Raw genomic sequence first — 72,089 nt, 5'->3', positions numbered from 1 at the left:
AGGGAAACCACATTCCTACTGAGGGGGGTTTAAAGGGGGAATCTAGATTCTTCTGGCATCTAATTTCCTAACGTAATTTGCAACCAAACATGGGAATCTTTAAATATTCCTAAAAATCCTAAATGGTGGGTAGTCTTGGTCTTAGATATGGCCTTCTTCTTTTCTTTTTCTTTTTTTTTTCTTTTTTTTATAGGAATAGTTTTGGATATTGTCTTTGCAGGGTTTTTTTTGTATGAACAAATGAGCTGCGCTTTTTGTTATGAACTTTTAATTTTTGAATAAAATTTCTCTTTGAACACTTTAAACGCCTCATATATTTTATATTGAATGTAATTTTTGAAAATCTAACCATTGAATTGCATATTCTTATTATATTCTTCATACTTGCAAAATTTTAAGAAAATCAAAAATCAATTGCTATGTCATCAAAGAAATATTAAAATTTCAAGTTTTTGTGATTTAAAATTGTGTATAAAACATAAGTTTTTTGATCGAATAAAAAATTACATCCGATTTAAATGAAATTTGATATGCATATTAAAAACATCAGGAATATGAAATTCAATGCTTAGATTTTCAAAATTCACACCTAAGAAGGAGATATATGAGAAGTTTGAAGAATTTCTTTCCAAACTAGCTTAGTGAAATTTTTTTTTTATTAATTTTGGGTTGTCTAACTCTAACTTGTATTTGAAGATTGTACCCAACAAATCCATTCAACCCGAAGCTATCCAAACCAAATCCATACAATCTGAGTAATGGATTGAAACCAGGTGACGATTCTAATGACCCAATGATATCGTTTTGCAGTGACGGGTTTTCCATCTAGAAAATCTATTCTAAGTTCTAACTGATCTATCTGACTCTTTGTCGTTTGTTGCTAACTAGTAAATTATCAGTCACTTGCCTATGACATACCAATTGAGTGTTCGCTAACCATATTATAAAAATACCTAAAGTATTTGACTATGTTTGGTGGTCCACAATGTTGTAGAGGATCTCATCCTTACCAAGCGATCCAAGCCAATGAGGAAGCAAAGAAGATAGCTAATTTAAGCCATTAATAGAGAGAGGGTGAAGGGAAAGGAGTAGCGACAGCGACTCATATTTGCCATGGACAAACGCTTTATAACGGCAATGAGACACCCTCATGGTGTGTTGTGATTAGGGATAACCAACAATTTTAGAGCTTAGCCTCTTAGGGTCCGTTTAGTTGGAAGAGTGGAAAAGTGGAATGATAGAAAATTGAGAAAAAATAGAAAATTGGGAGAATAAAAAATATTTAGCTTTCTCTCATATGTGTTTGGTTGAGAGAATGAAAAAGTTAAGAGATAGAAAACTATAAAAAAATGAAATTGGTATAAATTTACAATTATGTCCCTACTAAATAAAACAAAAGGCAATACAATTTTTTATATGCATTTATTTATTTAAAAAAATTATGTATGGACATTTCACTTTTAAAAAAAAAAATTATTATTCCAAAGGCACAGGCTAGATCCAAAAACTTGTGGGGAAAAAAAACAAGAAGAAAGGAACTATAGAAGAAAGTGATAAAAAAAAATAATAATATGAAAATAATTGCCCAAAATAATGTGAACGTGTGCAAATTAGTAACAGAGAAAGAAAAAAAAAAGGGAACTATGGAAGAAAGTAATAAAAACAAAAGAAGAAAATAAAATTTTTAAAAAGTGAGATAAAACAAAAAAAAAAAAAAAATCCAAAACAATGAGAATGTGCATAGATTAGTAATAGAGAAGAAACAAAAAAATGTTAGCAAAAAAGGATGTGCAGGGGCATTTTGGGCAACTCATGTTAGTGAGCTTTTCCCCTTAGTTTTCTCCTCACTTTGGGTAGAAAACTTTTTAGTAAGCCCGAGGAAAAAACACCTGACCCCACCACATTTTTTCCACTCCCCCTCCCAACTAAGCACCCATTAAAACTTCTTTCTCTCCACTTTTCTCTCCTAAATTTTTCATTGTTCTTAAAATGTCTCCAAACAAACACACCTGTAGGTTAATGACATTGAGCAGATATGAGTGATGGCTTATGAGAGTCTCATATTTAAGAAAAATTAATGAGAGAGAGAGAGAGAGAGAGAGAGAGAGAGAGAGGACTACAGGGTATTGGTTTTCAGTTGAGTCCTTTTTTTTTTTTTTTGTGAGAATGAGTCGAGTCTAGTGTAATGGGTAAATTTCACCTAAACCAAATATTTGACCATACCTTAAATTTGTTTATATGGTCAACTTGATACTTACAAGTCTTTTGTTTTGTTGTGTTTTTTTTAACTCGCCTGTGAATGGTTGGATTAGGATCAGGTGGTAAATTGGGTTGAGTGGGTGGATGAGCAATCATACTTGGCTTCATCTCACTAGGGTGACTTGTCTAATTATAAGTTTGCCACCACTATTTTAAAAATGACAATTGCAACTAGAAAACATCATTTTTTAATTTCTTATAAACATGATTGCACAATTATTTTTGAGTGACAGAATTTATAACTTGAAAACAGAAACACCCATACCAAACATGTTTGTCGTTTTTTTTTAAGGGTACGTTTGGTATACTGTAATAGCTCATGTAATGGAATAGTTATTCATGTGTAATATCAATTTGATCATTTAGTTGCATCTTTATTACATGGATTAGTTATTACATTGGAATAATTATTCTTTAAATTGAAGAATAGTCATTCCTCTTTAAAATAGATGTAATAACTATTCCTTAGTGCATATAATAAGTTTTAAAATTCATATATTTTTAAAAATATAAAGTTTCCTTATACATCATCTTTTATAAGCTTTCCATATGTAACAACCAAACTTATAAATAGTAATAGTTATTCTATTACAATGTCTTTTATTCATAGTAATAAAGATTACTATTTCTAATGTAATTTACATTTAGTGTACCAAACGTACCCTAAGTGTTTTTTTGTTTACAAACAACAAAATTTGGAAAAAGCTTGAAATTACATATTGAAAATACAATTTAAAAAGTTTGTATATTTTCATAGTTAGTTTTGAACAATTACATATTGAAATTACATATGTTCACTCTTTTGAGTTTTGACACTGTAGCTTTGCCTTAATGCATTGTTCATGTCCCATGAACAATGCAAGAGGCATTGGTCAAGGGAAAAAAAAAGAAAAAAGAAAAGAAAAGAAAAAAAGAAGGCAGACGCAGACATGAACGTGGAACACACAACCCAAACGGAGCTTAAAGGATTAATTTCCTACTAAGGGGGAGGAGTTGATGGCGTTGGAGTTTGTGACAATGAGGTCATTATTGGAGGAAGATGTTGTTTTAGGGAGCATTGTGATGTTGCTCTTGAAGAACGTCCTTTTGGAGAAAATGGTTATTCACTTATTCCCCTTTCATTTCCTTTGTCACCACCACTAAACAAAGCATTATCAGCAATGACCATAGGGATATTGTTTGGCCCAAGATTGGTAGTGCCATCGGCTTTATTGGAGTTCGCAATGGCTTGAAAAGGTCGTAGGATGATGGAGTGGGTTTGATTAGGGATTGTGCGTTGAGTTGTCTAATTGTAGGGATCGTTTGAAAGGGTGTTTGTTGTGGATTTTTTTTTTTTTTTTTGATAAACACCTATTCAATACTTTCATTAACTTGAAATAAGATTACATTGGATTACATCAGTTTGAATCTGATCAACAATTTTGGGTGGAGTATCCTCTACCCAAATATTACAATCATTCAAAAATTTGGCTTGTCTAGCCAAGATATGAGCAGCTTTGTTGCCACCCCTTCAGACATGGGACAACTCCCATGCATTGAAAAACTTCAACCCCTCCCAAATTCCATCCACTACCAACCTGATGGAGTTGGGAGGAATGTTCTGTTTCCCTAGCGATTGAACCACCAGCTGTGCATCGCTTTCAATGATGATATCCTTTAGGCCAAGATCCCTAGCCAACACCACTCCTTCCTTGACAGCCTTAGTCTCAAGTTCCAAAACTCCCAAAGGCAATTCAAATTTTTTACTCATAGCCCCCATGATTTCACCCCTCTCATTTCTTATAACTACTCCTACACCACAGAATCGCATCTCATCAAAAATTGCTCCATTTGTGTTCACTTTGTACCAACTTGGTTTTGGAGGCCTCCACAATGCCGTTTCAGGTGCAGGGAGGGGTTCATGAGTCTGTGTTGCCGGTTGGAATTTTTCATATAGGCTATAGCTTCCCTCACTATCACCTCGTGGTTTTTCCCTTGGCCCCCATGTCTCACCTGGTTCCTATTATTCCACAAACACCACACCGTGATAGCAAACAGCTCCCAATTAAAGCATGTGCCTCTTTCTTTAATCTCCCACATGATGTCGATGAAGTCCCTAGGAGGCTCTTGGAAGAAAGGCAATTTTAGTCTTGTACCACTCCACACTGCCTCCGCTATGTTGCAGCTCCATAATGCGTGTCCCGAGGATTCTGCATTCCCACATATATCACACTTCTCATTCACATCAATTCCCCGAGCTTTTAGACAAAGTTTAGTTGGAAGGATGTTTTTACAAGCTCTCCATAGCAAGTGTTTGATCTTACTTGGGCAATGTAGTCACCATACGATCTTCCAAATAGACTTCATTCCAGAGTTGTCCGAGCTGCTACCTCCCTCTCCCCTATTTGACTCTTCTTTCAAGACCTTTTGTGCCACCTTATATCCGCTTTTCACTGAAAATCTACCATTTGTAGTCCATGCCTACACTATTGAGTCTTCGGGAAGTCTACCACTAATGGGGATGCTCAGCACCATTTCGGCTTCATGAGGAAGGAAAAGGTTTTTTACCTTCACCACATCCCAAGCCTTACTATTAGTATTCAGCAAACTCGACTCTTTTTCCATACCTGTGTGCACACCAATCGGGCTTGTCACTTTGAAAGACTCCGAGGAAGGGATCCACCTGTCCTTCCATATATGGACACTTTCTCCATTTCCTATGCACCATTTGGAACCTCTATCAACCACCTTTCTAGCTGCTAACATGCTTCTCCACACGTATGAGGGCTGTCTGCCAAGTTCAGCCTCGTTGAAGCTACCATTTCGGACATATTTCGCTTTGAACACTTTATGAACCAGCGAGTTTGGGCTTTGCAGCAGTCTCCACCATTGTTTGGCAAGAAGCGCTAAATTAAACGCTTTTAGGTCTCTAAAAGCCATCCCCCCATCCTCCTTTGGGATACATAACTTTTCCCATGAAACCCAAGCCACTTTCCTCTCCCTATTCTTTTGGCCCCACCAGAAGTTGCTCATCATTGAGTTCAACTCTTTACACATCGTGTCCGGAATTTTGAAACAACTCATCGTATATGTTGGCATTGCTTGAGCTACTGCCTTTATTAGTATCTCCTTCCCTGCATGGGAAAGAAGCTTACCCTTCCAACCGGCTATTTTCCTCCCAACTTGGTCTTTGATGTGGTTAAAAGCTTTTCTTTTCCCTTTCCCCACAAGCCGTGGTAGCCCTAGGTACTATTCATGGTGCTGAATCACACTTGCCCCCAACTTCTTCTTCACATAATCTTTGACCTCCCCACTTGTATTCTTGCTAAAAAATAGGGATATTTTTTCCCTATTGAGTTTTTGCCCTGAATCCCCCTCGTAATCTTCTAGTACCTTGAGTACCCTATCGCATTCTTCCCTTGTGGCTCTACAAAAATTGATGCTATCATCAGCAAAAAGCAAATGGGATATCCTTGGAGCTCCTCGACAAACAGCAATTCCCCTTGGCTACCCCTCGCCCTCCTCCTTTTTCAACATAGCCGATAGGCCTTCCGCACACAAAAGGAACAAATAAGGAGAGATTGGGTCCCCTTGGCGTAAACCCCCCGATGGAACTACTCTCCCTTTTGGCTCACCATTGATCAACACCGAGTAGGAGACCGAAGTGACGCACATCATCATTAGGGAAATCCACCTTTCCCGAAAACCCATCTTTCTCATCATTGCCTCCAAATACACTCATTCAACCCTATCGTAGGCCTTGCTCATATCAAGCTTTATTGCCATTAACGCCTCCTTTCCCTTCTTTCTTTGGTTAATGCAGTGCATAGTTTCGAAGGCAACTAGCACATTGTCTGTGATGAGCCTACCTAGGACAAAAGCACTCTAAGAATCATCTATCACCGCTACAAGAACTCTTTTCAGTCTATTTGCAAGGACCTTAGAGATGAATTTGTATACAACATTTTAATTATGGGTTGTCTAGGTATTGATTTGTGTAAGTGTGCTCATGATTTTTGGTAATTTAATTTGTTTTCTCCTCTCATATCTTTTATTTTTCTAAATTTGTTTTAATTTACATATAATTTTAATGAACTATTTTAGGAGTATTATCTATGCTTGAGGTTTTGTCACGTGACACAATGTTAGAGCAGTTTTTTATTTAGTCTTTCACCTCTTTTTCTTTTTTTTTAGGGGCATTTGTCACTGTTCTTTTAAAAAGAAGTTGACACTATTCATTTGACATTCCACCTAAGAAAAATTTAAATGACTTGATTCATTAAACCTTCCCCATAAATGCCTTGCCAACATAGAAATGCCAATTATGCAAACTAACGTCTTGTCCAATATATATTATCCCAACTCCCAGGTTCCTAACTAACAATTTTGTTCCACACGTATTATTCAAAGTTGTAAATTGTTATAGCCTAAAATTTTGTCAAGTGTTTTAATGAGGTATATGTTTTAAATTCTAGGTATTAATTTTTTTTTATAGGTGGTTCCCTAATTATTAACATTTAAGGGAAGTTATATGATTTTGGTTTTGGGTGCTCACAATAAGTTTGGAGGAAGGATTTAAATTTGGGTTTTTCTAGGCAATGCCATTGAGCCACAAAGGTCTTGATAATTTATAGGTTTATCTTTCTAAAATTTAAAGTAGTAAAAAAACAATTGATTTGGAAATATAACATCATTGCTCAAATTTAATTGCTTTAGCAATAATTGAAACAAAAGCCAACAACTCACAAAAACAAATTTGATATTACATGCAATCAAAAATATAGAAAATAATCATGTGGTTAAGTTAGTAACATAATTAAAAATTTGTGAGTTCATTTAAACAACATGTTCACATACTGAATTATATCAATTATAGTGTTTCACATTTCCTCTATTTTTAATGACATGTAATATTACTAATTCTCAATAAAATAGTACCTTATAAGTATTATACATGAATTATAATAGGCAAATTTTCACAAAATATTTTATATGAATTTATAATGTAATTGTGCATTGCACTAAATAATCTCTAGTTTAGGTTAATTGGACAAAAAATTGATGATGTAGATGCTAGACATGTGATTAGGTGCTAATTTAGCACTTAATAGCCAATTCAGTGAGACATAATGATTAATTTGAATCAAGATTATGAGTTGAAAAAGAAAAGTTTCAAACTCCTAAGGGAAAAAATAAAAAAAAGTTTATAACTCTAGAAACCAAAATAAAAATAACCTCAAAATTAGCCGAATGGAACCTTTCCTGTAAGCTAATTAAAAGTTAAGTCTAACAAGTGGTTTTATCATGTTTACAGAAGCTAATCAATTTGTTGATATATTGACAAAGTTTGAATTGGGATCTATAACTTTTTTTAATATATTTTCATGAAATATTGCCTATGGTAGAGAACTTGCCGGCTTTTGATAGAGAAATTTTTTTTTTTTTGAAATATATTTATTAACTCTTGATATATCATCTTTTGTCCCTATTTAGATTTCACGTGTGAAAAAAAAAAAAAAAGTTTGAAGGGAACCTTCCATTATTGCTAGGTATTCACCTTTATTATTTTTTTTGTGTGTGTGTGTTGGTCAACAAATTATTAATGGATTTATTTTTATGGAAATTTGTTAATGTATCTATTCGTATCTCAGATATTGGTTTTTTTTAGTTGTTAGAAATATACATCTGGATTGGTGGCTTCATCTGGTTTTTTTTTTTAGATGAATGGATTTGTTTCTAGATTCATATGTTACAATACATGTCAATAATTTGTATCATATTTGGTGCTTTTGATGTTTGTTATACAATGATACAAATGTGTAGATTTTTAATTTTTAACAACCTATCATATTTGTATGTGCGTTTTTGGATTTTAAATGTACTGGAAGGTCTTGGATTTTGAAACGTATTGGATTTTTAAGTTTATATTTTGTTTTTCATTATTATTTAGATGAATAAATTTTTTTTTTAAAGACTTGGTAGTTCACATTCAAATATAAGGATATAATAGGAAAAATTAAATAATTCATTTAATTTTGGAAATAAACAAAACATTATCATTTCATATTCTTAGGAATCTTAAGAGATTCCCAATGAAACCAAACATAAGAACAACTACATTCCTAGGCATCCAAATTGCAAGAAATCACATTTCCAGGAATTTGGATGCTAAGATTAATGTGGATTCTCTGGGATTTTTTTTGAAAATAACTATAAAGGTCAAACAATTTTGTTAGTTAGCACAGTTTTGAAAATATTTGGGTATCTAACAACTCAAGACCAAAGAACTCAATTTTGGAATTCTAAATCGACTACACTGAGCTCGATTTCAACATCGTCTGCAGCTGATGTGGATACTTAGTCCATGTAGGCATCGAACTAGATTCAAATGGACTCGAATTTTGTCAAATAGAAATCTTCTATTAAGTCCGTAGGACTCGATTTAGATTTGCTTCCTTTGTTTCAACAACTGGAGACGAACTTCCTTGTTCTTCCAAGCCCCAAAAACCTATGAACAAAACCAAATACAAAACCCAAAACAAATACCTGATCGGATTGGATTTCCCTCGCCTGAAGCTTTCGCTGTCATTGCCTGAAGCTTTCATCACCTGGGTTTAGTCAAAATCGCCGCCTGGGTTGCTTCTCCTCTAGCAAGACCTTCTCTAGACTCCAACATGTTCTTCTCCTCTACTGGAGTGGCAGCAACATCACCGGAGCGGCGGCGAGAAACCACACCCACATTAAGTCTAATGTGTTCAGCCTTTGTCGCCATTGCTTGAAACATTTGTCACCTGGGTTGCTTCATTATTGCTTCTCTATTGCTTCGTTGTTGCTAGGTACCGAAATCAAGTGTTACAGACTCAATTTTTTGGGTACCGAGATCGAGCATTGCAGACTCGATTTTCATGCCTATGTGGACAAATTTCCACATCAGCTACAGCACGACATTGAAATCGAGTTCAGTGCACTTGATTTGCATTCCAAAATTGAGTCATTTGATTTCGAGTTATTAGATCTCCAAATAATTTCAAAACTGTGCTAACTAATAAAATAATTTGGTTTTGATAGTTATCTAAAAAAAAAAATTGATTCCCCAATCGTATTATTTATATTATTATTTAAGGGGCTTTCCCTATTTGGATTCCTCATTTTTTAGTTCAAAAATACCCCTAAACTTCTATGTTTAAGTAAAGACAAAGTAAAAAATAATTTGGTAAAAATACAACTCTAATTTCTCCTAAAACATTGCTTAAAAAATAAAGTTTCTCTTTTAAAAAAAAAATCTTTTATTAATTTTTAAATTAATTTATCCACTTATAAATTATATCCTCAAAATAAAAATTATATATATAAAATAAAAACACAAAATTTAATTTTGCTACAAAATACTAAATATATGCCAGTCTGTGCCTTGTGCCTTGTGCCTTGTGCCCGAAGTCAAGCATTTCTCTAATTTCGTAGTCAGCTTTTGCGTGTCAAAGGGTATTTTGCGTGGCGGCCACTCTGCTGCTCGTATGGTTAATTTTAGTATACACAACTTTTGGCTCTAGTTTATAGCCCAATTTTGACTAACATTAAAATGACCAATCTTATATCCACTCATAATTTCATAACAGTTCATAAAAAAATAATTTTACAATAAATTTTAAGCGATGAATTTTTATTAAATGTTATTGATAAAAAAAAAATTTCAATGGCGGTCTCAAAATTTTTTTTTTTTAACTGAATAACGACTTTATTGCTTAACATGAACAATGGAGAAAGGATCATGGTCTGACCCCCCCACACACGCAATGAGCTAACTACTCTGCCAAGGCGATAGCAGGAGTTGATCCTACATGAAGGTCAGTGCTCCAAAGCCTTCGTTGTCATCATCTACGCTTTTAAAAAAAAAAAAAAAAAATTAATTTTTCCTAAATTTTTAATGTGACAAAAAAAAAATAATAATTGAAATCCCTGCAGTTCAACATCGCAAACCCTAACACTGGGTGCTAGAAAAGATGGCCAGTTAAATCGTATACTATATACATAAAAGCAGAAGCTGAGAGATAGTAAAATCCTATAATTAAGCCTATTTTGACAAGTAGGAAAGATGCCCACATAGATTTCTGCCACCAAGGCAGTTTAGAGTCACAAGAGAACGATCGTTACATCGTTTGAAGATTCTTTTACTCTTTATGATTTCATGAAAATTTCAAATAGATTTTTATTTTTATTTTTATTGTTACATGCCGAAAGTTAGATGAAGTTTCATGAAATCTTGGGTTTTATTATTTTTGGATTTTTTTTTTCCCCTCTGAATGATTTTTTAATTCTTTTTCTTTGCGTCTCATGTTTTTTTTTTTTTGCCGATAATAAGAGAAAAGAAATAAATTTCAAGATATCTTTTTGATCTAATTGTTTGTCTTATATTGAATTTTCAAATTTTTTTGGGAAAAAGGCAAAGAAATTATTTTCATCCCTAAAGTTTACTTGAAGTTCATCTTTCACCTTTTAACTAATATTTTCTATATTATGGCAGCCCCGCTAATTGCAATGCTGAATGGAGAGAACCTTTTGGTTGAAGTCTTCTTTTCTTGGTTTGTATGGAATTGGACTTTTATTAATATACCATAAACTGGCTGTATCTATCCTCTGTCTCTCTTTCTGGGAATTTCAGATTTTAGATAAAGGCATTAGATTTTCATAGGAATTGAAACTTTATGGAATATGTCAGTGTATTGGGTCAAATATTTTCAAATCTTAGCATCTATCTAGAGATGGTTTCTTCGAATAGAAGGGTACCCCATGCATAGCACGGGTATTAGGCTAGTAAATGATAATGGAAGAGGGGAGAGAGAAAGGAGGAGGGAAGGTGTTGAGTCTGATAGAGAAGGCGACCAACTCCACGGCTGCTGAGGTGGACCCACGTCTCCTCAAGGCCATAAAATCCGTAGTCCGCTATTCGGATACGGAACTCCAACTTGCTGCCAATACCCTTTTGGATCTCATGAAGCGTGACCACTCTCAGGTATGTTTTTATTTGATTATGCTGTTTTAATTTAATTAAGATAGATTTAAATTATTTTTCTGAATTCTGATATTTACTTATGTTGAGGTGAGGTATCATCCCTGATTAGGCTAACCATTTTTTTTTTTTTTTTTGCTGATGATAAGAGAAAAGAAATAAATTTCAAGATATCTTTTTGATCTAATTGTTTGTTTTATATTGAATTTTCAAAATTTTTTGGAAAAAAGGCAAAGAAATTATTTTCATCCCTAATGGCCTTTTTGGGAGGGGAAAGTAAGGAGGATGGAAAAGAGTAGAGAAGAGTCGTTAAAAATAAGCTAATTTTGTATTAAATTTACTTTACTTTGCTCTACTTCCCCACCCTCTCCCTCAATCCAAACGACCATAAAGTTTACTTGAAGTTCATCTTTCACCTTTTAACCAATATTTTCTATATTATGGCAGCCCCGCTAACTGCAATGCTGAATGGAGAGAACCTTTTGGTTGGAGTCCAGTATGTCTTCTTTTCTTAGTTTGTATGGAATTGGACTTTTATTAATATACCATAAACTGGCTGTATCTGTTCTCTCTCTCTCTCTCTCTCTCTCTCTCTCTCTTTCTGGGAATTTCAGATTTTAGATTAAGGCATTAGATTTTCATAGGAATTGAAACTTTATGGTATTGGGTCAAATATTTTCAAATCTTAGCATCTATCTAGAGATGGTTTCTTTGAATAGAAGGGTACCCTGTGCATAGCACTGGTATTAGAAATGATAATGGAAGAGGGAAGAGAGAAAGGAGGAGGGAAGGTGTTGAGTCTGATAGAGAAGGCGACCAACTCCACGGCTGCTGAGGTGGACCCACGTCTCCTCAAGGCCATAAAATCCGTAGTCCGCTATTCGGATACGGAACTCCAACTTGCTGCCAATACCCTTTTGGATCTCATGAAGCGTGACCACTCTCAGGTATGTTTTTATTTGATTATGCTGTTTTAATTTAATTAAGATAGATTTAAATTATTTTTCTGAATTCTGATATTTACTTATGTTGAGGTGAGGTATCATCCCTGATTAGGCTAACCATGCTATATAATCTGTTAAGGAAAAGAATAGATTAGATATATAATCTATTGATGAAAATAATATATGTGGCCAATCCTTACCAATTTGTTGATGATCTGTAGTTGACCCTTAAAATTTGGGGCTAAAGCTTTTTGGTTGTTGTTGTTAATGTTGTGGGTTTTTTTTCACTTTCGTTTTTCCGATGATTATTAGGGCAGGGGGTGATTTGTTGGTTTATTAGTGGGTTTTAGTTTAGCATTTTGGTAATGAATTGAATTTCAATATTTGATTGGTACAGGTAAGGTACCTCACACTCCTAATAATTGATGAACTGTTCATGCGTTCAAAGCTTTTCAGAAGCATTCTTGTTGACAACTTGGATCAGTTGCTGAGTTTGAGTGTTGGGTTCAGAAGGACTCTGCCTCTCCCGGCTCCTTCTGCTGTCGCTTCTATTTTGCGCTCTAAGGCAATCGAATTCTTGGAGAAGTGGAACTCTTCCTTTGGGATTCATTACAGGCAGCTCAGATTAGGGTTTGATTACCTTAAAAACACCCTCAAGTTGCAGTTTCCTAATCTACAGGCCAATGCGCTCGATTCAGCAGGAGAGAGCAGAACGGGAAAGGCGGTCAAGAGAGATTTTGCTAAAGAAATTTGAAATGTTCAAGGAAATTTCTCATCTATTAAGGAAGAGATCATGTCTACCATTGATGAGATTGGGGAATGCTTAGACATAGTCCGCACAAATGAGGAATTTATGCCTCTGCCTCCTGCAGATGATGAATATTTTGAAGAGTTTCGTTCTTCTGAACTGCTGCAAATCCGTCTCAATACTTTAAAAGAAGGGGAAAAGGTTCACGAGAACAGTGACAATAAAGTGGTTTTTGATGCATTAAGGGAGCTGTACAAGCTTCTAGAGACAAAGCATTTGGTTTCAGTTCAAGAATGGATCTCTGTTCTTCTAAGGGTTGAAGTGGCGGACAACAGGCTCAGAGATTCTGCTTTAAAGGAGTTAATTGATATCCAAAATTGTCTCAAATCGGTGAAGAAGAAGTGTGAAGAATCAGGTTGTGCTCTTCCAAACACTGCAAATCGTGATGAAGAAGAAGATGATTTCTGGGAGGAGGGTAAGATTGGATCACTTGAGAGTGAGAGATCTACTGTGCCCAATAAGCAAGATGAAGATTTTTCCATGAAAGTAACATCTAATAAAACTCCTGAAAGCTGGAAAAAAGATTGTAATGACAATGAGATTCTCAGTCCTGAAGGCGGTGAAACCAATCTGGACCCCTTAAGAAGCAAGCTTCTGGCTGAAGCTCCTGTGATGAAGTGGGGCTCTTTCTTGGATAACTGGGGTTCAAACCGGAAGGTTTTGGCTAACCAGCGGGGATTGGAGCTTGAAAGTCACTGGGGTAGGGTGGATTATGATGCAGTTATTCCAGCTGCGAAAATGCCCAAACTGAATGTTCATGCAACTCTTTATGAAGAGCAGCAAACTGACATTCAACCCTGCAGGGCTCCTTTGAGCAAAGGAGGGCTTTGTCAGAGAAGAGACCTGAAAGTTTGTCCATTTCATGGACCTATTATACCTCGAGATGATAAAGGAAAGCCACTTAATCAGAACTCTTTAAAAGAAGAGACATCTCTTGATTTGGGGATTGATTCCATTGAGCAGTTAGCAAAACAAGCTGTGAAGAATGTCCGTGAGAGAGATAAAGAAGTAGCAACTAAGAGAGAAATTGATAAAAAGTCACTGAAGCGCGCAAAACTTGCAAAAATTCGGGAGCACAATGAAACAGTTCTAAGGGATGCTGCCTTGACATCAACTTCAAGATCTGCATCTATTGGAGAAGATATGGGGGTGACTGATGGTGAGAAACCGTCAGCCAGAAACAAGAAGGAAACACTCTCATCCATGCTGCACAAGAAAGTGACACCAAAAGATAGGATAGCTCAGAGGCTTTTGAATTCACGGGCAAAGGATTCAACAACAAGACAGCTCACATTGGGTGAAGATGCAAATTACCGAGAAGCCTTCCCAAATCAATGGCAATGAAAATTTCCTTTTTAGGCTTTTGAGTACTTTAGAGGAATCAGAATTTCACAGATGCACATGTTGGTAACATGGCATCAGATTCAGATATATTAGTGGAGACTTTTGGTGTTTGCCTCACAACTGATTGCACCCAGGGATAGTGAATGATGGAGAGGATCTCTCCTTACCAGTTTTGTATTCTATCATTCTATGTAGATACCTTGTTTATTTTTTCATTGTTTAAATATTTGTATATATTTGAGGTGAATAATGAGTTGGATTGAAAATTATTAATTTTCTACGAAATTTCTATGAATTCCAAATCTGTTATATATTTTATTTCAATCTCTAGCCATTTCAATTGTGTCTCAAATTTGTTCGTTCAAATCAAATGGTTCTTGTAAGTTCAGCAGGCAGGGAGTTTCAGAATGTTAGATGATAATCCAAAATATTATATTGAAATTTGAAACCCTGTATTTATTGACACTGTTTTGTTATGAGAATCTTTGTTTTCCCCCGTTCTTTTTGCTGGGAAATTATTTAGTTTGATCTGCTTGTATAGATAATGTTTGAGTTCAATTTGCTTTAAGCAATGAATTCACATGTACGAAATCTTTTTATTTTATAATTCAATAAAAGAAGACCCTGCCTTTGTCTCTGATGGTCGCTTGTGATATATTGTAACATTAATTATGCAGTTAAGAGTCTTTTTCTTCAAGAACTTCAATTTTTATATGATATAGACCTCATTTTTCCGAATTGGTGAATAGTTGGAGGTTGAGATTCTTTGTTGGGTTATATATTTTAAGCCTTTTATTATGTATTCAAGTCATGCTGGGTTAAACAAGTTCTCTGTGATATGTGGAAGTGCCAGGAATGGCTTTGCCAACTTGTCTCACACAAGGCCCTTTTTCCCTACCTAGTCACATGTAATGCCTTTTCTTTGCAAATAGTGGGAAAGAAAACTAAGACAATATTGTACCATGCATCTTCATATCATTAGTGGATCTGTGTCAACATTATTATTACAAAGTGTGACATGATTATTCTTGACTGTTGAATTCAATATCACTATTTGGTTTCATCATATGAATGACAAAAATATTGCCACCTTTGTGTAATGTAACATGAAGTAATGAACTTGATGTATATAGAAATTCATTGCTTTCTCAAGATATGTTCAAAAGTGATTGAATGCTTTCTGAAAGATTATGGTTGCTTATGTAGAACTCTTTTACAGCCGGGCATTTTTTGACAAGAGGATCTCAAAGGAGGTAAGTAGAGATTCTTTGGGTGAGGTAAGCTCTTCCTAACCCTGTTGGATTAGTATTTGTACCTCACAGTGACACGGATCTTTGATATATTCACCTTAATAGACGTTTTGTTTGACAGGAGTTCAAGGGCTATGTTTCAAAATCATGGGAGGTTGTGACAAGCAAGGATTCCCAATGAAGCAGGGAGTCCTGACTCCTGGTCGTGTTTGTCTCTTGCTTCTGAGGGGTGGGTGAAATGTTTCATGGTCTTGCATAGCATCTAGTTCTGATTTTTATATATTATGGCTTTTGAAATGAGTATTCAACATCCCTCCTGCCATAACAGATTCACTTATGAGCTATTGTTCACTCATCATTTGGTTGTGACCTTTCTTTTTTATTTTATGTGATGATTTTATTGTTTAATGACATGAATTTGCCTTGAATTGGGTTGTAAATTTGAAAGGATTGATGTCTTGTAATTGGTCTCTTGTTGCACCCTCATTTGTTTGTCTCCATACGGGCCTTCAGAAGCCTTATTAGCTCAACTTTCTGTTGGCTTAGCTTGTATTGCCATTTCACTTTCGCACAAAGGAATTATAACATTACCTTTTATTTATACAGGCACCCTGTGCTTCCGTGGTTATGGAAGACACAATGGAGAGAGGAGGAAGTTAGTTCGCAGATGCACTGTTAGTCAAAATCTCTCTGTTTTGAACTTGGTTATTGTGAAGAAGGGTGAGAATGATCTGCCTGGATTAACTGATACTGAAAAACCAAGGATGAGGGGTCCAAAGAGGGCACCCAAGATTCGCAAGCTTTTCAACCACTCCAACGAGGATGATGTGCGGAAATATGTGAACACCTACTGTCAAACCTTCACAACAAAAGCTGGTATAGTGGATAATTTTAAATATACATACATATATATGTATATATTAATTAATTAATATTTCTTTGGCTTAGTTGCTGCTTTATTTTATTTTTTATTTGATATTTTAGGCCTTAAACACAAAAATTAATCTAACCAATCCTAGACATGTGCAGATGATTTTAGTCTGAAGAAATCTTATTTTATTTTATTTTTATTATAAATTAAGTATTTTGGCCCTGGAAAATGATTTTGATGTCTCTTTTTATTGAGTTGTATATTGCCTTAAGCATAAATAACATGTAAAATAATGAAGCCTTGCCTATTTATTTTCCCAATGGCAATTAGTTCTCCCTTATGTACGTATAAATTATGAGTCACCTTGAAATCTACTTGATTATTGTGAGAAATGATTGGTTGCAATAGTCATTGTGCTATCAGAAAGTTTTCTTGACTAATATACCAACATTCTTGTTAAAGTTGCCAAGGGATGGAAGTTAGGAGTGGAGGGGAGTTGAGAAGGGGGCTGAGGGTTGGTAGTTAGACACATAGTTGATATGACTGTAAATGACTATAACTATTGATTTGGTTGGCAGGGAAGGAAGTCAGTAAAGCTCCAAAGATACAGAGGTTGGTGACTCCATTGACACTCCGAAGGAAGCGTAATAGGATTACAGAGAAGAAGAAGAGAATCGTAAAGTCCAAAGCAGTTGCAGCTGACTATCAGAAACTTCTTGCCACCAGGTTGCAGGAGCGGCGAGAACGTCATAGTGGGAGGAGCTTAGCAAAAAGGAGATCCAAGCTTTCTGCTGCTTCTAAGCCATCTACTGCTGCATAGCAGGATATGAGATTTGGAGAAGGTCTTCAGTTCCAAGTTTTTGGTAGTTTTACATGATAATGTTTGTTTTCTGGTAATACTAACACATTTTGTCATTCTCTCACTCTGAGAGTTGGTTTGATATTTCATGCATGTTTGTCATTTCAATTCATTAAAAAGTGGTTGACTCCTAAGTTCTTGCATTTAATGATGTGGATGTGCTTCTTCTTTTTTTCTTTCCTTTGGAATTTTCTGGACAAAAGTAATTATTTGGTAAATGTATGGTGGTTAATAGTTTTTCATTCACAAATCCTTTAAAAGAGTATGCTTTCGAAATTTTGTTGATTACTCTTGAACTTTTTTATCTCCACTGATAAGGGATGTGTATGCCTTAATTAGATGATTTTAAGGATTCCCAAGATTCAGTATGGACTATGGAGATGGGTATGACTTGATTACGCATCAGAGACAAAATGATAAAAGAACCCTATAGAAATACAATAAAAAAGACGAAGAAGAAATCAGCAATATGTTAGAAGTGTAAAAAAGTTGGACACTGTAGATCCAGTTGTAAAGGAATTAAAAAAAAAATGTATCAAGGAATTGAAAAAAAATATTGTTAAGCTTATTAGATAACTCAAGTGAAGACGAAGTTATAGGGATGTAGAAATTCAATATGATCAATTGTTTGAAATACAAGAAAGCAGTTGATATTTCAGAACATCCATTGAATCTTCTTCGGAGCACAAGTGATGTCGAAACTCTATTCTTGTAAAGGTGATTTATTTAACTGTACGAAGCCTATAATTATGGTAACAAAGAAGGAAATCAATCCTCGGTCATAGATGCAATATTGCATCTATGGTTGATATGCAATATGCAAGATGATCTTTCATCTTCATCTTCAGTAAAGCCACAAAATATTGCTGAATCCATCGTCACTAGCCTTGAAAAACATACCAGCTGGTCGGGGCAAGCTATAAATCTTTCAAAATCCATTCATTTAACCATGGAGCAGGTTAACAATCTTGATTCCTTGTTTGAACTCAAGAAAATCTCTTCGTTTTTTTTTTTGTCCTGCCACCAACGTTAGTATCGTTTTAAAACAGTAAGGTTTTATTTGGATATTACTTATTTTGCTGAAAACTGAAAATACTGTAGCAAAATAATTTTTAAATATGTAAATAGTCTTTTTTTTTTTGGTTCTGCCACCAATGTTAGTATCATTTTAAAACACTAAGAGTCTGTTTGGATGCCGCTTATTTTGCTGAAAATTGAAAACTAAAAAACACTGTAGCAAAATAATTTTTAAATGTATGAATAGTACTGTGTGACCCATTTTTAATGAAAGTTTTTGTTGAAAAAAGAAGTTTGTAGGTCCCGTGAACAGTACATAGAACCCACTGGTTACTAGGAATGGTAACGGGTCGAGTTCGGGCCGGGTTTTTCCATACTCGGACCCGACCCGCGGGGCAAGATCCGTGGCCCGGACCCGGCCCGTTTAGGGTACCGGGTTTTTTTCGGGGCCCGGACCAGCCCAAGCCGGGCTCCATGGGCCCCGCGGGTCCCGTTTAGGGATTGGGCCCAATTCGTGGCCCAACCCAAAAAAAAAAATTAAGCCCAAATTTATTTTTGCCTACGTTAAGCTTGCACCGCCTAATCCGTGGCCCAATTCGACTAATCTTATTAATTTAAATAATAAATAAAAAAATACAAGCACAAACACAAACATCAACAGCAACACAAATACACGGCAACACAGCAACAGCAACAGCAACAGCAACACAAATACAAATCAATAGACATTGAAGCATCAGTCTTACACTCTTACTGAAATGAGATTTTTAGACAATAAATAATAAATAAACATAAAAAATAGAGGAAACAAAACTCCATTTATGGACCGATCCTTACATGAATTCTCAAACATCAAATACCCAAAAACAAAAACTATTAAGAGGAAATGAACCCAAAAAAAAAAATGAAGAACTCAGACAATAGCTTCAGCAATCTTCGCCTGACCTCACGAAGATTGCAAAATACCAATACTCGTAAGTGTCATCGAAGTACTTGTCGGAGTATTGGGTCTGACCCATTTTTCTCGCTCACTGAAGCTTTTCGCGACGATTAGATCACTGAGGATTTTCGATCTGTGAAGAAATTGACACGATTTTAACAGTTTAAATATTGGAAATGGAAATTGATTCAAAATTTTTGGAAATCAAAGGATAAAGAGAAGAGTATAACCTTGGAGAGAGTAAGTGAGAGACAAAGGAGCGCAAAAGAGGGTAGTCGTTAAGGTGGTGCTTGGTGGTGTGTAATTTATGGTGGTGGATTGGTTTTTAATGGTGGCTAGTGATTAGGTTTGGTGGATTTAGTGGTTAAGGTGGTGCGAGCTTGAAGGTGGGTTTAGCCAGATATGGGTTTTGGTAATGCCAATGCTCTTAATTCTCTGGTCCTCCAATGTGTCACAGAAAATCTTTCAAAGCAATCTCAGCGGTTGAAAAGCAATTCAACCCTTAAAACAACCAAGACAACCCCTTCTCCTGCCTATTAACCTACGGTTATTATTCTTTTTTTTTTTTTAATAAATTTTTTTATATAAAAGCCATTACAATATGATGCTAACTTCGCATCTTGAGCCATAATGAGGTGCCAATTCAGCTACAAGGTGCTTAGGTATTGTCATTATTCAAGTGCTCACCGTTGATTAATATAGCCCACAAAGCCTCCAATATTAACCACATATCTATTACATCCTTTAAATTATTTTAATTTTTTTTTTTAAGTTTGTGTTAATTTACAGTTTAAAATGCAAATTGTACCCTTTAAGTTTGACTAAAATTTTCCCCTCAAATTTTTTTTTTTGACTAAAATTCATTTCAGTCATTTAACTTTATTTTCATTCAATTGAGTCTATTAAGTTTCATATTTATTCAATTTAAAAATTCCATCCAATTTTGTTAAAAAATTGCCATTAAAAAAATAAATTTCTTGTATGAAAAAAAATCTATAAAATTATTATATATTTTCATGTGAGAATTAAAAAAAAAAAATTCTTTTTTTATTAGTTAATTGCATACTTAACAGCAATTTTTAACGAAATTGGAAGAAATGCTTGAATTAAATAAATTTAAAATTTACAAAACTCAATTGAACGAAAATAAAGTTAGAAAACTGAAATGAATTCCCGATCAAACTTAGGAGATGCAATTTTCATTTTACCCTAATTCATATACCAACAAAAGTTTTGTATACTTTCCAAATGGAACAAGTTTTAAAACAGAAACCTATTTCTTTTATTCAATATCATAATCTACACAATATTTAATTATAACACTTTCAACTCAAAGTGATCTAGAGCTAGATGGACTTTGCTATCATTCGTATCAATCAAATAAGACAGGCCCCAAAGAAGTTTTCTTCTTCTTCCATAAATATCCCACCATTTCCTGTAGTGGTTTAAATACAACAAAGATTGTTAAAAAATTGCCATTAAAAAAATAAATTTCTTGTATGAAAAAAAATCTATAAAATTATTATATATTTTTTTATTATAGATTTTCATGTGAGAATTTAATTTTTTTTTTTATTAGTTAATTGCATACTTAACAGCAATTTTTAACGAAATTGGAAGAAATGCTTGAATTAAATAAATTTAAAATTTAGATAACTCAATTGAACGAAAATAAAGTTAGAAAACTGAAATGAATTCTCGATCAAACTTAGGAGATGCAATTTTCATTTTACCCTAATTCATATACCAACAAAAGTTTTGTATACTTTCCAAATGGAACAAGTTTTAAAACAGAAACCTCTTTCTTTTCTTCAATATCATAATCTACACAATATTTAATTATAACACTTTCAACTCAAAGTGATCTAGAGCTAGATGGACTTTGCTATCATTCGTATCAATCAAATAAGACAGGCCCCAAAGAAGTTTTCTTCTTCTTCCATAAATATCCTACCATTTCCTGTAGTAGTTTAAATACAACAAAGAACAAAATAATTCAATTAAAAATTTCTCTTTATTTATGGTATATCACAATCCATATACCCCCATAAATATTCCCAAGGATAACGTTTAATCTTATCTCCCTAATTAATATACTTCCTCAGACTCTCTCTCTCTTTGGTGTTGCTCGTTCATGCCCAAGATGGTCAGCGTGGTGCTCTCTCTGGTCTATGGCACGGCTTCAATTGCCCTTGGGTAGGTTTCATCTTCAACATCCCACATACCCCATCAAAGAAAGATAAGTATAGAGGCAAAAAAAAGTGTTTAATGGAAACTTTCACAGAATGACTAATAACTTGTACAAGATCCAAACTTGGTGATCATGCATGGCTTCATAATTTGAATTTTGATAAACGGAGAATGCATTTTGGCATACATCTAGCAATAGTGCAATAGTGCAATACACATCATGTATTCCTCGAGGTGATATCGTCATCTTCTGCAGTTACGATCACACCGTTTGACACAAACTAATAAGTAACTATCCTCATCACATTACACTAGACCTAGTACAAGCATGATGAAAATTGTCATCACAGTTACCATTACATGTTTTCTCATATACCTTAATATATCCATAGCATTCCACTATAAGTTGCATAAAAATAATGAATAGTATCATCAGCGATCGTCACCCCTTTTGAATTTATAAATTCTTTGGTTTTAATACGAATAGTGTAATTTATAATGTATAAACCCTTTATCATGCACGAATTATTAAAAAGCAAATTTTTTATTTTGAAAAATTGATTCAACCGTATGATTTATTTTTTAATGTTAAAACAATTAGCATTGGTTCGAACATAGGGCTCTTTAAATGGTAAACTTTGGACCAAAAATGATGACTTTTAAGTGATTTTCTATTAAAGTTATGACTCTTGATTCATGTTGTAAGTTATTTCAAGGGTATCATGTAATGTCTATTTATATATATATATATATATATTTGTAGCAATTCAATATGTAATCACAATGGCCATAAGAAGTAGTACGTAAAAAAAAAAAATCATAATATTTGGAACGAATTAGCAAGATTGAAGAACTTTGTTATTTTTGATATAGCGAAACTTTTATTATACACAATGAAACTATTTCAAAGAACTATTAGTTTGCATGTAAACTCTATAATGAAAAAGAAAAATAGTCTACACGTCAATATTGAAAATTATTGGTTATTGAAATGATTGTGCATGTTGAAAAGACAACTTATGAATTACCATATATTATTCTACCCAAGGTTCAAGTTTATAGTTTAAACTTTAAAACTGAATTCTTGCATCAATACAAAGATCAACAACTTTGTAGATAGATAGAGAGGGCAATGATGTTCACAATTTTAAATGAGCATGCACCCCATCATGGAGTGCCAATCTAGTTGTAGAATGACCTAAATGACGATCTTGTCCCTAGCTCTTTAGCTCTAGTAGTGAGTCATGGACTATACTCTATTCAACTAGAGAAGTGGGTCTATAATCCTCTCAGTAAGTGACCCAACCCACCATTTTAGAGGATCGGGAATGGTTTGACCCTCTTTTCATTAATCCAATAAACTCTTACCCACACTTGTTTTTATTCTTTGGTTTGGGCAAGTTAAAGAGTTTGGATGACTGGCTCTACCAATAAGGTTGAGTAGAAACAAACTCAAAAATTATAGTTTTTATGAATGAAAAAAAATACTCTTTAAGGTTGACGATTGAGTGCAATCAGCAATGACGTTTCAAAGTGGTTCTAAAGAGGGACATTGATGATTGGCAAATCAATGGCTACTAAATGGGGTTATTAGACCAAAGAGGCGAAGATGGGTCGAGAAGTTGGTGAAAGGAGATTGACCCTTACATGTTGTAGAAAAAAAAAATTAGAAGAATAAATCAAAGAATTAAAGAAAGTGAGAATCAAAATGAGAAAGATTTGAAAGTCTGAAATTGTAAAACAAAGTTATAATATGCTGAGAATTTTTTTTTTTTTCATTTAAAAAAAATTGGGTTAACCTGTTTAAGCAGTGGGTCAATTCAATCCAACCAACCATTTTAACGGGTCAAGTTCAAGCTGATCATTTTTCTTGAATCCAAAATACCTTTATTCATTCCTATATTTATCCTTGTCTTAGATTCTTAACAAGTCCAAGTCCAATTTTGACGCAAATCTAGTAGGATTTTTTTTGTTTTGTTTGTTTTTTGTTTCTCTTTCTCTCCCTTAGAGGCTGTTTGATCAAGAGAAAAAAGTGGTACATTTTGTTTTCATTTTCAATTTTCAGTGAGACCCATCATTCAAAAATTGGCTTGGCTTTGTTATTTGTACTCAGTTTTCATTTTCAGTATTCAAAAAAATGAGTTTGAATACAAAAAATATGAATATACCTTTTTGTGTTATTCATTTTCACTGAAAATGAATACAATGACATTTTTGTTAAAAAACTTGAAATTTGTATTGAATTTTTAATTGACAAGTTAAAAGTGAAAAAAAAAGCAGACAAGAGAATATGTGACAAACATAAAACGAGTTGGAAATAAAAAATGAGTACAAGATTTGAGAAAGAGGCAATAAGTACAAAAAAATGAAAAGTGAAAATGAATACACACCCAACATGAACGAAACAACACCTTCGCATCTATATTGGAAGCATTAGTTGAGCTACAAATAGGATTGTGCATGGGTCAAATTGAGTGGGTTGAGAAATTTTTTTAGCAAATCCACCATTGGTGTGTTGGAGAAATTCCAAACTGTTGTTAACTTGCCAACCTCCAAAAACAGTGGGCTGGTTGAAAATTTGGCAAGTTTTGACTCAGCAGATTGGATGGGTTAGATTTAATTATATGTTGTATACTAAACTTTGAAAATTAGTTTACCATTTAAGGATAAATTTGAGAAGTATAAACTTTGAAAATTAGTTTACCATTTAAGGATAAATTTGAGAAGTATTCCATTAAATTCTATAAACTTAAAGAAAATCACAGAAAATGACTCACTTTCCCATAGATCAAACTACACATGCCTTAATCTATGAGTACTTTTAACTTTTTCTCAAAATAAAGAAAGAAAAGTTATAAATACCTTATTTTTGTCATTATAATACTTACGAGTTATGAATATGTTTGATAGGAATTAAAAAGTTCGTAAGAGAATTAAGAAAAGAAGAACAAAGTTTCTAGAGAGAAGGAAAAATAGAGAGATTAGGAGAGAAGAGAATTAGGGAGAAGATATTAAGAAGAATTTTGTATTCATTCCAAAAGCTGGCTTTACATTCTTGTTTTCCCCTTTTATAGGTACTAGCTAATTACAATACATTCCCAATCTTAACTACTAGTAACTAACTTGCCTCAGCACAGCAACTAACTGCACAACACAACAACTAATTGCACATCAACTAACTTGATAGCTAATCACTATCACATCAGCATTACTCTAACCATTAGAACTATACACAATCTTTACTCTTATCATTCCCTTCCCTTTGGAAAGACCTTGCCTACAAGGTCCTATCAATTCCTTCCCCCCCCCCCCCCCCAATCAAAAAACCTTGCCCACAAGGAGAAAAAGTTGAGGTTGGAGGTTGTAGAGTGACTTCCAAGTAGCATCCTTTGGAGATTGACCATGCCATTGAACTAAGACTTCAGTGATAGTTCTAGTTCTTAGTCACTTAAACCTGTGTTGAAGTATTGCAATAGGTTTTGGATTAAGGACACTAGTGGATGTTACAGGAGGAAGGGATGGAACTGGAACTACATTTGAACCCAACTGAAGCTTTAAGCTAGACATATGAAATATTGGGTGAAGTAGGCAATCATTAGGCAGGGCGAGCTTATAAGCCACCTGCCCAACCTTTTGTAGAATCTGAAAGGGCCAAAATACCTAGGAGAGAGCTTATTGAACCACTTAAGTATGAGAGAATGCTGTCAGAAAGGCTGGAGTTTAAGATAAACCTAATCACCAACATTAAAGCACTTGTCAGCTCAATGTTGATCGGCCTGAGATTTCATTTTGGCTTAAGCAGACACCAAATTTTGTTTCAAAAGAGAGATAAGGCCCTGTCTGGTTTGTAGTAGCTGGTCTACTGTAGCCACTTAGGTTGCACCAAGAATATAGTCCAACAACTTAGGAGAATGAGTACCATAAAGAGCGTTAAAGGGGATAGCTTAGCAGAAGTATGAAAATTGGTGTTAAACAATATTCAGTCAAGTGAAGCCAATCAGCCCAAGCATTAGGTTTGTCACCAACAAAGGCTCGAAGATATTGCTCTAAACTTCTATGAACCACTTCAATTTAGCCATTAGATTGGGGATGGTAAGCTAAAGACATGGCTAATTTAGTTCGTTGCAGCTTGAATAACTCTTGCAAAAAATGAGCTGTAAAATAACATCCCTGTCACTAACAATGGATTTAAGCATACCATGGAGTTTGAATACCTCTTTCATGAAAACTGCAGCTACCTTAGCAGCTGTGTAAGGATGAGATAAGGGAATGAAATGGAAAAACTTAGTTAATTTGTCAACCACCACAAATACCACATCATATCCATGAGATTTAGGTAAGCTCTTAATAAAGTCCATACTGATATCAAACTAAGGTTTGTTAGGAATAGGAAGAGGCTGCAATAGACCAGCAGACTTAAAAGTGTCCACTTTGACTTTCTGACATACATCATAGCATTGGATATGAGATTTGACATCCTTAACCATTCATTTCCAAAAGAGGTCTTGCTTAACCCTATGTAGTGTCTGAAGATAACTAGAGTGACCACCAAAAGGAGAATTATGAATATGCTGTAATACCAGTGGTTGTAAAGGTGAATTATTGTTGAGGAAGACACGACCCTTATAAAAAAGAACCTCATTATGAAGAGAAAAACTAGCTGGTGTAGAACCACTATCAGTAAGAGAATCAAATAATTGCTGATACTCAGAGTCTTAGGTGTAGCTATTTTTAGAGTATTCGCATCTGCAACTTCCATCATATTCTATATTACCATCTCAAAAAGTTACTTTATCAATTATTCCATACTATTTTATAACACAACCAACATTCTAACTTTTATTTTCCTATTCTACTCATTAAAATAATATATATTACCCACTAAAATAATATAATATATAATTTTTGTGCTGCTACTACAGTGCTATAGTGATCTTTTGGAATTCAAATATATTATAATTTTTACAATTGTGCTATAGTGCCATCCTACATTTATGATGGCACTGTAGCACAATGGCAAAAAAATTTGCAATTCTTAGATTTTCCAAGTTCGACTGCTGGGATCTTTTTGTGCCTTGATGCTAAATTTCCCCTACATTTCCCATTTACAATTGCCAATGGAAAAGCTCTTAAGAATGTCTAGCCAAGAAAGACAAGGAAATGAAATCAAAAAGAAGAAGCAGTAGAATCTGCAAGTGTTGAATTTGAAGCACTAGTAGTAGCAGTGCCGAGTGTTGAATTTGAAGCACTAGAAGTATCAATGCCAAAATTTGGGTCCTCCAACCTTCTAGAAAGGGCATCAATAGCCCTATTTTCCCTCCCTTACTTATATTCAACCAAAAAAGAATACCCCAACAACTTAGTGATCCACTTTTGTTGTGCATGTGTACTAGCCCTCTACTCTAGAAGGGACTTAAGGCTTCGGTGATCAGTTTTGATGATAAAAAGCTTTCCCACTAAATATGGCCTCCATTTCTTGACTGCCTTTACTAAGGCCAAGAATTCCTTTTCATAAGTAGATAGATGTAGGCTTCTACCTTTAAGGACCTCACTATGATAAGCCAAGGGTCTGTTGTCTTGCATTTAACAACACCTAACCCCATACCTGAGACATCACATTTTACCACAAAAGGCTTAGTAAAATTAGGCAATGCCAACATAGGTAGAGTAGACATAGCCACCTTGAGAGCTGTGAAGGCCAATTCAGCTTGTCGAGACAGCTAAAAAGCTTCTTTCTTAAGTAATGCAATTAAGGGAGCTATAATAAGCCTATAGTCCTTGACGAACTTCCTAGAATACCCAATCAAACACAAAAACCCTCTCAAGGCTTTCACTTAGGTAGGAACATGCCAATTTTGCATGGCTTTGGTTTTCTTGGGCTCAATTCTAACCCCTTGACTTGAAATTAAATGCCCCAAATACTCCAGCTCTCCACTCACCTAAGCACACATTTGCTTTGTTTAGCACACAATTAGTTGTCAAGCAACACAGTCAACACCACCCTCAAATGAGAAACATGCTCTTCTACAGAACTACTAAACACCAATACATGATCAAAGAATACCAAAACAAATTCCTCAAAAAAGGTTTGAACACTACATTCATTAGTGACTGAAAGGTGAATGGAGCATTAGTTAAGCCAAATGGCATGACTAAGAACTCATAGTGCCTTTATGTGTCCTATAAGCAGTCTTATGGATATCACCTTCCTTCATTCTGATTTGATGGTAACCAAATCTGAGATCTAGCTTAGAAAAGATAACAGCACCACACAATTCATCAAGCAATTCATCTACAACAGGAATAGGGTATTTATCCTTAATAAAGGCCTTATTCAAGGATCTATAGTCAATAAACATATGCCAACTCCTATCAATTTTCCTTACTAACAACATACGTGATGAAAAAGGGCTATGGCTATGGCTAATTCTAATATAGTTTGCTTCAAGTAAGTTATGCACAATTTTCTCAATTTCAGTTTTTTGATAAAAGGGATACTTGTAGGGCCTTTCATAGATAGGTTCAATATCTTCCTTTAAGATAATCTGGTGCTCATGGCCTTGAAAAGGAGGTAGAGCAGTAGGCACTTCAAAAACCTTGTTGAATTCTTGTAGTAAATTAGTAATGATCCCATGTGGTTGCACTAGTGTTGTGGAAGTAGGACAGAATATGATCTGCAACAATAATCCCTTTTAATAACTAGTTTAAAGAATTGATCAACATTTTGAAAAGTAAGGCTTGAAGGTTGTAATCCTGTAAGCAAAATCTCTTTTCCTCCAAGATTAAACTCCATAGTTAATTTCTTGAAATCCTATTGTATGGGTCCAAAAGTATATTGAACGGTTTTAGACCCTTAAAACAACCAGATTGGTTAGCCTAGATTAATTAGCCAAGTTGTTACTTAGTCAAATTATGCAATTCTAGGTTAAAGCAATCAAATAATCATATCAAGATATAAAGCAGCGGAAAATAAATGAACACAAGATATGATGACCCAGGAAACCACACGGTAAAAACTTGGGGAGGATTTGACCTAGCTATCCTCAAGGTAAACCTGAATCCACTATGCGAAAGAATCGAAGTTCATACAGAAGGACTACAAGCTCCCCGCTTGACTTCCTAATGCTATCCACCAGTAGAACTTACTGACACGACCACGTGCAAGCTTCGAATCCACGGACTCCTTCTTTCTTGGATTCTCCAATTAGCTACAAGCACCCCCGCTTGATATTCTTTAAGCTTCAATGGCAGCAACCAAGTTGATCATCAAGCTATTGATACTATCTCTAACTTGAAAACCCTAAGCTCTGTGTAAAGGAAAGCTCCTCTAGATCTCACAAGAGATTTACACAAAATAGCAATGTATGAGCAACAATACAATTGGAGCAACCTTAAAAAACGTGGCTAGGGTTTAGTTTAAATACCTAGGGTAAAAACATAAAACCCTAAATGTTTAATGAAGTAGGGCTGAGTTGGAAATTCTGCAAAATAATCAACCTGTGCGATTTTCGATCGATCGAGTTTATTCTTCGATCGATCGAGCCAGGCCGAAAGTCCCAAGTACTTCTACAGCCACTCGATTCCAACTTTATAATAATAAACCAACTTTGAGCAAGCCTAAACAAGACTAAATACATTGTTTTGATCATGGTTTGCCAACATTACAAATTAGAGTTCTAAATACATAAAATCCTAAGACCTTAGAACCTAACATATATAACCACTGAGTACCAAGAACCACATCACAGTCACCTAGGGATAAGACATTCAAATAAACCTAAGAGTATTGACCTTGAATTTTGAGGTTAACATCATGGCAAACACCTTGTGTTTTAAGCATATCACTATTAGCAACTTTATAGTGAAATTGTCCTGAGTAGGTAATGACAATTTCAAGGATAACCATGAAGAAGTATCTAAGAAATTGTGAGTACTACCATTGTCAATCAAGATGGTTGTAGATATCGTATTTTGTTTGCCCTTGATTTGTGAGCTGGACCCAGAAAATTTTAAAAATATAATCTTTTCTTCACGGGGCTGTAGAAACATCTAGATTGACATGGTGTATCCCGTTCGGGCATCGGAGCACTCAAAGTGCCATTTTAGGTCAAATTAATCAAAATGCCCTTGGTCAACCTTGGGTTGATTGAAATTTAAAGTCGGTCAAAATTATCCTAAAATAACATTTTTCATTTGTCTATATCAAACCCGAGCTACTCGGTAATTTTCGTCAACTTTGACCAAGTTTGACCCAAGGTTAACTCCTAGGAGCACCAGAAACCTTAATTTTGAGCTGGCTGTCAGAATTGGTTGAGACCAATGCTATTTTGAAGATTATCAAATTCCTTTTCTAATGACTATTCATGGTTCAAAATTGGAGTTAAAACGGTTGAGATATCTAGAAAACCATGCAAAGTGCAAAACACACTTCTCGAGGCTATAACTTTTTATTCAACCATTGGATTTTCAATTTCTTTAGTGTTCTGGATACTAGACATCCAAAGCTTTCCTAGGACACCAAGATTAGCTCAATTCGAGTTTGTGAAGACCTTCAAACATGCATCAAAAGCTAGCTAAGAAAAAGGTGAAATTGCTGATGTTAGCAGGGTGGCTGGTAGCCCTACAAGGTGTGCCAGAATCCTAAGGGTCATTATTCCAATATAAATACCCCCAAACCCCTTATTTTGCAAAAAAAAAAAAAAAAAAAAAAGAAGAAGTTTTGGGTAGTTTTTCTAGGCAAATTCTCTCTCTCCTCTTTCTAATTTCTCTCCCCATACGCATTAAAATACATCCAAACTCATTCAAACACCTTTGATTCTCCTCTTTTCTCTATAACCATCAAGGTAGTGTTCTTGCACCCAATCTTCCTCTCCTTGGTTCCATACCTTGGATTTGAGGTTTAGGGCTGTAAATGTAGTTTTTTAGCTATAATCCGCACCCTTTTCTTTTTATAGATTTTCCTAGCTTTATTTTGCTTAATAATATGCTTTTGTTACTTTTCCTAGCATGTTTTTGCTTCCTAGCATGTTTTTATAGTTTTTCTAGCATTTTTCCTTGCTTATGCCATGATTTATTTCTTTGATGTTGTTGGTCTAGCCTTCTTGGGTTAGGATATGTCTAAATTTAATGTTTGTGCTTAGATCCACATGCTTTTAGGCTCCTTGCCATACTTATGCTTAGATCTATGTGCCTGTGTGTTCTTTGCCATGTTTATGCTTAGATCTACATGTTCGTGCTTAGATCTGCGTCCCTATGCTTAGATCTATGTGTTTATGTGCTCCGTACCATGCTTGTGTGCTTAGATCTATGTTGGTTACTATGCCATGTGCTTCTATAGCTCTTTTGACCCTTGATGTCTCTCTTTCTTGTGTTTTGGCTCTTATTGGTGGGGTGTAGATCTAGATCCTATGGTCTAGACCTATATCTGCACACCTTGACCTATATCAAAGGGTTTAGATCATTTCTTTTAAGCATGTCTATATTTGCTTGTTTGCTTCTATGATTTATCTCCATGTTAGCCTCTCTAGATCTAGGCTTTGCCATGCTTTGTGCCCTTCGTGGGCTTGTGCTTGTCGGTCCTTAGGGCCATTTGCTTTGTATGGTTACATCCGTCCTTCCTAGGGCTTGTTTGGATGTAACCACTTGCGAGATACACCTTCAAGGTGTTGGTGTGCATGACACACACCTTTCTCCACTATTTGCGATTTTGATATGCTTGTTTGGCTTGCTTTGTGCCACTCGTTTGGATTTCTTTACTTTTATGCATCTGTGCACGCTTACCTATATGTTTATGCATGAGTCTGTGTGTTGTCTGTACACCAAGCCAATGGAACTACGGACACTTGATCCAAACCTACATTTGTCCTCCTAGGACACCCTCTTTTGTTTGATAATATGCTTGTTTGCCTCTCTTTGTGTGCTTCAAATGTTTGTTTGCCGTTTGGCATCTTTTGCTAGTTTTTCTTTTAGCATGCTTTCCTTCTATCTTGTTTCTTTACTTATTTGCGTGCTTGTCTCTTTTGTCTTTGTATGTACACGCATGGCACATGGATGCTTAGAGTAAGGCTGCGACCTTTTAGGCGCAAACAAAGAGGGCAAGGATGCAAGCAAGAAGACGCAAGCCCACAAAGGGCAACGTTTAGTAGATTAAGGGGCCTAGCCCCTACATAGTGGTTTTCTCTTTTCCTTTCTTGAAATCTATTCTCTAGAGCATGTATTAGGGTCCCCCTCCATGTACCCCTTTTATTTTCCCGCTCCTTGCTTGGGCCGCATTCCCTGGGTATGGCAATGTCTATTCTACATTTCCTGTACCTTGCTAAGCCATACCCTTGGAACGTTGGCAATATCTGATTCACTTTCTCGCTCTGTGTGGTTGCATTATGCATGATGTATGTATATCTATATCTGTTTGTATATGGGTGATTGTGCACTTTGTATGATGGACTCTCGTGGCTACGTGATTGACCCTCTCTAGTCATGAGAGCTTTTGACCTTGTAGTGTGGGCATGCCCTCAAAGCGATTGCCATAGATACATATTCTTGCTATATTGAGTGCACGATTATCGCAGTGTGATTGTCTTGATCTATGTCACCAAGTGACATTGGTTCCTTATGTATGCGACATGCATTAACATGCTTGACGCTTTGACGGGCTTCGGTTCATCACAGTACGAGCATGTCGATACGCACTGTATACAAAGACGCAAAACCCTACTGGTGCGCCATAACACACAAAACGTGAAACTCTGTCAGATTTTCGTCATGAAAATGGGGCATCCCCATTGCCATATTCTCACATCGAAAGCTTGGTGAGAATAGTTTGATGTGCTATGACGTATTTGAGGCGAAGCGCTACCGAATTTTATCCAAGAAAATAAGGCGAAATGCTACTGAATTTTGCCGTGGAAATTAGGCAACGATTCCAAACATACTTGGAAAGCATCAACTAAGACCACACCCATTCCAAAACCAAACCTCAAAAGCCAATACGTTTCAAGCCCCGAAAGCTAATGCCAATAGCTTATTTTCGACTGCCAATGTCCAAAAATTAGGGTTTTACCAAAACAAAGGACCATCCTTGGACAGGCGCTATGGGGTGCCTAACACCTTCCCCACACGTAATTAGACTTTCGAACTCAAGAATCAAATTTTTTTGCCCATCCATATTAGATTAGGAAAAATGCATTTTTTCTTAACCTAGGATTAGTAATAAAATCAAATAGAGTCAGGTGACCAATCACACCTTAGAAACCCAATGATTGGTGGCGACTTCACTTACCCTTGGTAATTTCCTTAAAATCGACTTAAATTCCAGTCACACACTTGAGGTACAACACACCTCCATACTATCATACTTTTGCACCGAGACAAAAAGAGGTGTGTGAGCGTTGCCGTGATGGGTGGTCGAGTAGTTGTGAGGTGTCGACAATGATCAAATCTTGACGATTAATTTGCCCCTATACTCTGATTGTACCTGGAGAGGGGCTTCCAAGTAAGCAAGGTTGTCAAAATTGGGATCCTACATAGGATTGTGGGAGGTAGGGGGGGATCGTGGATTATAGGATCGGATCGTAGATCGTAAGATCGTACATATTTTCAGATTTAAAGCAATAAACACATTGATAATGACTTTGTGTGTTGAATAATCACGTAATTGTGATTTTATTCATTAAAAAAAAAAAAAAAACAAACAAACAAACAAAGATTTGCATCATATGATGCAATTTGTGTGTGATATATCGCTATGTCTATACTAAAGAAACGATTATATTTAAGTTTTGACCCAATGTATCTAAAAAGTTTAATAAATGTTTAATTAGCAACCAAATACTAAAATATTTATTAGCACATATGGAAATATTTTCCATGTTCCAAGTTTAAAATCCATAATAAGTTATCAAATGGAAACTGGCTAACTAAAATATAAAATCCAAAAGTAAGATGAATATTAAGGTGAAGTGAACATTTATTTATTTCCATTATAGGGTTCTTATAACTACTGTCCTAATCATCATCATCCAGTTCATCATCTATGTAGACATTATATATTTGTATGCTAGAGCTGCAAAATAGATCAAGATACAACTTCACACATAACTATTCAAGTTATACCACTTAGCAACAATTATAGAGTATGCTCAAAAAAATCAATCAATCAATATACAAATACAAGTATACTAATAAAATTATATATAAGAAAAACATTTTAGTAATATTAGAACACAAATTAGTATTTGATCAAACAAATTTAATAACATTATAGCTTAAAAGGTAGCAAAGCCAATATAAATTCTTTATTTAGAAATGATGAAGCATTCCTTCATTTTGATTACAAGTGAACTAGAAACTAGAAAACATTTGCTTAGGTTAACATAATTATATAAAAAAAATTAAATAAAAAGTCATACCATCACAACATAGAAAAATAAAAACCCTTAAAACTTCATCAAAACCAGAAATTTATCCTATAAAAAAAAAAAAACTGATGTTTTGGTAGGATCGGTAGAATCGGTAGGATCCCATACAATCCTATGATCCTACATATGATCCTACATACGATCCTATCATTTTTATGATCCTAGTGCGATCCTAAACGTTTTGATGAGATGGGATTGTAAAATCATGCAATCCTACGATCCAGATTGTGATTTTGACAACCATGTATGTAAGGCATAGAGACTGATTTTTGCAGAACCTGCCATCTGCTACTGTAATTCAGTTGAAGCATCTTCCTTTACTAACTCATCTTCCAAAGGTACTTCTTGATCACTTCCTTGATTATATTGCTGAAACCCATCAATAAGGAAGATCTTTGGAGCCTTACATTGATGTCCCACACGCCATATATCCTCATAGTAGAATAATAGTCTCTTCTTCTTTTGATCCTCAACCTGCATAGAAGTAAGCTTCTGGACAGGGAGTTTGGTAGTCCTCATGTCATTCTTGATTGGTGGGGGACCTAGAATTGAAGGTTTGGAAACTTCATCCCTTGGTTTGACATTCTTCTTGCAAGCAAAAAGATTTTCTTCTTGTATATTGGTAAGGCCAAAAGCAGAATTTAGATTTTGGGGATTCAACATTCTAATTGGCAATCGAATTTCATCCTTTAATCCACTTAAGAAACAACTGAGTTTGTGTTTCTCAGATAGTTCCTTAATTCGATTAGACAACGCTTCAAATCGTTCTTTGTAAGCATATACAAACCTTACTTGCTTCATTTTCATTAGAGTTTCCATAGGATCATCATAGGCAGAAGATCCAAACCTCACATGCAATGCTCTAACAAAAGCCTCCTGACTAATAAATTGGCCAGCCTTCTCTGCATCTTGAAACCAAATCAAAGCCTCATCTTCCATATTATATGAAGCTAAGAGTATCTTCTAGCTGATTGAGGTATTATACAATTGGAAAAATTGGTTGGCCTTATAAATCCAACCTGATGGATTTTCACCCTTACACCTTGGAAACTCCAATCTCACAGCTTTAGGAATAGCTGCTAGAGTAAAATCTTGAAAATTTGCCATCATTGGAGATGAAGTTCTTGGAGGAGATGTAGCCCTCTGTTGCCAACTATTTACCAGCTTCCGAAATTCCTTGCATAGTTTCGGATAGGGACTGCAACATACTTGTGATTGCATCTAGCTTCTAATGAACTATATGAAATTCTTGGTTGTGTTGCTCTATTGTCAATGACAAAGCATTGATTTTTTCATTAAGAAAAGCAGAAGATTGAGTTTCTGCCATAGTGACAGAATTGGTTCTGATACCAAATTGATAGAAATTGACAAGTTCTTAAGAGAGTTAAGAAAAGAAGAACAAAGTTTCCAGAGATAAGGAAGAATAGAGAGATTAGGAGAGAAGAGAATTAGAAGAGGATATTAAGAAGAATTCTGTATTCATTTCAAAAGTTGACTCTACATTCTTGTTTTCCTCTTTTATAGGTACTAGCTAATTACAATATTTTCCTAATCTTAACTACCAGTAACTAACTTGCCTTAACACAACAACTAACTGCACAACGCAACTAATTGAACGTAACAACTAATGGGACATCAACTAACTTGACAGCTAATCACTGCCTCATCACTGCCTCATCAGCATTACTCTAACCACTAGAACCATATACAGTCTTTACTCTTATCAGTATTATTGGAAAAGTATCATCATTTTCATATAAACATGTGTAAATTCTAGAGTCAAGAAAAAACTAATACCGAAATGAGATAAATATTAAGTGTGAGTTTGGCAGAAAATTATTTTTGCTAATTTATTTTACTATTCAGCTTATTTTTGCTACTATTTATGGGTCCCACTATATTTTTTGATACTATTCATGGGTTCTTTTATACTATTTCAGCTAACTTTTACTTTTATCAACAGTATTTTTAACAAAATGTTTTCAGTTTCAGCAAAATAAGCAGATCCTAAATGGACCCTAAAAAGAGGTTATATATGTATTATGTATAGGAGGGTCGGGTTGGGACTTGGTAGTATTAAAAAACCTCAAACCAACACCAATTCGATTAGTGGCTCTAATAGTTGAACCCGTCTAACCTACTTGAATAGATTGATGCTAATGGCCTGTACTCCTTAAGGCATTTTGCCACTGTTGTAACTGCTCTGGATAGTTAGTTGTTTTATGCATTCTCCTTTTAACCAAAAAAAGAAAAAGAAAATCAAATTCATATCCTTATGGTCAAAGCGAGCCAGATGCTTTGAATAGATTGAGGGGATTAATGCACATTCTTGGCTACAAGACTCTTTGCAATGTTCATAAGCTTAGAAGAATACCAAAACCTAAATGACTTTATTGTGCGCTTGGCACTATATTATATGCTAGTTTTTTACTTATTTTGTGCACGGTTTGTGAGTTTCACACTATATTTTGTCTCATTTTTATTTCAAATAATATAATTTTTAGTTTTTTTGAAAGAGAGCTATAACATTTTCACAATAAATCTTAGGTGGTAAGTTGTTATTGGTTCTAATTTGAACTGACTACTAAAATTACTTTTTACCCACCAATAATAGTCAATAACAACTTGTCATTTTGAATTTTTTGTGAAAATGTTGTAAACATAATATTTTTTTTTTGAAAATAAGCTAACTTTTAGAGAAGTACTACGTTCACAATATATCAATAACAAATCATAAGCGATTGGTAGCTGTTGGTTATAATTTAAACTCATCCCCTCTCCTCGTGTGTGTTAAAAAATACTTAATATTTTCAAAAAAAAAATTTGAACACATCGCCAAAATTACTTTTTTATTTACACAATACCAATAACAGCATGTAACACGGCGACATAATATTTTTATAACCTTTAACTTACCTCTTTTATTTCTTAGCTTTATTTATTTTTTAAAATTTATTTTTAAGCTCAAATGGTGAAGAGAATCCAATGCTTACAGTTACAGGTACTTCCGAAATTAGGCTTCAGATTCACGCAGTCTGGAGTCTAGTCAACCCCAAGTCTTTCAATAAAACATGCACAAAGACAAAGACCCAAGTCCTCTTGGAATTTAATTATAAAACCGCGAAGTATCCCAGCGGTTTCAGTAGCACTAAAAAAAAAATCTACAAAAGTCAAGTCTAACGGACCCCTCACTCCCTGCCCTTTTGTTCCTCTTCCTCAACACTTTCCCAGAAAAAATCAGACAATATACTTTGAGTTCATATCAATCCAACAAAACAAAACAAAGTAAGACTTCTTTTACCCAGTTCTGCTTCATAATTATCAAAGCTGTTTTCTCTTGTTTCCTTAATTTGTGTCACTGTTTTTTTACTTCAAAAACCAAAACCCAAAACCACAAAAAAAAGCATTAAAAAAAAAAAATGCCTCCACGGACACTGAAACGACACCACGGCCACAGCCACAGCCACAGCCACCACCAATATTGTCAAGAAAGAGCCTCTGCCGCCGCGGCGCAACGACCCGGCTTCACGGCAACCCTCTTCTCCTCCTCCTCCTACTCAAGGTACCACTTTCCACTCTGACCCAGTTGATTAATTTTCATTATTTCACTACACAGTCAACTTATTTGTTTTTATTATTGCTTGAGGAGTACTAATTAAGGGTATTCTTTGTCCAAATTTCAATTATATAGATACCCATTTGAGGTTTATTGATTAAAGTTTTAATATTTATAGTCTTAGCAACCTTTTTGTTGAATTTATGTCAAGATTAGTGTTATTTTACATATATTTTATGAATGAATGTATAAACTATAAGGTATACTTCATTTTCTTGGCTTGAGTGGGAATGCATTTATAATTGTAGTTGTTAATATTTGGATTTGTGATCAAATTTTGTAACTTTTGGTATGTATTATATGTATGTGTGTAAAATTTGGTTTGTGACAAAGGGTGGTGTATTATTACCTTGTTGTATCAGAGGACAAGAGATCAGAGAGATTGGAGCTTGAAGATAATGATCGACGGTTTGAAGAAGACGAGAATAGTGGTGGGCGGGAAGGGGTTGTGAGGATGGATGGTGGGGATGAGCAAGATGGGGTAGCTGGAATTCGTGGAGATTACATGATTGAAGAAGAGGTGGAGGAAGAAGAGGAGGTGGAGGAAGAGGTGTTTGAGGACGATGTTGGAGATGAGCTTGTGGAAGAAGTGGACTATGAGGAAGAGCACCATGATATGGTTAACGAGAGGAGGAAGCGTAAGGAATTTGAGGTGTTTGTGGGGGGATTGGATCGAGATGCTACTGAGGAGGATCTTAGAAAGGTTTTTAGTCAGGTTGGTGAGATCACTGAAGTGAGACTTTTGAGGAACCCAGTAACTCAAAAGAACAAGGGCTTTGCTTTCTTGCGGTTTGCGACCATTGAGCAGGCTAGACGAGCTATCCATGAACTTAAGCATCCAGTGGTACCTTTTCTATTTCATTTTTCCTTGTTATTCATTATACTTGAGGTGCTATCAAATATAAATTTTTTGAATGTTTCTAGGAAACTTATCCTGCAATTATTTTTTAAGACTTGTACTATTTGCTAAATTTTCAGTTTTTGAGAATGGCGGTTCTTGGTATAATAGGTCTCATCCATTGGACACCATGAATGACCTATTTATTTATTTTCTTAAAAAAAATCATAGCATTTTATGGAGATACTTAGTACAATAACATTCTTTGTGTTAAGACTATATATTATATTCAATATAATGTGTTTCTTTTTCTTGATAATTAATATATGGGAGCCTTGGTGATTATCAACAAGTTGATCACGTATGACTATGAAATTTCAACTGTCAGGTTAATGGGAAGCAATGTGGGGTGGCTCCAAGTCAAGATAGTGACACTCTTTTTGTTGGTAACATATGCAAGACATGGACAAAGGATGTTGTGAGTAATCTATGTTCTTCTTACCTTTGTGTCTTTGAAGCCGAACTTTTCACTTAGCAATTAGGTTGTGTGAATTGAGTATGTTTGGTTTTTGTCCTTTTATTTCAGTTGAAAGAACAGCTTGCACAATATGGAGTTGATAAATTTGAAGACTTGACACTAGTTGAGGACATGAAAAATGAGGGGTTGAATCGGGGCTTTGCTTTTTTAGATTTCCCATGCAGGGCGGATGCCTTGGAAGCTTGCAAGCGATTGCAAAGGAGGGATGTTGTGTTTGGTATAGATAGAACGGCAAGGGTCGCATTTGCAGACACCTTCATTGAACCTGATGATGCAATTATGTCTCATGTATGTACTTGTTTCTTGTCTTAATCCCTCATTTGTGTAGGTTCTTGTGCACACTTGGAGTTAGTTACAAAATTGGAAGCTGCTTCTCTTAAAACTAAAATTTACATATGTATTTTTATGTGTGTGCGCTCGTTTTTGTTTGAAAATGTTGGATTCATGGCTAGCCACAAATACAGGAAATTGGCATGCATTAGTTAGTTTTTGATTCCATGAACTTCTTTGAGCATTTTTTTTCCTCTTCATGCAAGTTGTTGTATTCTGTTTGTTTTTTGTTACTCCTGTTTAGACCTTGAAAATTATCGCATAAATATAAGTGTGCTTATAGTTTGTGAAACAAGTCAAAGTTGAATGGTTTACTTCATATACAGGAAGAATTGTGGTGTAAGTGTGCTTATAGTTTGTGAAACAAGTCAAAGTTGAATGGTATACTTCATATACAGGAAGAATTGTGGCGTATTCTTTAAATGGAAGAATGCTTTGAATTTGGGGAGATTTTATCTTCCACCTATTTTGGAGGTCATCCAAGTACTTACAATACGTTAGATTTCTTCTATTATGTTTAAGCTAGTTTTTCTTTTCTAACATTAAGGTTTCATACGTATGTGCTGTAAAGCTTTCATTAAGGAATTTGAGGCCTTTCTTGATGTAGTTTAAAAATATTTTTGTACTCAGTCAACTGGCTATAATGCCAGTACAATGCAAGTTGTTCCAAATTTAGGCTAATCCCTTGTTAGTGACAATAGTTTACTCAGATGAACAATGATAACTTTCAACCTGTTGTTGTTATAATTTGAAACTAGAAATGTGATTTCTATACTAATTTGATTTTGTTGAACCTTTAAGCAGTGGCTTTAATAAGTTTCTCTCTCTCCTTTTCCAGGTAAAGACTGTATTCCTGGATGGTTTGCCTCCTGCTTGGGATGAGGATCGTGTCAAAAACATTCTCAAAAAGTTTGGGAAGATTGAAAAGGTGGAACTTGCTCGAAATATGCCAGCTGCTAAAAGGACTGATTTTGGCTTTATAACATTCGATTCGCATGATGCTGCAGTGGCTTGCGTGGATGGTGTTAATAATGCTGAGTTTGGTGATGGAGATAGGAAGGTATGCTGCTGTTTATTGTTTAATCCTATGTATTTTGCACAATCTTTAAGCATCATTGTGGAAAATGTTTTTTTCTTATTCAACATTCATGTTGTAGAAACTTCATAAATGTTTATTTTATTTAATAATGTAAAATGAGAATAATAAACTATCCTCTGATAGAAGGTAGAAAATACCTTTTTAGGGGAAAAATAATGTAGGAGAAATTAACATGATTTGTTTGATGCTTCTATAATACTGCCTTGAATCAAGCTTGTGGAACAAAATCAGAACCTTTACTGAACTTTACCGTAGTTTTGAAGAAAATCAAATATCTAGAAAAAGGTGAACTTTGAAATGTTAGAAGAGTTGGGATCTTAATGTTATTGGTGGGGCACATGCAGTGGATGTGATAACTGGAGGGTGAGCCGAGATAAAGAACTACATAAATAACTTTTATTGCTTAGAAAGAGGTAAAAGATCATGAGGTACACAGTTAAATAGCTGTAACTTTGATTCTTTTACATCTAATCTTATGTTTTTATTTTACTTCTAAATGTTTTAACATTTCCTTAATGTCATTTGTCATGAGTATAACTTGCTGGACAGCCTGGACTTGATGGCTCTATATTTTAGCAAAATGCAGTAGACTCTTTTTAAAACTTATGCAAGTATCATAGGCTCATTAAAATAATTGCAATTTTTTCAGATAAAGATTAGGGCAAGGTTGTCTAGGCCACGGCAGAGAGGTAAGTCTGCTAGACAGGCTCGGGGAGGTTATGTCATTGCACATGGCAGTGATCGTGGTAGCAGGGGTCCTTGGGGCTCTAGCAGCTCTCGCTTTGATCCTCACAAGTCTATAGATCGTGTTGGGAGAAGTATTCAAAGTCGCGGTGCAATTGATGGTGGTCTTAATCGAGCATATGGTCCAAGGGACAGAAATGTTGTATCACATGGAGTTGGGAGTGGACGGCGATTTTCTTCACCAGAGAGATCATATGGTAGAAGGTCCACTGGTATATAATTACTATTTGTGATAATAACAATACTAGCATTTTTTTCCTCTATTTATTTATTTATTTTTTCTTCTCTCCCTGACTCTTCTTTTTGGACAGTTCAAACTTATGGAAGGACCAGCTCAAAAAGGGACTACATTCAAGAAGATGAACTATTTTCTAGGCCATCTGATTTTGGTAAAGTTACTATCGATAGGCACTCTTATAGAGATGCATACCCTTCACGTGGTTCTGGGTACTTGGGAGGTCCTTCAAGGAGTGGTTCTCGTGCTGTTGCTCGTAGGCCTGTCCCTTATGATGATTATGGCTATGACAGATACATGGAACAACCCTCAAACTATCATGACAGTCGTATTAGTGATTACAGTTCTATTCCCACCTCAAAGCGTCCCCATTCTGCCATTGTGAGTGATCTTTTTGAAAATTTTTGTACAGTTGCTGCGGTTTTTCCCCCTTTTACTCTAAGTCTAACCTTGTTACTTTTATAGGAGGAAGATCATCCTCGTTATGCTGAACCTGCAGCTAGGCAATCACGAGCTCGTTTTGACTATGGGGGAAGCAGTTTTGACTTGCCTTATGGTGATAATTCTTATGGAAGCAACTCTACAAGGTTGTTTGTTGCTTGGGAGTTTTACCTTTCTTCTCTTATTATTTTAATTTTGTCATTGTTACTTGCAACAAAAAATTGTCATTGTTGTTATTACTGTATAATTATTATTCCCAATGACTTGAAGAAACTTATGTAAGGTTGTCCCTTTGGAAATGTTAATTAACTTAGTTTGGAAAGCTGAACGCTATACTTATCTCAGTTCCCTTAATAGCCCTTTATGTATTATAATCTAATTTCAAAAACATTGGTTCCAATCATTTAATTTTACTGCCGATAGCAAACATTTTGGAGTTCAACAAAAATAGTGGTAAAATATGGAAGATATGATTCATTTAGTAGTGTGAAAACGTTGATTTATGTCTCCTTAAATGCTGACTTTTTTTTATCGTTATAGTTATTTTGAGACATAGCAATGCTATTTTTATGGCTGATTTTATCGCTATTATGTTAGGCTGGGTCGTGGGTCTCGTCATGGTTATGATGAAGGTGGTCGGAGATCTGAAGGGCATTCTCATGTACCATATGAGACTAAACCATCAACAATGGGTTACAGAAGAGGTACTTGAAAATACTCACACAAACTCATGTGTCTACAAGTATATTATTTATTTTCCCATCAATAGCTATATATTGAATTTTGTTCGTTATTTCACTTCTTGCAGATGAGATTAGTAGGAGGGATGCAGAAAGAGTCTATTCCAGTTATGAAAGGGATTATATATCCAGAGATTATGTGTCTTCTCGATCAGATGTACAGTTTTTGTTTTGTTATTGTATATACTTGTCTTGATATCTTGGTTTAGAAATTTTCTTATATGGGTAACATAATCAAATTTGCAGCTAGGTGAAGATTCATACCCAGCTGATTACTCTACTCGTCGCCTGAATGATGATTACCCAAGTGGTAGGGGTTCAAGTTCATATTACTAAGGTGAGTTTGCTTGTGGTTATTCCAAGACCTTTTGTGAATGTGTATCAAATAGTACATCTTGCATACATAAGCTGGCCTCTCAATTAGGAGTGCTCCTTTGGAGGTTGATATAGTGGATGTCATGAGTTACTGCTTCATCCATTACCAAAATGAGTTTGTTAGCGGAAAGACTTCTCATTAATTGAAGACCTTCCTAGGAGAGTTTGACTTCTCCAATTTGTCATATGTACTCTGGAGTTAATTAAGGAATTGGTATTAAGACTGAAAGCTTTGAGGATGGGGTCTTCAGTGATAAAATATTATGAGGAAATATGAAAACAATGTGTTTGGAACTTCATTAATAATTGAAAAGGACGACTTAATGGACTCATTATGTACAAAATTGAAGCTGATGCTACTGATTCGTCTCTTTGGTGTTACTTCAGTCGGTGGATAAACTTAAAGTGTTATAAAACAGCAAATTCCCTGGATATATATTGTTTATGGTCTTGAATATTCTGTGGATTTCCAGTTATAATCTTCATGGAATGCCTTTATGTGATGGATAACAAATTATGATCATAAGTCAGTATAAAAATTGAAGTGGGATGTGGAACGCATAAAAATAAATTTTGTGGGAGAAATCCCTTTAGGGTTTTCTGTATGTGTTAATCCTCTATACCTACATTCTTGTTATACTTCCATTTACACACACTTGGATTAAGTATGGGATCTATAGGAAGCTGTTTCGCTTCATATATTTGGTGGACTTGGGTCACACAGGGCTTTCTTTAGTAGAGGATTTATTTGACAAGTAAAGAATGTGAATTGTACTAATGAAGCATACGGTTAACAGGTTAAGTTGCTCATGAGTTTGCTTTTGGAGCTGCAGATGCTTGACTTTGGGTAATGATTGTTGTGAAAGAATCATTTCAACATTCAATCTAAAAAACACATTTTTGATATAAGCTAATGAAACTTGGTAACCTTATGATTTCAGTTTTTTTTTTTTTTTTTTTTTTTTTTTTTTTTTTTTTTTTTTTTTTTTTTTTTTTTTTTTTTTTTTTTTTTTTTTTTTTCTGTATTTGGGTGGCTACAGTACATTTATATTGAAATGCAATAATTGATGGAGAATATATATATATATATAGGAGTATGAATCTGAAACCAATCTAAATATAAATATTTTCAAAAACTGGTTTTGCTCTTCTAGCTTTGTGTGAATTGAGTGATCTCTGCATTGTTTTTAGGATATCATCACTCTTCAATCTTCATGACTCATAATTCTGTGGAGATCAAAGATTATGGGTATGGTCATTGGAACTAAAAAGGTTTAAAGAAACAAAATCTAGATAGATGTGACATATGTGACATACCCCAATGTGATGGTGAGTTGTGAATGCCTGAGTGATCCGAAGGTAAAATTCCTCACCATCAAAAGAGTTGTTACTCGGGTTAGATTTTATGATCTTTTAGCAGTATATTACTGCCGAATCTGAAGGGCTAAGAACCCTGGCAGTCATCTGAGTATGTGATGCTGCATATGATAGGATGATCGTGTATGCAGACCAAGAACTGCTGCAGTCACCACTGGTTACATTAGTACAAAAGAATAAAGTGGCTGTTTACTCAGTTTCACCTTCATGGTCTGATCACTTTATATAATTGTATGAGATTTAATTATTTAAAGGGGCTATACACTGGTGACTGAGATCATGGGAAGATTGAATCTATGAATTTATAATTTCCGGGGACTTCTTGTGGATGGCAAATAGCTTAGTAGATTGATTTTTCAGAAAGAATTATAATCTGTACTTTCAGGCATTGCATCCTTAAATAGTTTTCATGGTTAATTTTCCAGATGTTTAGCAGGGTTGATGGTGTGTTTTTTGTTCTTGTTGATGTAAGTCATGGTTAATTTGTCTGAGACTGTGAATGCTCATCCATGCATTGTCTAATAAAGTGAATCCCGTCGGAATAACATCCTGACTCGACAGGAGAATGTTCGGAATTTTATTGTTCAAGGTTTAGTATGTAGTATAAACAATTAATACTGCAATATCAATTAGTGCTACTTGCTCACCTGGCTAATTCCAGGTTATCATGCGGTAAACATTTCACGTTATTTTTTACATTCAAGTGTATCTTGGTCTTGAATCGATGAAGGCAAATAATTGGAAAGGGAATTGACATCATTTGTCACGACATGAGGAAACATACAGAATTGACATCATTTGTCACGACACGAGGAAACATAACTCATATATGTGTTATATTCGAAAAGAACTAGTCAAGTTACAATTACAAATCATAATTTTTTATCTGGTCACAATATATTTAGTAGACAACCATCATGGGGTTTAGTATATGTCCTCACAATACAACTTATAGAATTTAATCCAATTAAATCCATACAATCTGGGATAATAACTGGCTATTGGAATCAATCGGTGTGCATATCTAGTTTGTATGATGAACGTCTATTAATAGTGTTTTAACTTAAACAGCCTTACAAATTGAACTCAAACCTCTTTTGAGATCAATAACTAGGAGAAATAATTAATTCCCACAAATTTCACACAACTAACCATTTGGCCAAGAATATCATCATGATGCACTTCTTTGCTTCCTACCCACGCACCCTTCTCCTTGGTTTAGACTTAAGGGTGGAGAAGGTATGTTATACATCCAATTAATTGAATCATTTCTCTCACATGTGAGGTTCACATGTTGTGAGAGAGATGATGTATGTGTTGGATACATAAGATAATTATCGATGGATAGGAATGGGAGAGCAAACTCTCTTCTATGATATTGTTGAAATCTCTATAAGCGAAGGACCTGCCAATTTTATTCAAATTTGGTTTTATGATTTTGTTGGTGTAAAGCAAAAGTGATGCCAGTGGTTCCAATAAAAGTGATGCTGAACTAATCACGATTTCTCACACCAAGAAGCTGTGAAAAAAATTATGAAATTTGTTGTCTGCAGTGTTGTTAATATAAAGCTCCTTTACCATAGCATTTGATAGCTTAAAGGAAGCTATGTCCGAAAGAAATTAATATTGATCTGAAATTTTTTAATACATCCTCAGCATTTGATGGATTATTTATGCTTTTGTTTTAGGATTCAAGACGGTATAATTTAATGGAACTTAAAACCCGTTCTTTGGTTCGATGATAAGGATTTTTTTTTTTTTTAAAGAGGAAGATTTATATCATTAACACTAGAAAGAGTACAAACAGAGACAATACAACAGGATCTAAACCAAATACAATACATCTTCTTGGACCAACTCAGACACAGCAGGGGGGGTAACCCATTCCACATGCAAGAAGATCCAATCCTACGCGCAAGCTGAGCAAGCTCATGCGCTACAACATTCAAATCTCTACTCAAATGTCTGAAAGTGCATCTTTCAAAACTCTCATGCATCAGAAGAACTCCCTACAGAATGTGTCCCAAATCGCTTCCTGTAGTATTGTCATTAATGGCTTGAATCACAGCAAGGCATCACTCTCCAATATGATATTAGACAGCTGCAATTCCTGGGCAAGTAAAACGCCTTGCTCCACAGCCAAAGCTTCTACCTGATCTGCAGCAAATCTGCCTTGCAGATAATTACTGAGGGCTGCCACAACTTGGCCTTTGCAGTTCCTAATAATCACTCCTATGCTAGAATTCTTCCCCTCATCTGAGGTTGCCCCATCAACGTTGATTTTGAAGACTCCCTGGGGAGGAGTCTCCCATCTAGTTGAAGATTGGCTTGATGGAATGAGGGCCAAAGAATTGGCCTTTCTGAAATCCTCCAAAGTGCAGGTTGCCAACAACCACACCTGAGATGGAGAAAGGGGGAATCATTATGCACTAATTTATTTCTATTAGACCAGATAGCCCATGATAACACAAAAAATAAGTCCAAGACATGTGAGGAATTTGATTGGAGTAGGAGCAGAACCGTGTCTAAGAAGGACCCCATGAGACACAAGGGAGGACGAGATTGATTAGCCCAGTAACTCCAAACAAGGGAGGTAGCTTCACAATGGAGGAAAGCATGACTGATGTCCTCAATTCCCAAGCTACATATAGGACAAGCAGTGCTACTATTAATCCCTCTTATGTTCATATTCTCAAAGGTAGGAAGCCCATTGACACAAGCCTTCCAAGCATAGATTTTTACTTTTGCAGGAAGGTGTAAATACCAAAGTTTCCTCCAAAGCAGTTTGCAAGGGTCCCCAGAGGAACATTCACCCACCTCATTGGATTTAACCAGATAATGAGCAATGTGATAGACACTTTTCACCATAAAATCACCTCTCTTATTCCCAATCCAAATAATCTTGTCCTCCGGTAGGTTGTGACTCAAAGGAATCTTTAAGATGGTCTCTACCTCAAAGGGTAGAAAAGTAGAATGAAGGATATCTATTTTCCAACATTTAGTATCCGTGTCAATGAGGGAAGAGACCATAGGGAATTCAAGATAATGGTTTTGGGGGGAGATGACCTTGTAAGTGGAAGGTGTTGGGAGCCATCTATCCTCCTATATATGTATTTGTTTCCCATTTCCAACTCTCCACCGGGTTCCACGTCTAATAATTTCTAAGCTACTGTGAATGCTTCTCCAGGAGTAAGAAGGAGAAGAACCCAGCTTAGCATTTAGTAAATCACCAGTGGGGAAGTACCTAGCTTTGAGCACACGGGCCACCAGAGAGCTCGGGTTAGTGAGAATTCTCCAAGCTTGCTTAGCTAGCATTGCCTGATTGAAGGCTTGCAAATTTCTGAACCCCAAACCACCTTTTGCCTTTGGAATGCACAATCTATTCTAGCTAACCCAACTGGTCTTTGTTTCTTGCTGCCTTTGGCCCCACCAAAAGTTTTTCATCATTCTTTCCATGTCATTGCATAGACCTATGGGGAGTTGGAAGCAACTCATAGTATAGGCTGGGATTGTTTGTGCCATTGCTTTGCTGAGGATTTCTTCCCCCCCCCCCCCAATTGAAACTTTAAAAGGATTAGCCTAAAAAATAGGGGGGGTTTGGCCTCCTCAAATGTTTAAGTTAATCCAGCGGTGCTCTTAAATTTGTAGGAGTTGCCACCCACCCCTCCCCCTCCCCCCCCCCCCACCCCTCATTAACTTTAAAAAAATTAGGGCAGCCCCCAACTATGTGTGTAGTTCCACCCCTATCCTCTTCAATCTCTTCATCCTTATGAATTATTGATCCAGGGGTATTTTACGATCACACAAGAGCCTTAATGTGCTTATCTCTTTCATTGACTCTGCTCTCGTCCTATAATTCACATCCTCTTCAATTTCTTCATCCTTATGAATTATTGATCCAAACTGTTAGTATCTCTGGCCCATCATGTCTTGCAACTTTTACATCATTTTTTCTGCTTTTACTATAATTGCATTCCATGTACTATGTTTTAGTCCAAATCAGTCCAACACTTCCAAATTCTGAAGCATCTATCCAAATTTCTAACTTGACATTAACTCCATGTCTAGTTTCATCCATTGAAACTATATCAAGAGAGAAAAATACTGCATTAGTTTGTAGAGTCCATCTAATTGGTTTAAGTCAAGATACCAACACAACTCGCTATCTTCATGACTGAAATTTGTTGACTCCTTAGTACTAATTATCTTTGTGATAGGACTATATTAACTACCATCCTTTGGCCTCTTCAGCAATGACGTTTATGATTTCGACACAGGAGCAGATAAAAACAAAAGAGAATCAGTTGTAAACCTCGCTGGAAGGTAAGTGTTATTTGTTTGTGGAAGGTTTTTTTTTTTTTTTTTCTCTCTCTTCTTTTTAATGTACAATAACAATTTCCTAATTATGCTCTATAATGCATTCGGGAAGCCGTACAGTAACTTTACTTGCTGCTTATTCATTTCTTGCTCTTGGCTTCATGGGGCTGACATGGACATCAGTGGAGGCAGGAAATATGCGTTCAATAATATCACTGGCATGTGCGATTATTTGTGGTTATATATATCAGGTATAGACATGCCTATTGCATTTTTCAAAGAAAAAAATAATCCCACATTTTAGTTGCAGGAACTGATAGTTTAAATGTCCCATTCCCCCTCCCATTGGAGCCAATACTCTATAATCCCAAAAAAAAAAAATTCAAGAACTGAGGTTCAAATCAAACTCCTGGCTTTTGAGGTATTTGCTTCACAACTGCGAATGCCTCCCCCACAATACATAGGAAAACCAGAATTTCACATATGTTTCCCAAATGGTTGGGACTGAGTTGTGGCGGTCTTAGGTTCAAATCTTATGAGAAATGAGAAACAAAGTTTTTCACATCCGTTCAATATCGTCTCTTTTGCAGTGCCCTCCATTTCGGCTAAGCTACCAAGGATTGGGAGAGCCCCTGTGCTTTGCAGCATTTGGGCCATTTGCTAGTACTGCTTTTTACCTCTTACAAGGCAGCACAAGGTTATTTGACCTATATAATCACAGGCCATACCTTTAAGAGTTTTTTTTTTTGGCACAGTTATAATAATGATTTCAGGTGGTTTTGACAGTCAGATGAACTATCTTCCCTTAAGTGGTACAATTCTTTCTGCTTCAATCCTTGTTGGCTTCACAACATCCCTAATTCTTTTCTGTAGTCACTTTCATCAGGTATTTTACTTCTATAACAATTTATTCTGCATTTAACCCTCCTTGATTGACTGTGTCAGCTGACATGAATTACCAATGTTTTAGGTGGAAGAAGATAAGGCAGTTGGAAAAATGTCCCCTCTGGTGAATATTCTTCTAGCTAACCTGTTAACCTAGGTTGCACGGACACGCCATTTTTGGCGTCGTGTCGGTGTCCGACACGTATCGGACACCGGAACGGCCACGACGCGCCAGATTCCGGTGTCCGGCGGTGTCCCTTTTTTTTTTTTTTTTTTCGCTTCTCCGACACGGCTCCGACACGGCTCCGACGCGGCTCCGACGCGGCGCCTACGCGGATCCGACGCATCCGACGCGCGAGCAGTGAAAAAAAAAAAAAAAAATCACAGATTCTGCCCTCTCTCTGACCTCTGCCCGCTGCCGCTGCCCTCTGTCCCTCGCCGGAGCTAGATCGGGCCGATCGGAGAAATCCATAGACGTCGACGCGGTGCCGGCGTACCCTGTCCCTTCCGATCGGCGAGCTCCTCCTCTCTCCTTCTTCTTGTTCTTCTGCTTCTTTTTCGTTTTCTTTTTCTTCGCAGAACCAGCTGCCTTCTCTCTTCTTCTGTTCATTTAAATTTTTATAATACTTTTTTATATATTACCTCTTTGTTTTGTGTGTCACCTGCCAACCCACGTGAAAGCCACTTCCAAACTTTCAACTTCAAATTTTATATTATTATTTTGACTATTATTATTAGTATTTCACCGTAGCCTATTTAAACTTTTAGTTTGTATTATAAACATTTTATGTATATTATTGTATTAATTAAAGTGTTAATTTATTTATTTGTAATTTTTACATAATTTAAATTCTAGATATAAACGTATTTTATGTCTAAAAATATTAAAAATATGCCTAAATATAAAATTTAATTAATTATTTAACCGCCGTGTCCCCGCCGTGTCGTGTCCTTATTTTTCAAAATTGCCGTATCCCCGTGTCCGTGTCCGTGTCGTGTCCGTGTCCGTGTCAGTGTCCGTGCAACATAGCTGTTAACGTTTTAGAAATTTTGACAGAGAAACAAATAATGGCATTTTATCTGTATTTCAATTTATATGCAGGTAAGGCTTGGCACCGAAAGAGGTTCGAGTGTAGTGAAGGTTGCTGTCATAGCACTTTACTTCATGTTGTTTGCCTTTGGTCTAATCAAGGCCCTTCCTTTTACTTGTATTGTAAGTCCTTCAAATTGGTAATGTATACAAATTTAACTTCGGCAGATTGGCACTTTATTTCATTTTATTTCCTCTACCTCTTACTTTCTGCCATATTGATTACTCATTTTAACGATATTCTCATCATTGTTTTCCTAAATCATGGTTTTTCCCAGCTTCTCTGTGCTCTGACATTGCCCATGGGAAAACTGGTAGTTAGATATGTTGAAGATAACCACAAGGTCAGCAGTAAACTTCTAAGATGCTTGAGGTTTCAACCTCTTTTTCTGATCTAACCATAATATGGTTTCACAATCATGTCTTGCCATTGGGATAAGAGGAACATAGTGGTTTAATCGAAGATGCAAATTTTCCTTAAAACTACAGTCCACTAGCCTCTCAATCATATATTTTTGGTTGAGCTTTTACTGGGAAGCTTATGGATGGTGACAGATCTGGAAGCAAAGGAGATAAATATTCTATTCTTTGTCCTTTGTCATACTAACTTCAATTGGGCTTTGACTTCAGTTAATAAAATTTTCTCTTACAGGACAAACAGAAGATCTTCATGGCTAAGTACTACTGTGTGAGATTGCATGCTTTATTTGGAGCTGCATTGGCTGCTGGACTAGTGGTGGCTAGAGCAGTCACTAAAAAATATGTTCCAAGGCCTATATTCTATTGAGACATTCCATGCCTTCAATTTCAAAATCATGATAAAGCAAAGATCCTATTGAGGGTTATGAGATATAAAAATTTGTTGTCAAATAACCAGTCTCATGCACGCTGGACAGTTTGCTGGACTAAGCAAATAGTTTTGAAACATTAAATTACCAGAAGAGCAACTTTTAGTACATGTTTCACATCTTAACAAACTGTATGTGAGGTTATAAACCTAAAGATGACATTACCAGAAAAACATGAAATTTAAGGGTATAAATTGGATGCCCGAAAATATAGCATTTGGATGACCAAAAAATAGTGTAAAAGAAACACTAAATTTAAGGGTAGCAATTTAGTCTTTTACTTTATTATCAATTTATTACACACTTGATTTAAGTCAAATTTGACAGAGAGGCGGTTGAGTAAATTTTTTACAGTGACTATGTAGAAAAACAAAAAATATATATATAACACCTTTCAGTTTTCTAATTTGGGCAGTCATTACACCTTTTAGTTTTCTAATAAGTTGTGGTAATTGCTTAACTTTGCCAAGGGATGACCGTATCCGCTAGCTAGGTTGTGGAGTTCCTTTCCACTTCAACTGAACAAAATCCCAACTACCACTTAGATTATCTGAAAACTCATACCAGGCTTGAAAAGCACCTTATGGAATGAATTCCTAATATTTTGGTTGGAAAATGCCTTGGCCTTGATACAAAGTTTATAATGAAAGGAAAAAAATCAAATAACATGTCAAGTTGTAATTGGTGAAATATAAAATAGAATACAAAAAGTGAAACAGAAAATTTGCGTTCAACGGGCAAGGCAAAACAAGATAACTGTGAGATAGGGTGGAGATTCTAAGCCTTAACCGGATTTTAGACTTCCAATGCTACACATGCAAACAATTAGGAGAGTCACACCCTCATTAACTGGTTTATACAAATCAATGACTAGTAATATGGATTATGGACATGCTCTCTTCTTCAGTTCACAAGGTTATGTTTTCTGCCTTATGCCACCTTTGTTGTCTAGTGGCCTGTAATATGAAGCTAAACTTCGCTTCTATTTATAGGTGGAGATTTACGGGGAAGCTTGATCCAACCCTAAAGGATCTGATGACACATGTTATCATATCATTTACCTCATAAACCCTCTGAGCACAATCCTCATGATGTTCCCTTGAGGGGGTCATGCTCTAAATTTAGGCGCCTTGATCCCTATCCAAGGTCAAGTTGGCATGCAATGTCTTCTCTAAGGTGCCAGGTTCCTCAATAGCCACCTTAATCCACATTCGTCCTCAATGAGCTAAGCCTCAAATGGTATATGGTGTAAAGAGTGATAGGGTCATCTAGGACCACCTTAATTCAAATCTTTTATCACACCCCAACTCATTATTGGTATGATATTGTCCACTTTGGGTTATCTCTCATGGTTCTAAAAGGCCTCATACCAATTAGAGTCCAAGGCCTCCATATAAGACATAGACTTCCCCTATCCCGTCACATAGGTCTCCATATAAGGCCCAAGACCTCCCTACCTAAGGGATGTGGGACTTAGTCCAATGCTTAGTCCAATGCCAATATATAATTTGTCACAACCCAAAGAAAAGCGTCTTCCACATATGCGCTTATACCCCAAAAGAACTAGTCTAGTCACAATTGAAAATCCTTATAAAATCTAAGGCATCACGTCTTTCATCCAACGAGTTAAGTCTCAAAGGGTGTATGGTGGAATAAAACAAGAAAGCCGCTTCTAAGTATACAGTCAACCTGGCTCGTGATTTTTTGTTGGAATCTTATGTCCAAAGTGAATCTAGTAAAATTTACTTACAAACCCTATTGTGAACACCCCCACCGCCCCCCCCCCCCCCCCCCAAAAAAAAAAAAAAAACAGCCCTAAACATACATAATCAACAAAATAAACTTAAAACCTCCAAAATGATCAAAATATCTTTGAAACCTCCAATATTACTGAAATACCCTTTAAACCACTAATATTACTAAAATGCCCTCAAATCATCGCAATAACAATAATTGTGAAATCTCCAAAATGACCATGACATGCCACAAAACTTTAGAAATCTCCAGTTAAAATTCAATATCCTACTGTAATGCCAAATGGATCCTTAATATATTTAATTTGAACCAAAAAAAAAAAAAATTGATGCCAAATTTTCAAATCTTATTTAGTTGTACCATTTGCATCAATCCATGTGTTTCTTACACTCAAGAAAAGGTCATGTATTCATTTCTTATCATCTAAAGATAATAATGATAATAATAATACTTAGTAGAAAACATATCCTCAACTCCTTATCACTGAAATTTTTAATATACTGGGCCCTATGCAAAATTCAAGGCATTCTAAATATCTTGGCCTCCCTTCTCTTATTGGTAGGTCAAAGAATCAAGTCTTTGCAACCTAAAGGAAAGGGTCGGTCAAAAATTAGCGGGTTGGAAAGCAAGCTCTTATCTATGGGTAATTATATATACTATTAATTTTTTTTTTTTTTTTAAAAAATTTTGGGGGGAAGTGTGGATTTGGAAAAGGTTCTGAAGGTGAAGTATAAGTCAAATGGGAGTTTCAAACTGTCCAGGATATAACAATTAGCTGCAAAGTTGGCCATTTGTTGAGACCTATAGCTTGAGAATAGTAAAAGACTTAATTAGCACGTACAGATTATTAGGAGATCATTAGGAAACATAGATATAGGCCATCCTATCATTTAAGAATAGAAAAAGACTCTAATTTAGCTTGTAGTGGACTATCAGGAACTGTGGATGAAGCCCTCCATGTTATTAATGCTCATATATGAGAGGCCTGAGACTTGGTTGAAGCTTATAGTAAGGTTCTCAATTAGGATAATATAGCCAGACTGTTGTTGGGAGATAAAATACTCAAGAAGTTTTGAAAAGCAGCAAGGAAAGCTGGAAATAGGGTGAACTAGTATCATGTAGTACACTTTGGCCCTATAGTTGATTAATTAGTGGGCACCCCATCATCCCTTCATTGTCACAAAGAAAGAGTTAGCTTCAAACCAGAGATTTCTTACAGCAAAAAGAGTTTTGCCAAGATCTAAGTACATCCCTTTCCAAGAAGCTGAGCCTAATTAATACTCTTTTTCAGTCATCCATATCTCATAAATTCTGGAATGTTGAGCTTTGAAAGGTGCAGAATAGATAAAGCTATTTTGGGTTTGCAACCAGCATTGGACTCGACCTAAATGCAAGAAGCTCAAAGTCCAACAGCAGACTGAAGCACAGCTGCTTTTGGCAAGACAAAAACTTAAGGACTCACTATGGTTGCTAAGAAAACATCATATACTCCATATATACGTGTCCTCACACTATAAATGTATGTAAAAGCAAGAAAAAAATTATTATAAACAAAAAGAAAGATAATATCATCTTTCAAGCCCTACTAGATGAGCAGTTTCTCTCACAGTTAAGCTTGCTCAGACTCAAGTCATAATCAACTCACTAGCTGAAATAGTAAATATGACTCACCTTAAATTAAGCCATGTGATAATAAGAACTGAGGAAGCCAGGAGAACAAAATAACGCCTAGCGGAGAATATGCCTGTTTGAAAATAAGCAGCCGCACTACCTACCTGTTTGTGGACACTAAATAGAGTAAGACACAAAGTGCATACAATTAAACTACAGGGAAAAACATCAAGATAGACGAGTGCATTACTGAAATTTTGATTCCAGTGTCTATAACACAATTAGAATTCATTGCTTTAGTGTGGGAGTGTGCAACAAACAAAATTTGAAGGGTCTGATAAAGACTGTTTCACCAATTCAGCACTGGAAATTGAAGGCCTTAAGTAATATCTCTTTCATATTTCTCAGAAAGAGACAAATAATAGTATATTGCAGTGTGTAGAAAAAAGAAGAAATATTTACTGGCTCAGTCCCTCCATATCTCAATAGTCATCTTCCTAAATTCCCACCAACTTTAAAACTGTCATTTTGCTAGCAAAACCCTTGATTTAGGATTCACCATAAGAAGGAAGGATACTGGGCATTTTAATAAATTTATACAAATATATTTAACCCAACTCAATTAACTCTTAATCCTCTAACTAATTGGAGTCAGATACATGGATCCTTTTATGCCACCTCAGCCTTTTACAAGGTCATACCCCTATTTACTTTTTTAACATCCATGTCCTTCCTTCTAACTTCTACCCACATAATTATCTGTCTCCCTTTTCCTTTTGTTCCTTTCACATACAAACCATCTTTAATGACTTTCCCTAATTTAAATTTCAATTCGTATTACTCTACCTCGTCATAAATTATTACAGGGTTGGTTTTTCTGTTTTCCATTATAGTCATCCTTAAAAAATTCGTGTGCTTATTTTTCTGTAATATTTTATATGATCACATCAGAAGAATTTGAAAATTAAAATTAAAATTAACAGGGGTAAAACAACATATTCACTTGATAAAATAAAATTGCTGTAATGCTAACAACTACACTCTAAAATGATTAGAACGCAAAGTGTTAGAGAACTCACAGTGAGAGGAACCAAAGCAACAGAATACATTGGTAATTTAACTGCCCTCCATATCAAAATTGCCTTAGAAACGTCATTTTCTTTTTCTTCTTCAGTAGTCGTGCCAGAATAGTCTGCATTTCTCTCTGAAGATACCTGTTGAGATTGGTGTCCTTTTTCTATTTTCAATTTTCTTCTGTAAGTGGTATGGAAATGCTTTTTACTGTTACAGAAGAAGCTTGATGATCTTTTGGAGTTTAGATGATACCTAAAAAATGAGAAATGTCAGTGAATGCAGAAAAATTAGAAATGAGCCCACTTTCCCCTCTCATTCTTTCACAAAAAAGTAAATTGGAGTATAAATATCAAATAATAATCAGGAAGATTCAGGCATGCCAGCAAAAGAATAATATGTTTCAAAAAATTGGATCATAAGCATTACACCTTGTACTTTTATTGTACAATAGGCCATATTGGATGAGTTCTACACAAATTAAAAGTATCTTCAAACTTCAACTACAATGTTTTAAACTATATTCAACACTTTGAAGAATAAGAAAGAACTCAATTTTCTAAGATGCTATTCAAGAACTCATAGATAACTTCTTGGTATCTTCAAATGACATTTAAGATAAATGTCATATACAATGTTTCATTTTAGTCAATGTTTTTGCAAACAGTTTGTTTTTATTCCCATTTACAACAAAAATTTGTTTCATTTAAGTTCCTTTTTGCATGATTCACTATATTTTGTTTTTCTTTCTGATGCTTTATGCTTATGGCATTTTGAAAATTTTAGAAACTGTACGTTATCCTTATGAACAACGCCATAGCATCCTTTTATGATTGGTTAGCTTTATAATGAAATAAAAACAGTCAGCTTTAGGCTTCGTTCTTAGTATTAGTGTGTTACACTTACACCTTTTTTCCAATTTTAAATTTAGTGCCTAAGGACTTTCCAGAATATATACATGACTATTTCCTTTTTGTATTTCATGTCATCACTTAATAAGACCCCCCCTCTTTTTTGTTTTTTTTTTCAGTTGCGGCAGAAACATCATCATTTGAAGTTTGGAAGCTCAGAAGTATAACAAATGAACTATCTCATCATTGATATCTTGTAGTTTGAATCGTTAAGGACAAAGAACATAATAGAAATACCACACAAATCAATGTCTCATAAGAACAATTACAGAATGTTTGGGATTTAAAAAAAAAAAAAAGAAAAAAGAAAAAAAAAAGAGAGAGATGAAACTTGCCTATTTGAGTAACTCCGATGCAGAAGGTATTCATTGAGTTTCTTCAGACCAGACCCTGTGTTTAGGTTACAATATATTGTGGCCATTGGTATCTATGCATTCCAATATTGTCTAGAAACAAGGAGGAATACATTTAATCCCATTCAGCTATGTGTCCCACTAACACTGACAATTCAAAAGAACACCAGATTAGAAATTATAGCAACAATAATGTCCACTTCAATGATGAATGCTACTTTGAAGATGGACAAATTACACATTTTCGCCCTGTTGTTATGTCCAAATGACCCCATTCATACATTATATAGCAACATAAGCACCAAGTCATCAATCAATATATAACCCATAACAATTTTCGCATTGAACCCACAAATGCCTATACCAATTAAAATGTAGTTATCAATACAAATTTGAGAACAAAAATAACCGTCAATACTCAATATAGATATTTGAAAAATTAAAACCAAGCCAGGCAATCTTAATGAGCTTAAATTTGATAATTTCATCCTTCAATGAGAACTTTGCTAAGCACTAAATAAGTCTATCCCGTGACATGTTACCCTCATTTCTTTCTCTCTCTTTTTTCTTTGGCATAATTATTCAGTTTATTCATCTTCCAATAAACACTAAAAATAAGTCTATATCATGACATGTTACACTGGTTTCCTAAAAGAATACAATGGAATGGTTTCTTTTCAAAGACAATGGTAACATAATCTTTAACATTCTATAGATACACAAATTCAAATAAAATAAAATAACCAAAGGTGGGAGCTAAAAAAAAATGACAATAAATAACAGCGGTAATGAAGAATATATATAAAAGAGTTTGTGCGGTTCAAGAAAGAGAAGTAGCTTGCAGGGTTAGCGTTTCACCTGGAAAAGTGACATATTTCTGAGACTCTTTCTTTCACTCTCGCTCTTGCTTTTGCTTTGTATATGTGGTGAGGCTAAGAGATAAGAGTGACAGTTACTTGGGTCTCTTTGGGAAGACAAGCAAAGGTAACCGTAACTCTGTAATGGGAAGAGAGTGTGAATATTTGGTAATTTGAAAAGGGTGCAGCTCCTGAGTCCTATCCACTCTACTCTGTAATATTAATCTGATCAATATGAGTCAGTGACCAGTAAATTTTTGCCACCTAAGATTACAAGTAGGACCCACGAAGACAAACCGACTGACTAGACAAAAAAGAGGAGAAGAGAACCCACTAGCGAGTAGTGATGACTGATGACCATCATTTCCAACTTCGTAGTACATGCTCAATTTTCAGCGATTCCCCATGTGTTCATCATCTTGAGAATTTAATTCATGATACTTTAATTTTAAAATTTTTAATACCTTGCCACGTTAATTGAAGAGCTTTTGACTTAATATTTGTTTATGACGTACTGATTTAAATGTTTTAACTAATCTTAGGGTGTCTGTTGGGCTATAACATAAGAGGTGGGGGTGAGAGAAATTAATATGTTCTAGATTCAAACCTACCGAGCAAAAATTAAAAAAAAAATTGTAATTTAAGATTAAGGACCTAGTAATTCTGGTTCACGGATGCCCTTAAGACAATTTTAATGGACTATTTTAAGAAATGTTTAATATCATTTTTATAAAAAATATAAAAAGTTGTTAAAAAAAATTAGTTACTTTTTTATTTTTTTCATAAAAAGTTTTTTAAAATATTATATAAACCAATGTGGGTATTTGCTAACTTTTCCTTATGATTAATATGCTTGTTCACATATGCATGTGCTTGTGTACACACAAACAAAAGAAAATGTTAAATAAAAGTTTTTAAAGAGGTTTTAAGCCTTTTTTTTTTGTTTTTTTTTTTTTTTTTAAAATGTTAAATAAAAGTTTTTAAAGAGGTTTTAAGCCTTTTTTTTTTGTTTTTTTTTTTTTTTTGAGAATGAAACCTGGGAATTTTATTAGAAATAGGTTTAGCCAACATCGGCTAAGAGCACAGAATAAAGATGTGAAGGAATATCCTCCATCCACATCGAATAATCGCTAACATGTCTAGCATGTTTAACTAGGTTATGAGCAACAGAATTTCCAAGTCTACGTATATAGGAAAAAGATATCCTACTTGAATTTGTTAAGGCTTTGGCTGAGGCAAGGATGTGACCAAAGGGAGAAAAAGAATCATCATTGTAGCTAAGAGACTTGATGACATGATCTGAATCACCTTCAAGAATAAAGGACAAGCAGCTAGTTTCTAGTGCAAAGGAGATAGCCCATGCCACTGCCAATGCTTTTGAAAGCTCAGATTTGTGCTAAAACACAAATTAAATTACGCTAGATTGCTTTTACTCTAACTTATCTAAGTGTGAAACAAGAGTAAATGAAGCGCAATCATCGAATCTACTCTGGTGCATACACATGAACAATAAACAATAAAAGTAAATCACAAGAGTAAGGGAAGAAAGATGCAAACATAAGATAACATCAAGATGTGTTATCGAAGAGGAAACTGAAGAATTCGGCGAAAAACCTCTTTGCGACCCTCCAAGTTGAAATCGATCCACTAGAGAATAAAGTTGGAGTACATGAAAAACAAAAGACCCTTCAAACCTAGTCTACCCTATGTACTTGAGCCCTTCAAGCTCCTGCTACTAACAGATTCTCGGAGTCAAGTCTTCTTGTTAATTACCTTGATTGCATTTTACTTGCTCCTATATGTACCTTGTGTTCAACTTGTCATAAACTTAATGAAAGTTTTGTTTGTGTGCGAGTGTTTCAGGATATAGGTGTGTACATGCAAGTGCTTCACAGTTTCTAGAATTAGGTGTGAGTGAGTTTTGTCATTGTTTCCAAAATCACGTTTAAGTCAAGAGTCTGTTTAAGGGGTTTTGTCACGGAATAGCTAAAGAAGGAGATTGTAAAGTTGTTATTTACAATTATTTTGTGTTGGCTTTAATTCTGTGCCAAATTTCATTGTATTTCTGTTCAATCATATGTACACTGTATTTTATGTGGGATTTTATTGTATGGGTTGTGGGTGAGAGAGAGTGTGAAGACTCAAGCACCTATTGAAGACAAAGTGGATTTCGGGAGAAGTTTCACAAGAAGCCTTCCTGCAAAGTGAGCCACGTGTAGAGCACATGACTAGAATGTGAAGAGTCATGACAGTTGGTTTTCATGGATAATTCGTGGGTAAGGTCTTCTCGCAAAATACCCGCAAAACATTCTGTTTTGCTATTTTGGCATATATGCTACACCATGTCTTCACCCACACTATTAAAAGCTCAAAAATGTGTTGAAAACATAAGAGCTATTTAGACCCCCAAATTAAAGTTACAGCTTAATAAATTTTACACTAACTTAATACTAAGTGTGGAATAGTGTAAATACGTGCGGATAAACAAACAAGCTACTCTAATTCATAATCAAGACAACACAGTAGTAAAATAGAATGTAAAAGAGTGGGGAAGAAAGATGTAAACACAAGATAACACGCTGATGTGTTATCGAAGAGAAAATCAAAGAACTCGGCGAAAAACCTCTCCGCCACCCTCCAAGCGGTAATCGATCCACTAAACAATCAGTTGGGATACATGGGTTAGCAAGAGACCCTCCAAGCCTAATCTACCTGATGTACCTAAGCCCTCCAAGCTTCTACTCCAACAAGGTTTCTCGGAACCGTGTCTTTTCTAGCTCTCCGGATCCCGCAACAAGCTCCATGTTGCATCTGCCATCCTTGGCTTATTCCAATGCTTCCCAGCAGCACCAAAACCATACTTGACACTTTGAAAGGGTGTGGTAAGTGTTTGGGCTATCAACCTCTCAATGGTATGGAAATGGAGAGGTAGGAGTTGAGGAAATTCCACAAGTAAATGTGTAGAGGATTGTGGCTATAACAATTTCTAACTCTTAAGGTGTTTGGCTAGGGTTTTCTCTCTAAAGCACTCTTTAACATTTGTGGGTAATATGGGTTTATATAGTGTGGGTATAGAAAGTGTGTATCAAATAGTATAGTCTGGCAGAACAAAATGTCTCATGGGTGTCTCGCGGGAAGGCCTTACTTGCGAGATACTCGTGAAACACAACTGTCGCCATCTGTCTTGACTCTTCATATTCCAGTCATGTGTAGGGCGCATGGCTCACTTCGTGGGATGCTTAGCCGCGAGATATTCGTGAGAGCTCCTCAGTCTTCAATTGCTTGAATCTTCACATACTCTCTTTCTATCATACAACCCTTACAATCAAATCCTACAATAAATACAGGATACAGAAGATTGAATAAAATTACAATCAAATTTGGCGTGGAATAAAACCCAAAAAAACACATAGTTTTAAATCACAACTTTACAATCTCCCAATTTGGCTATTCCATAACAAAACCCCTAAAATAGACTCTAGACTTAAACGTGAGTTTGGGAACAGTGGTAAAACCCACTCACACCTAATCTAGAAGTTGTAAAGCACATGCACGTATATACTTATAACTTGAAACACTTGCACACAAACAAAACTTTCATTAAGCTTATGACAAGTTGAACGCAAGGTACGTACATGAGCAAGTAAAGTGCGATCAAGTTTGAAAACACTATAAAACATGTAAACATATCTTGATCAAACAAAAACAATCATTAAAGAATGACTACAATGAACATTTAGCAAGTAAATGCTCATCCGGACATGCAATGTATTTAAGAACAATCCCAAGGATCAATTGCATGTCCAACACTCAACCAATGCAAAATACACGAAGTATTTGCATCATGTCCAACACTCAACCAATGCAAAATACACGAAGTATTTGCATCTAGGATACAAGATCCTACTAGGGTACAAGAGTGAGGTACTTAAGTCATATTGACAATATCTTAAAAGTACAAAATAATGCTACAAAGCATTGAGATAAACACAACTACTGAATATAAAAGTAGAGTATTAAAGTTTTAAACAAAAGTAGTAAAAATTGTAAACAAACAACAACTTCTAACTTCTCAGCCCCTATCACTACACTCCCCTTGTTAACTACACTCCCTATCAGCAACACCATCTCCCCATTTTTGTCATGGAATAGCTAATCTCCATGTTCTTTTAGTTTCCTTTGAATTTGGTCCATCTGAGTTTGGAGAGAAGTGAACTTTGTGTTGAAGCGAATGTGCTGGAAATGCATGATGGTAGCTAACCCAGATATTTTGGTATTAATTTCTTGAAGTGCAGCATGATGTTTTGTAGCTGTTCATCATAGGCATGGTAGGTAGAGGTTGAACTTCCCGGAGCAGCATGACTTTCTTGCTTGGTACTTTTCTTGGTGTGACTCATACTTAAATGAAGAGTACGAATGTTAATTGGACTTGGCCTTGGATATGGGTGCTCATTTTCCAAGGGATGGACACCTTTGAGTTTTAAAATCTGTTAGGTTCTAAAGATTTAGGAATTTTTGTACTTAGAACTCTAATGTGTATTGTTGGCAAACCATGATCAAAACAATATGTTTAGTCTTGTTTAGGTTTGCTCAAAGTTGGGTCTTTCATGTAAAGTTGGAATCGAGAGGCTGCAGATGCATTGATGCATTTCGGCCTGACTCGATCGATCGAAAGAAAGACTCGATCGATCGAACCTCGGGCAGAATGTTTTTCTGCAGAATATTCCAGCTTAGCCCTAACTTATTAAATGTTTTGGGTTTTCTGGTTTTACCCTAGGTATATAAAGAAAAACCCTAGCCACGTTTTTAGAGTTGCTCCTGTTGTATTGCTGCTCATACTTTTTTGTTTTGTGTAAATCTCTTGTGAGATCTAGAAGAGTTTTCCTTTACAGAAAGCTTAGGGTTTTCTAGGTAGAGATTACTTCAACACCTTGATGATCAACTTGGTTGCTGCCATTGGAGCTTAAAGAATAACAAGTGTGGATGCTTGTAGTTGATTGAAGAATCCAAGAAAGAAGGAGTCCGTGGATTCGGAGCTTGCACGTGGCCGTGTCAGTAAGTTCTACTGGTGGGTAGCATTAGGAAGTCAAGCGGGGAGCTTGTAAGTCCTTTTGTATGAACTTCGATTCTTTTGCATAGTGGATTCAGGTTTACCTTGAGGATAGCTAGGTCAAATTCTCCCCAAGTTTTTTACCGGTTTGGTTTTCCTAGGTGATCATATCTTGTGTTATTTATTATTCCGCTGCTTTATACTTTTAATATGATTGTATTTTTGTGATAACCTAGAATTGCATAAATTGACTAAGTTAATCACTTGGATAATTTACTAGGTTAATTTCGTTGGTTTAAGGTGTCTAAAATCGTTCAAAATCCTTGAGATAAGGCGACAAAAAGGAATACGATTCCTTGAGGCAGTTTGGTCAACCGTCTTTGCCAGAATGTGAAAGATATGAGAACTCACATCAATCTCTTCGTCAGTGATTAAATCATGTAAGAATAATGCTCGACCGAGATTTATGTACCTGGTGCTTGGCAAAGGATAGACGTTGCTACATATGATCATCGTAAGTAGTCTTAATTCAGGAGAAAGAGATGCCACACTAATTAACTTCCTATTGGAGGAAAATTCTAAATTAGTTCCTAAAGCTTCTCTAAGAACCTTTTCATTTGGATTCAGCTCATCATATACCGGTGGTATGAAGAGTATTGGCCGGTTAATGTGTAGGATTTCTGCCAAATAAACTGATGTTACTGAGAAACTCTTTCCTCTGACCTAACATTTTAGCTCCTCTCTGTCAACAATGGCATTGGCATAGAACTCTTTCACCAAGTTCTCAAATGCGTCATCAAGATTGGAAATGAGAAAGTTCCAATCCTTTGCGGTAAACCATTGTGGAATATTGGTGTCAAGGAGGGATGGCTGATCAACAGCTCTCTCAACCAATAATCGAGCTTCCATAAAGTAGTTCTCAAAGTTTTGAGAAGCAGCATAGGATCTAAAATAGTCCTTTTGAGGTATAGTGCAAATGTGGCTAGCGCTTTTCCTTAGGTCTTTACATATAGTATCAGAGTCGGCCCGGTAACCCTGTGTGGGCTCGGAGACACTACCCTACAAAGTGGGCCCTAACGAGGACGTTAGGGATTTAAGTGGGGGAGATTGTGATGCCCTAATTTGATTGATTGTGTGATGTGTGTGGGTGTGTAATGAGTCCCATATCAGGTATTTACTGGGTTGAACTGGGCTTTATTAACAACTACAAGAAGCCTCAATAGTGACTAGTCCTTTTGAGGTATAGTGTAGATGTGGCTAGCGCATTTCCTTGGGTCGTTACAAGATGGTATCAGAGCCATGCCCTAGATGGAAGTGTGGGCCCCACACGCAAGGATGCGTGTGCCCGTAAGGGGAGCGGATTGTAGTAACCCAAAAAGGGGGGTCTTGCATTCCATGGAATCCCACATCGCCTAGGGAAGCACATGGAAATGTGCTTATAAGGAATGACCTTCCTTCAATGTGTAGAGACCTTTTCCCCAGCGTAACATGGGGAAGAACAAAACCATGAGGGGCATGAGTCCCAAAGCGGACAATATCTACACAGTTGGGGCGGGGTCGTTAAATATCTACACAGTTGGGGCGGGGTCGTTAAAGATTAACGACCCCGCCCCAACTGTGTAGATATTGTCCGCTTTGGGGACCATGCCCCCTCACGGTTTTGCTCTCCCTCAAAGCACACAGCGATGGGGGAAAAGGCCTGTATACATTGGAGGGAGGTCATTCCTTATAAACACATTCCCATGTGCTTCCCTAAGCGATGTGGGATTCCATGGAATGTAAGACCTCCATTTTTGGGTCACTACAATCCACCGCCCTTACGAACACACACGTCCTCGCGTGTAGGACCCACACTTCCTGCTAAGGCATGGTTTTGATACCATCTAAAATGACCCCGCCCCAACTATATAGATATTGTTCACTTTGGGACCTATACCCCTCACGGTTTTGTTCTTCCCCATGTTGCATTGGGAAAAAAGCCTCTACACATTGAAGGAAGGTCATTCCTTATAAACACATTCCCATGTGCTCCCCTAGGCGATGTGGGATTCTATGGAATGCAAGACCCCCCTTTTTGGGTCACTACATTTGCATACATAGTTACCAGGGAAGGAAACAAATGCACAACAAAAAAAACAGACCACAAAGCTTGACTAGATCCAAGTTAGTCCAAAACAAAGGTAAAACAACCTAAAAATAGAGCATAACAAACTCAAAACAACATGCTAAAATAGATAAAGCATGTAAACATAAACACAATGCATGAAATTAGGTAATTGTGCATGTGTGTGTGCGCATGACATGGCATTGAGGCACAAAAAGGGCAAAGTGTGTAAAACACACAAACACTGACCAATACATGGTAAACATGATCAATCAAAAGGAAACCCAAGTATTAGAACTCATTTGAGTCCAATTCAGCACAGAGATGTCATTAGGACATTCTGACAAACACCTAACGTGCAACAATGCAATCCAACTATGAACAATGCATGACCATGGTGAAAACTTACCTTAATACATGCTAAATTGCCACATGGGGCCAACACAGATGCACAAAGATCAAATGGGACTCCGCCCAATCAAAGTTCTGAAAAAAATTTCACAAAATTGAGAAACCCAACCCTTTTTCGAAAAATCCCCAATTTTTAAAACCCCAAGCTAAAATCTGCAAAATTTAAGGAAAAATGAAAGCAATGTTTAGAAAAGCATACCTTGAAGTGATTTTGCATATATTTTTGCTTGAAAATGATGGGGTTTAAGTGAAAAATGATTTTGGGTTGAGAAGAGTTTGAAGAGAGGCAGTGCAAGGGAAATAAAGAGGTTTTGAAAAAACTGTCACATTTGCAACATAAAAACTGGAAACACGCGTTTTTCGTGAGTTAGATAGTAGCGAAACAGTCATGAGAGAGTAGCAAGAATGGCCACTGAAGCACAAAAGCTTTTGCGAGAAGCTTTTAGTCACGAATAAGTCGCGAGATAGTCGTGATAGCTTCTGTATAAATTGAAAAATTTCCAGTTTTTGCCTAAAAACATTTCGTGAGAAGTGTTTAGTCGCGAAATAGTCGCGAGGCAGTAGTGAGAATCTCTATATGAAAATGTGATTTTTTAATTTCCCTTAAGCACTTTTCGCAGGAAGCTCTAAGTCGCGAGCTGTTCGAGAAACAACCTCTGAACCAGTTTTTGAAGAAAAATACAAAAATGCATTTTGAAAAAAAACTAAAAGCAGGAAAATATAAAATCACTTTCAAAAACATATAAAACTCTCAAAAATATTTTTGGGTTTGATTAGCAAGTTCTTGAGCATACACATCACATTTGAGCATGTACAATCACACAAATGAGATTAGCATTACTTGAACCAAAGTCTTGTGTGTTGTGTGTGAGTATCAAACGTGGAATAGTTCTTAGACCAGAGTGAAACTTCAATGATCAATTCAATCAAGTCATACACAACGAGTACTAAATCAAGTGGACTATCTCAATTATAGAAATGAATATATATGACCTCCCACAAGAGAATGATTACAAAACTTAGAAGCTTTTCATTTGGCTTTTGCATAAATCATAACATTTGATCCTTTTTGGATAATACATCTCTTTTTGAGATTGGTGCTTGAAATTTTTTGATATTTCAACATTGAGAATTAGCCTTTGGCTTTTTGAGCACCATACATTTCAATACAAAAGTAGTTTTTCCCTTTTTTCTAGTCAAATACTAGTGTATGCGACAGACTTTTGCAGTTTATTATCTTTTTTTCATTTGGAGATTTACATTTGGTGAGCTCTATTGCCAAAAAAAAAAAAATAAAAAATAAAAAAATAAAGTGGGAAGAGCTATAGGCACAAGTCTATGCAAGTATCAAGACCATCAAGACTATTAATCAATCATTCATGACAAGCTTGAAGATCTATTTACAACAATCACACATAGTTTTCAAGATTTCTTCTACACAGATATATGTGCATACATAACAAGCTAAGCTTGTAAATGCACTACGCCATTAGTATGAAGGTACTAGGCTAAACTCACATGTGATATACACAACACAAGCGATCAAACTTTTTGAAGATTTTTCAATTTATGGGTTTTTGAATTTTTGAACACACTAATAAACAAACAAAATAAAGTAAGATCAACAAAAACAAGTACAAACCAAAACAATGCATATAAAGAGATGCATGATGCATAAATGCATGACAATGAAGCATCTAATGCATGAATGGTCTTACAAAGATTGAAAGAATTAGATCAAGGACCAAAAGAGCAAAAACTCAACCATAGGAACCATTTTTCATCCAAACAGAACAATTGTTTGGAATGAGTGTCTCATGAGAAGAGAAATGAGGGTTGGAAGAATGAGAGCCGGAGATGCACATAGGCAATGAGTTAAGAGCATTAAACACTTTCTTTAACAACATGCTATTTTCACTTAAATCTGGTTTACTCTTTTTAACACAATTTCCAAGAAGCTTAAGTTTCTTTTTTCTTTTTATTCTTTTAAGCGCTTGAAACTTAGAGCAATATGGTCTAAGATGACCAAAGGCACCACAATGGTAACAAACAATATGTTTAGGTTCATTAGGCTTTTAGGAATGGATTTAGCAACTTGGTTTTCTTCTCTCTTCAACTTAGAACATTCAGGTCTTATATGACCAATCACACCACAATAGTGACGAGTTGGAACAAATTTAGATCCATCCAAAACTCTAGGTTGAGACATAAACAGAGGCTTAGGCTTAAGAGCCTTTCTCTCCACTTTTTGGTTTCTTTTATGTGGAGGAATGTACACTGATTTGTCTTTAGAGGTAGAACTCACAATAGGGACAAAATCGGGTACCACAACATGATTGTAACATATATTATCTTCCTTTTTAGCAATAGGTTTAGCAATCAAACACTTGACATGCATCTTAAGAGATTCATTTTCACATTTAAGATCATCAACAAGTTTGTTAGACAAAACAAGTTTAGCATCCAAGTCCATATTCAAACATTCAAACTCTTTCAGTTTTTCAAGGGAAATTTCAGCAAGTTTTTTATATATCTCAACCAATTTGTTGGATTCATTGAGTTTAGCAATCAAATCATCATTTTCATGAAATAACTTGCTCAAACCCTTATGAAACTTCTTAGCATTTTTCTTCAAGAGTTTAATGTTGGGAATATCAACAACACTCAAAGATTCATGTAACAAAGCATCACAATTATGAGGATTATCACTCATAGAGGCATTTTCACAAACACATGGCATGTTACATTCATCAACATCCAAAATATGCATTGAGGCATACAAAACACTATCCATGGCAAATAAACACAAGGGGTCAAGGATCACACTTAGATATTTAAACCACAACAAGTGTACCCGCTTTGATACCAATTGAAAGCTCAAAAATGTGTTGAAAACACAAGAGCTGTTTAGATCCCAAAATTAAAGTTATGGCTCGATAAATTTTACACTAATTTAATACTAAGCACGAAATAGTGTAAATGCGAGTGGATAAACAAACAAGCTACTTTAATTCATAATCAAGACAATACAGCAGTAAAATGGAATGTAAAAGAGTAGGGAAGAAAGATACAAATATAAGATAACACGCCAATGTGTTATTGAAGAGGAAATTGAAGAACTCAGCGAAAAACCTCTCCGCCACCCTCCAAGCGGTAATCGATCTACTAGACAATCAGTTGGTATACATGGGTTAGCAAGAGACTCTCTAAGGCTAATCTACCCGATGTACCTAAGCCCTCAAAGCTCCTACTCCAACAAGACTTCTCAGAATCATGTCTTGTCTAGCTCTTCGGATCCCGCAACAAGCTCCATGTTGCATTTGCCATCCTTGCCTTCTTCCAATGCTTCCTAATAGCACCAAAATCTCACTTGACATTCTGAAAGGGTGTGGTAAGTGTTTGGGCTATCAACCTCTTAATGGAATGGAAATGGAGAGGTAGGAGTTGAGGAAATTCCACAAGCAAATGTATAGAGGATTGTGGGTATAACAATCTCTAACTCTCAAGGTGTTTGGCTAGGATTTTCTCTCAGAAGCACTCCTTAACATTTGTGGGTAATGTGGATATATATAGTGTGGATACAGAAAGTGTGTATCAAATAGTACAGTCTGGCAGAACAGAATGTCTTGCGAGTGTCTCGCGAAAAGGCCTTACCTGCGAGATACTCGCGAAATACAGTTGTCGCCATCTATCCTGACTCTTCGCATTCCAGTCATGTGCAGGACACATAGCTCACTTTGCGGGATGCTTAGTCGCAAGATACCCACGAGAGCTCCTCAGTCTTCAGTTGCTTGAGTCTTCATACACTCTCTCTCTATCACACAACCCTTACAATTAAATCCCACAATAAATACAAGGTACAAAAGATTGAATAAAATTACAATCAAATTTGGCCCAAAATAAAACCCAACAAAATATATAGTTGTAAATCACAACTTTACGACTATATATATACCCACATTACCCACATATTGTAAGGAGTGCTTTTCAAAGAGAAAACCCTAGATATTACCCTTGAGAGTTAGAGATTGCTATACCCATAATTCTCTACATAATCCTTTGTGATTTTTCTTAACTCCTACCTCTCCATATCCAAATCCTTAGGAGGTTGATAGCCCAAACACTTACCATACCCATTCTGAGTGTAAAGTGAGGTTTTGGTGCTGCTGGGAAGCATTGCAAGAAGCCAATCGTTTGGCGGATACAATCAGGTTGAATTACGTGATCTAGAGAGCTAGAGAAGACAAGGCTTCGTCAAGTCAGTCGGTAGCAGGAGCTTGGAGGGCTCAAATACATTATGTAGACTAGGCTTGGAAGGTCTTTTGTTATTCGTGTACTCCAACTTATTCTCTAGTGGAAGGATTTACTACTTGGAGGGCAGCATAGAGCTTTTTCGCCGAGTTTTTCGATTTCCTCTTCGATAACATATTGCAGTGTTATCTTGTGTTTCATCCTTCTTCCCTACTCTTTTAGCTTTTATTTTACTGCTGTTATTTGATGAAAATTACTTAGAGTAGTTTGTTTGTTTGTTCGCTTGCATTTACTCTTATTCCGCACTTAGTTAAGTTAGAGTAAAATCAACTAAGTCGTGATTTTGAATTTGGGGTCTCAACAAGCTCTTGTAAACAAATTCGAGCTTTCAAAAATGAATCTAACTCAAGACTCTTTTGTTTTAGTACCATGTTAATTTACCCATCATTTGTAAAGTTTAAGCTCTTAGTGATAATTCTAACATCTTTACATTCAAATTCCTATACTAACGTAGTTTAGTATGAAATTCATGTAAACCATCTTTCCACATATCATTCAGATGACATCAAAAAGGAGAAAACTATGATTCTTAACACAAAGATAGAAGAGAAAAAGGAAGGAGCTATCACTGATATATGTTTGTTCATTTTTCTTTTAGTCCAAGAAAAATTGAAAATATCTCTTCCAAATTTCGTATCGACCGCAATTTTATTGCCATAAGTTTTGCTCACATGCTTCTAGAAAATCAGAAAATATAATAGTTAATTGTATCATTATAAAGCTTAATAGTTGTGGTTAATTGATGCAAGACACCTATTGGGTTCTAAGACTTTAGGTTTAAATGTATTAGAACTTCAATTTGTAATGTTGGCAAACCATGATAAAAACGTTTAGTCTTGTTTTGGACTTGCTCAAAGTATGTTTTTATGCAAAGTTAGAATTGAGTGTACTGCAGGATTTACTGTGTAAATCTGCCTAGCTCGATCGATCGAAGTTCATGCAGATTGTTTTTCAGCAAAATTTTCCAACTTAGCCCAAGCCCATTTGAGGTGTAGGGTTTTATGTTTTGCCTTAAGTATAAAAGGGAACCCTAGCCATGTTTTGGTGTTGCTCTTTATGTTGTGTGTGTGAATCTCTTGTGAGATCTAGAGGTGTTTACCTTCATACACACTTAGGGTTTCCAAGATGTCGAGAGCTTGATGATCAATTCAGTTGCAATTTCAAGAGCTTAAAGACACATAAGCGGGAGCGCTTGTACTTGCTGTGAATCCAAGAAAGAAGTAGTCCATGGACTCGGAGTTGTCACGTGGTTATGGTAGTAAGTTTCCTACTCGAGGTAGTAATAGGATATTAGTGGTCTAAGTTGCTATTGTGTAAACTTCAATTCTTTCATAGTGGATTTGTTTTACCTTGAGGATAGTTAGGTTAAATCCTCCCCAGGTTTTTTACAAGTTTGATTTCCTTAGGTTATCATATCGTCGTGTTCTTTATTTTCCGCACTTTACAATGATATGATATATTTGTGTTAACCTAGATCTGATAATTTGACTAAGTAATCACTTTGCTAATTAACTAGGTTAACCTGGTTGTGTTTTAAGGGGTCTAAAAACGTACAATACCTACTTAAAGGTTGGAAAAAAATCAACCTTCATTAAAAGTTTCAAAATAACACCAAAGATAATCTTTTTTTTTTTTTTTAAAAAGTGAACACCTTATTTAAAAAAAAAAAAAAAATGAAGGAAGGCATATATTCTCAAATAGACTTACCAAACACAACCTAAGATAATCTATTAAAACGGTTTGCCTTGGTTATATACCTTATCTTATCATCTCCCTCATCAAGTGGTCATATTAAAAGTAATAAATTTTATCATAACTATCTTACGTAGTAGATTGTGATTGATCGTTAGTGATTTTTTTAGTGTTCCTAGAATTTCTGGGATTAATTAATAATATAATAGCACTTTCCAAACTCTGAAATGTAACTTATTCATATAATTGACTCTAAGATTGCTATCACTAGTGTTTTTTTTGGTGAGAAGAAATCGCTATCCCTAGCTACTTGGAGAATGAAACTTTTCCCTTAATTAAGGTAAAAGTTTCATTGACACTTTCCAAACATTCCAAACTTTGATAGGTAACTTATACGTATCATTCACACTAAGATCACTATCACTGTTTGGTGAATGAAGCCATGGTGTTTAATCAAACTCTTTGCTCCTAAAGATATGAACTATGTGAAAAATTATCATTTATTAGATACATATGTAAAATAGGCTTGATAACAGTTGCTTGCATTTGTGGATAAAATAATAAGATAAGGTATGTAACCAAGACAAACTGTTTTGCATCTAAAAA

The 72,089-nt window shown here is 35.6% G+C and overlaps 3 protein-coding genes, 2 long non-coding RNA genes and 1 pseudogene across 8 annotated transcripts; 4 read left to right on the top strand and 2 right to left on the bottom strand.

Moving 5' to 3' along the window:
- Positions 1 to 9,996: 9,996 nt before the first annotated feature.
- On the top strand, positions 9,997 to 14,636 carry LOC112029275 (UV-stimulated scaffold protein A homolog). The gene is given in 5 exon segments (XM_065775638.1): positions 9,997 to 10,082; positions 11,693 to 12,192; positions 12,587 to 12,876; positions 12,878 to 12,942; positions 12,945 to 14,636. Coding segments are annotated over 4 exon segments (1,947 nt in total). The 5' UTR covers positions 9,997 to 10,082; positions 11,693 to 11,997; the 3' UTR covers positions 14,342 to 14,636.
- Positions 14,637 to 14,740: 104 nt separating this feature from the next.
- LOC112029326 (small ribosomal subunit protein eS6-like) lies at positions 14,741 to 17,455 on the top strand (annotated as a pseudogene).
- Positions 17,456 to 19,031: 1,576 nt separating this feature from the next.
- LOC136068457 (uncharacterized) lies at positions 19,032 to 19,551 on the bottom strand. The gene is made up of 2 exons (XR_010629809.1): positions 19,509 to 19,551; positions 19,032 to 19,411 (listed from the first exon to the last, which is right to left on the bottom strand). It is a non-coding gene; the product is annotated as an uncharacterized LOC136068457 (long non-coding RNA).
- A 17,462-nt stretch (positions 19,552 to 37,013) lies between these two features.
- Positions 37,014 to 43,439, top strand: LOC112029328 (uncharacterized). Of its 2 annotated transcripts, XM_065775634.1 has the most exons (12): positions 37,014 to 37,446; positions 37,863 to 38,344; positions 38,727 to 38,816; positions 38,925 to 39,164; positions 40,045 to 40,266; positions 40,955 to 41,261; positions 41,361 to 41,665; positions 41,750 to 41,871; positions 42,323 to 42,429; positions 42,534 to 42,622; positions 42,712 to 42,802; positions 42,890 to 43,439. In XM_065775634.1, the coding sequence occupies exons 2-11, from the start codon at positions 37,955 to 37,957 to the stop codon at positions 42,799 to 42,801; spliced, it is 1,962 nt and encodes a 653-aa protein (XP_065631706.1). In that variant the 5' UTR covers positions 37,014 to 37,446; positions 37,863 to 37,954; the 3' UTR covers position 42,802; positions 42,890 to 43,439. The 2 variants fall into 2 exon arrangements, with proteins under 2 accessions (XP_065631706.1, XP_023917782.2); XM_024062014.2 differs by having other exon boundaries at positions 37,015 to 37,446; positions 42,712 to 43,439.
- A 5,000-nt stretch (positions 43,440 to 48,439) lies between these two features.
- LOC112029288 (2-carboxy-1,4-naphthoquinone phytyltransferase, chloroplastic) lies at positions 48,440 to 51,642 on the top strand. 3 transcript variants are annotated; one of them, XM_065775635.1, is made up of 8 exons: positions 48,440 to 48,540; positions 48,647 to 48,785; positions 49,125 to 49,231; positions 49,321 to 49,420; positions 49,505 to 49,543; positions 50,522 to 50,632; positions 50,788 to 50,853; positions 51,162 to 51,642. In XM_065775635.1, the coding sequence occupies exons 2-8, from the start codon at positions 48,696 to 48,698 to the stop codon at positions 51,294 to 51,296; spliced, it is 648 nt and encodes a 215-aa protein (XP_065631707.1). In that variant the 5' UTR covers positions 48,440 to 48,540; positions 48,647 to 48,695; the 3' UTR covers positions 51,297 to 51,642. The 3 variants fall into 3 exon arrangements, with proteins under 3 accessions (XP_065631707.1, XP_065631709.1, XP_065631708.1); XM_065775637.1 differs by having other exon boundaries at positions 48,447 to 48,540; positions 48,718 to 48,785; XM_065775636.1 differs by having other exon boundaries at positions 48,447 to 48,540; positions 48,655 to 48,785.
- A 2,990-nt stretch (positions 51,643 to 54,632) lies between these two features.
- LOC136068470 (uncharacterized) lies at positions 54,633 to 58,115 on the bottom strand. The gene is made up of 4 exons (XR_010629816.1): positions 57,917 to 58,115; positions 57,041 to 57,205; positions 55,803 to 56,049; positions 54,633 to 54,887 (listed from the first exon to the last, which is right to left on the bottom strand). It is a non-coding gene; the product is annotated as an uncharacterized LOC136068470 (long non-coding RNA).
- Positions 58,116 to 72,089: the final 13,974 nt, after the last annotated feature.

The sequence above is a fragment of the Quercus suber genome, unplaced genomic scaffold, assembly GCF_002906115.3.
Source record: "Quercus suber isolate HL8 unplaced genomic scaffold, Cork oak 2.0 scaffold_116, whole genome shotgun sequence".
Taxonomy (NCBI): Eukaryota; Viridiplantae; Streptophyta; class Magnoliopsida; order Fagales; family Fagaceae; genus Quercus; species Quercus suber.
The sequence above is the reverse complement of the archived record's forward strand: the minus strand, read 5'-3'. Positions and strand labels throughout refer to the sequence as shown.

Excerpts from the sequence above, each read along its gene's own strand:
- LOC112029328 (XM_065775634.1), top strand. The coding sequence starts at position 37,955 with ATGGATGGTGGGGATGAGCAAGATGGGGTAGCTGGAATTCGTGGAGAT. Across the intron at positions 39,165-40,044 it reads ATGATGCAATTATGTCTCAT|GTAAAGACTGTATTCCTGGA; the intron begins GTATGTACTTGT and ends CTCCTTTTCCAG. Across the intron at positions 40,267-40,954 it reads TTGGTGATGGAGATAGGAAG|ATAAAGATTAGGGCAAGGTT; the intron begins GTATGCTGCTGT and ends CAATTTTTTCAG.
- LOC112029288 (XM_065775635.1), top strand. The coding sequence starts at position 48,696 with ATGGGGCTGACATGGACATCAGTGGAGGCAGGAAATATGCGTTCAATA. Across the intron at positions 49,232-49,320 it reads CTCTTACAAGGCAGCACAAG|TCAGATGAACTATCTTCCCT; the intron begins GTTATTTGACCT and ends TGGTTTTGACAG. Across the intron at positions 49,421-49,504 it reads TCTGTAGTCACTTTCATCAG|GTGGAAGAAGATAAGGCAGT; the intron begins GTATTTTACTTC and ends CCAATGTTTTAG.